At 41.9% G+C, this 72089-nt stretch overlaps 1 protein-coding gene across 1 annotated transcript; it reads left to right on the top strand.

The window, feature by feature from the left end:
- The first annotated feature begins 47111 nt into the window (after positions 1–47111).
- Positions 47112–50115, top strand: TMEM215 (transmembrane protein 215). The gene is made up of 2 exons (XM_066254720.1): positions 47112–48150; positions 48389–50115. The coding sequence occupies exon 2, from the start codon at positions 48444–48446 to the stop codon at positions 49149–49151; it is 708 nt and encodes a 235-aa protein (XP_066110817.1). The 5' UTR covers positions 47112–48150; positions 48389–48443; the 3' UTR covers positions 49152–50115.
- The last annotated feature ends 21974 nt before the right edge of the window (positions 50116–72089 follow it).

Raw genomic sequence — 72089 nt, 5'->3', positions numbered from 1 at the left:
TAGGATTCATCCTGACCACTAGCGATGAACCAATAGTAGGCCACCTCTCATCCACACCCAGGAAGGTCCCCGCTCGGGCTGCTGCGCACTTGTCATTGTGTGGCCACAGCGAGTAGTTGAAGCTGCTACTCCTCCCCTATGGTCCCGATTTCTAGTCCTGGTCAGGACTGGAGGTAAATGTTGCCACCACTAGATGAAGCCTCAGCCTCAGCTGGTTATGTCTATCCTGATGGTGTATATAGATATTTGACCTTTTTCTTTTTAAAAGAGGCCCCCTCAGAGGGTGATATATACAATGCATCACAATGTTATCTAACTTTAAAGCTAAAGTTTGCTGATCTTCCTTTGGACAGTTTTTGGTTATCTGTTGCCAAGGAGTTCCCCATTCTGGCCAACAAAGCTATTTTGACATTGCTCCCGTTTTCAACCATATATTTATGTGAGCTGAGCTTCTCAAGCTTGACTGCGATAAAAACTAAAAACAGAGAGAGACTGAGAACTGTTGAGGAAGAGCTTCGTGTGTGTCTTTCTACCATTCCTGCCAGGATATTCTTTTTGTGTTCATCGAAACAGGCCCAGGTTTCACACTGAGTATAAATACATTTAGAAACTATATTATTAACTATATGTATAATATATACTGTGTTAGAGTGTCATTTTGTGTCATTTTGGTAGGTGGTGTGCCCCAGGATTTTGTAAATGTAAAAAATGTGCCACGGCTCAAAAAAAGGTTGAAAATCACTGCTTTAAAGATAGAGGTTTGGGCCCTGGCCGGTTGGCTCGGTGGTAGAGTGTCGGCCTGGCGTGCAGAAGTCCCGGGTTCGATTCCCGGGCAGGGCACACAGGAGAGGTGCCCATCTGCTTCTCCACCCCTCCCCCTCTCCTTCCTCTCTGTCTCTCTCTTCCCCTCCCGCAGCCGAGGCTCCATTGGAGCAAAAGATGGCCTGGGAGCTGGGGATGGCTCCTTGGCCTCTGCCCCAGGCTCTAGAGTGGCTCTGGTCACGGCAGAGCGACGCCCCGGAGGGGCAGAGCATTGACCCCTAGTGGGCAGAACATCGCCCCTGGAGGGCGTGCCAGGTGGATCCCGGTCCGGCGCATGCGGGAGTCTGTCTGACTGCCCCCCGTTTCCAGCTTCAGAAAAATACAAAAAAAAAAAAAAAAAAAAGATAGAGGTTTGGATTCACCTCTGAGGGCACACCTTGTTCCTTTGCTTCTGGGACACTTTAATGATCCTTTAGGCAAAAGCAAAGCTATGATCCTCAATTGCCATGGAGAGCTTGTAGAGGCGGTGGGGCGTTAAACTGTTTTACACAAAAATATAAAAAATAGTGTTTATTGATGGAGAACCGTGCCCAGGATGATGATGCCACTCGGAGACTGGTTGTAGACTGACAGTGAGGAGGAAACAGGGTGTTGCCTGGGTGTTGGTGGAGTCAGGCCTGGATCAGACGGCCGGAGCTTAGCAAGAGCACTCATTTGGTAGGGATACAAACTGGCCCAGCAGCGAGGCCACAGGCTGGCAGTAAGGGAGTGACAGCCAGGAAGGGACCCCTGTGGAAAAACATGGCTAAAAGACTCGTTTGATGTCCAGTTTTAAGGAACCCCTGAGTTCCTGCGTCATTCCCTCATCACTCTACTTTTCAGCAAGTTTTATGAAATGTCACAGCCCCATCTTAGTTGAAGTTTGGGGATCAGCAGAGCAGCCAGGGTCCACCGTCACAGCACCAACACAAAGACCAGCAGTAACCTAAAAGGGAGGCAGAATTTATACCCCTCAGGCAGAGAAGAACCATGCTTCTTAAAAAAGTCAATCTTTCCTAAGCTGAAAGTGAACGTGGCAGAAAGAATGGAGACAGAGAGGTTTTCCCAAACTTCTCACTGGTTCAAAAGTGGATTATAAAATCTCTTTTGAGTTGATTACATTTCTGGCTTAAAATCACTGAGGCACAGGGGCAGTTCTCAAACAGACATGGAATGGGCATTAGGCCTGAGGGGTCTCAGTGTCAGGGGGCAAATTTGAATGGACATGCTCAAGACTTGGTGAAATTTTTCCTTACCATTTTTGTTGGAGTAAAACAGTACAGAAGTAGCTCATAACAGTCTGTGTGTTGACACGATAGAAAGTGGCCATAGTCTGAGGCCAAGATGAAAAGTGACAACTGGGGTGAATTCTGAAGTATGTCTATTCCTGATAGATTCCGGGATGTTGGAAGCCAATCAACAGCTGCTGGTTGACATAGTCACAGCAAAGAAGATCAACAACTGCTGGTTGACACAGTCACAGCAAAGAAGAGGCACAATGATACTTTCTCCTTTAACTTTTTGAATTAATTTGGTTTTTTATCCCCCCTTTTCTGGGTGTGTGTGCTATCATTTATGGCACAGGGATAATAGCATCATGCTTTCCCTGCAGATTCATAGTAATTTCTTTGGAAATGAGACAGAAGTTATGAGTTCCACAGAAAAGCCTATAAACCCCCTTTACCTGGGCTCATAGACATAGGAGGCTGGCTATGACATCCCCTGAAAAGGGTTAAGTCTGTAGAATTTTTCCTCCTATAAATCTTGTTAGAAAAAATTAGATTGTGACTTATGAATAGGTAGGAAAGAGTGTCCCCAAACCTCGGTGTCCCCATACACCGAGGTCCCCAAACTATGGCCCGCGGGCCACATGCACCCCCCTGAGGCCATTTATCTGGCCCCCTGCTGCACTTCCAGAAGGGGCACCTCCTTCATTAGTGGTCAGTGAGAGGAGCATAGTTTCCATTGAAATACTGGTCAGTTTGTTGATTTAAATTTACTTGTTCTTTATTTTAAATATTGTATTTGTTCCCATTTTGTTTTTTTACTTTAAAATAAGATATGTGCAGTGTGCATAGGGATTTGTTTATAGTTTATTTTATAGTCCAGCCCTCCAACAGTCTGAGGGACAGTGAACTGACCCCCTGTGTAAAACATTTGGGGACCCCTGCTATACACAGAAGCACCTTTCACCCTTCACTTTACCTCCCTAGCCTTTTCATGTGGTAGAATAGAGAAACTTTCTTTTCTTCTTGCATATCTGACTTGCAGGTGGTGGAACACTCTGAGAAAAATAAAGTTAGAACTTAACTAGTATATGAATATAGTAGACAAATAAAATCTGACTAGACAATAGACTCTTAGATAAGATAGAGTTATTAATCAATACTGACCTTTTAGAAGCTTGTGCCAATATTGTTATTGCTGCTCAAGTTATTGTATAACTGTACTTAGAATGACTTACCACCTGATTTATAGCCTATAGAAATGTACTAACCATTACCTAGAAATATGCAACCATAGTGAAACAAAAACAATTATTAATCAATGTATTCTGTATACCATGTGATTGTAACTTAGTGTGTGTGTATAAAAATAAAGCTGTACTAGCCATTGGCGAAGATACCTGGCAGTGAATGCTAAAGAATTCAGCTCTCTCACTCATTTTGTGCAGACACTGTGTCTTCCTGTGGGACCCCTGGATTCCCCCTGGGGCTAGACCCTGGCACCAGGACACCTGGAGAGGCTCGCTTAGCAGAACATTAGCTCTCAGATGATGTGTATGTGACTATCACAAGAGAAGTACTCCAGAACTCCGAAGGAATAGGGCCATCAGGGTTGTATGAGTGTCTCCCCCCCCAATAAAATTACCTTTAAACCCAGTTCTCCCTACAGTTAGTACTATTAACTTTTACCTTCCTATTAACTGAACTCGGAAAGCATCACATCGGAGTTAGAAGTGGGAAATTGGGTCTATTCTGAGGTTCGCACCAAAAGCCACAGAGGCTGGCTTTGTCTAGTTAAGCAATGCAAGGCTTCCATGCCTCTTTATTTTTATATTTTTGGAAATTATTACCATTCCCTTTCTATGAAAAATTACCACAGAGGTATTGTCCATTTTATTTTTCAATGCAATTGAAACTGTACATGGCAGGGGAGTTTTTAATTAGTTCATTCTGAGCAGGAACTGTATGTGCTTGCTGCAGTAGGAGCCTAATAAATTACTTCATCATCTCAACTGGAGGCTTTGTGTAGGAAAATTCTCATCAATCTGCAGCGGGAGCCAGCTGCTCCCCACGCACGAATGGTCTTAGAAACCAGCTGCAGTAGGTAAAGACCAAGTCACTCTCAACAGAGCTTCTGGGGCAGTGGAAACAAACAGGCCTGGACCGTGAGGAAAGCCATGTGGGCCTGCGCTTTGGTGTTTGGGAACAAAACAACTCCTGGAAACTCTACGCCAGCCCCTTCTGTCCCATCTACTTTCCTGATCATAAACCTTTTCTCTCCCCCACCCTCCACCTCTCTAAAAGTGTCCCCCCCAATCATCCCAATATCACGTTTTAAGTTTGGAGAAATCAAATGATTGAAAATACTTGTCTCAGACTAGTAAGAAAACATTTATACTGTTCTATTCAGATTGATAGATAGATCCTTACATACTAACACACATGCAGGTAGATAAAACGAGTTACTAGTTCAGCTGGTGAAGTAGTTCTCCTCAGAGGAAGCACAAGATCTGATATGCAGGTAAGTCACTTGAAGTGAAGGGTGAGACCCCAAGAGGCATGCTCTTATTATAAAAGATATTCCCTAAATTGCTTTCTGAGGAGACAGGGCCTTGCTGATTTGGGGGTTCTAATATTGTTGCCTCCTGATGGTTTGGTAAATCAGATTGGGTGATTGCTGAGGTAGAATTGTTCTGCAAAATAAAGAGGTGAGAATTTGAAAGGGGGGGATGGAGGATTCTGGGAGAGATGTATGGACCAACTAAGCAGGCTTTGTATGCAGGAAAGGAAAGAAGGGAAAATGTCCTTCTTAACAGAGCAGGAGAGTTGCGACGTCTAAGGGAGGTTCTGAAGTTATTTGCTGTAGGATGTACAAGGTAAACTCCTCCCTCCATCTGGCCTAGAAAACTGTTCCCCAGCAGCAGGCCCTGAGGCTAGGGTTTCTGCACAAGGAGATGCCTTCATGAGAGACCGGTAAGGGGCAAGGGGTGGCGGTAATGAGACAGGGATGAGGGAATGTCAAGCTAAAGTGCTATCAGGCAAAGTCCTTCAGTCGGACACCACAGGGAAACTCTGAAAAGACAAGTGCAGCTCAGAGTTGCTCCCACCAGAGGCCAGGGAGCTGGGTTTCCACACTCCTGCACCTGTCATTCATTGCTCACGGGTGGGTGGAAGAAGGGGACAGGCTCCTAAACACATCCTGCTCTGTTATGTAGGTAAAGTAGCCCCAGTAGCCCGAGGGCAGTTTATGAAAGAACTCACAGAGTTCCCTGAAGAGGAGTTGCACAAGATGCTGAGTGTTAGAAGCCGAAGGGGTAGAGGATGGGGCAGAGCTCAATATGGTAAGGGAGCTCTGAGGAGACCTGATCTTGCACTGATATTGTTCACTACAAAAATCTTTACTGAGGCCCTGGCCAGTTGGCTCAGTGGTAGAGTGTCATTCCGGCGTATGGATGTCACCAGTTCAATTCCAGGTCAGGGCACACAGAAGAAGTGAACATCTGCTTCTCCACTCTTCCCCCTCTCCCTTCTCTCTCATCCCCTCCTGCATCCATGGCTCCGTTGAAGCAAGTTGGCCCTGAGTGCTGAGGATGGCTCCATGACCTCACCTCAGGTGCTAAGGTAGCTCAGTTGCCAAGCAATGGAGCAATAGGTAGAGCAATGGGTAAAGCATCGCCAGATAGGGGCTTGCCAAGTGGGTCCCAGTCAGGGCATATGCGGGAGTCTGTCACTCTGCTTCCTTGTTTCTCACTTAAGAAAAAAAAATCTTTTTTGAGGTCTACCTCTGCTCCCCAATGTTTGCATATGAGTCAATTCTTCTGGTAATAGAAGAAAAGCTTGCAAATGCCTCCAGGTGAGGTCTGCAGGGCGTGAACGCAGAGACTGTGCTTGTGGGTGCAGAGAATGGGGACCACCTGACTTTGGTCCATGTGCTTTTGCAATCACCCTCATAATCACATCCAAATATATTACGTAAATAGTACTCATGAAGCTATACTGCTGATGCCATGTTAAAAGAAATTCCTGTTATCAAAGTACAGTTTAAATACGGGAGGTACGTGTATTCACATCTCTGATCATTTCTGCTAGGAAACAGCGTGACTCCTCCTTGCCCACCTAACACAGTTGGCATACCAGGCTCACCACAACCAGCTCCAGCCCTGGCGTGCATTGCTCCCCATCCACACTCCACGCTGTCCCTGCATGAGAGCCACAACTGGGCCTTCCCATGCCTGGGCTAATACAGTTATGGGGTCACGACTTAATAAGCACTCCACACCTCAGGTGCTGTTGTTGTTATTTAGATGAGGAAAGTGTGGCTTGATGACATGAGGTCCAAGTTCTCTAAATGAGTAAGGGCAGAGGTGCACATGGACCAGGCCTGGGTGGAGCACTGAAGAGTGCTCTCAGTAGCAGTGCTCCTTCTGCTCCTTCCCTCCACAGGCATTTCTCCCAAAGCCCTGTCTGCATTTCAGAATGTCAGTACCCTACCATCTTCCAAGACCTGCTTCCAATGCTATATCCCAGGGGTCGGGAAACTATGGCTCGCGAGCCAGATGTGGCTCTTTTGATGGCTGCACCTGGCTCGCAGACAAATTTTTAATAAAAAAATAAACATTAAAAATATAAAACATTCTCATGTATTACAATCCATTCATTTCCTACCACTCATGTTCATGGTTGCAGGTGGCTGGAGCCAATCAAAGCTGTCCTCCGGGACAACACCAAATTTTTATTGGATAATGCATAACATACACGAGTCGTTGTATGGCTCTCACAGAATTACATTTTAAAATACGTGGCATTCTTGGCTCTCTCAGCCAAAAAGGTTCCCGACCCCTGCTATATCCTCTGCAAAGCCTTTTAAGTTAGGCAGAGCCCTTGGAGGAAAGAGATACATTTTCAATATATAAGAAAGGAAAATTATTGGTTTGAGTGGTAGGGAAGAGTAGTGGGTGGTCTACCTGCTCTAAGGGATTGCCACAGGAACTAAGGCTGTAAAGGGGGCTACCTTGCATTTTACACCCACCTCCCAGCCCTATAACCACAGTGGCATGAGACACCTCTCCCTCTCTCTTTTTCACTGTCCATTCATCGACCCAAGGAGGGCCCTGACTGGCCCTATTTGGGTCATGTGTTTACCCCTGCCTTAATCTCAGAATCTAAAGGAATGAATAGAGTATTTAATCAGCCAGACCAAGGAGACTGGATTGTTTCATGAGGAAGGGCGTGGGAGAAAAACCGCTCTGGGCTGTTCGCAGCAATGGCTCCTGCAGTTCATTACACCACCTGTAAAGACCCGGACAGGATTACTCTTTTCCAGTTTCTCTGGCATCAAACAACCATTTATCATGCTCACAGATCCTGTGGGTCAGGAGTTTGGTTGAGACACAGTGGGAAGGGGGTGTCTCTGCTCCACAGTGTCTGGGGCTTGAGATGAAAGCCTCTAAGGTAGGGCCTGGGTTCACCCGGAGGCTCAGTCACTCACGTTTCTGGCAGTTGACGTTGGCTATCAGCGAAGGGGCTCAGCTCCTTTCCACGTGGCCTCTCCCTGGGGCCTTTGTGTGGGAGACAGTTTAGGCTTTCTCACAGCAAGATGGCTGCATTCCAAAGCTGATTATTCTGAGAGAGAGACAGACAGGTGGGAACTGTATTGCCTTTCTAACCTAGCTTCAAAAGTTCTGCTGCATTTAATTTGTTGGAGACTCACAAGCCTGCCCAGGTTCAGGGAGATGGGAAATAGACTCCATCTCTTGATGATGGGAGGCAAAATTCTGGAAGATAATATGGGACTAGAAATGTTGCTGTTGGAAAATACAAACTGACTCACATTTTTTCCTATTAATTCTCTCTTTATGTGTGTTTGCTTCCCTATTTTGTTACCTAAATATTCTCTAAATTATTGTTGAATTATCTCTCTGAGATAATTCATCTTTGTATCTCTATGCAGTGCCTTGAACAAGATCAGATACACTATAGGTCTTCAGAAATGTTGATTGGCTAAATGTCTCTGACAATGCCTTACGAACTGTGTGACTGTGAGAAAAATCACATAATATTTCTGAGACTCAGTTTACAAACTAAGAGAATTTAACTAAAGTTGTGGTCTAAAGCTGGTCTAAATTTAACTAAAGCTGGGGGTGGGGACAGAAATGAAGCAGGTGTAAGATCTACCCACTTCCCTCCCTTTGCAGCCAATGAGGATCTCTCTCTCTCCCCCTTTCAGTCCATTTGGCTCACATTTGGTTCATACAGGGCTGACCCCAGCCCAGCCCCCTGCTGTAGAGATGGGAATGTGATGCAGACCTGGCCAAGAAGAGTCACTATGATTGTTTTGGAAATGGGCATATGACCCATTCAGGGTCAATGTGACTCAATTCTAAGACTTTTTATTGAATATATCAGGAAGGAGGATGCTCTTTGTTCTGGGGTTGCTCAGTTGTTAAAACAAAAGCCTGGAGTTGCTCTTGGTCATCTTTGTTGCTTTATGGAAGACAGTCCGACTGAGAATCAAGCTCTAAACAGAGGGAAGATGAACCAAGAGACATGGGTGAGACGGGCAGGGAGTGGGTGACTTGGTTACATTATGTGGATCAAGGCATGCCTGATACTAACATTAACCCTGAATTTTTCCGGACAGTTTAATTGTATTTATGCTATTTAAAAAAAAAAAAAAATAGTTACAGAAAGTCCACAGAACTGCAAGGTTCTAAGGGACAAGTTGAAAACAACTGCAATAGATGATCTCTAAGGATCCTTGTGCATCTGTGAACCTCTGGAGCTGTAGATCTTCCAGCTTCTCACCTTTTGTTGCTATAGCACTGAATTACAGAGTACCTGGTGGCCAAGGGGAAAATGCCTAGGGGTGCATGCAAGGCTCACTTATGATCCCACTTCACATTTGCTCTAAGGCAACCTGGACTCTCTGTTTCTAGGACTGAGCTTAGTCAATATAGACCTTTTAATCATATGTAAATTTGGTATTTACCCTTTTTTTTTTTTAAAGATTTTATTTATTCATTATTGAGAGGGGAGATAGAGAGAGAGAGAGAGAGAGAGAGAGAGAGAGAGAGAGAAGGGGGGAGGAGCAGGAAGCATCAACTCCCATATGTGCCTTGACCAGGCAAGCCCAGGGTTTTGAACCGGCAACCTCAGCTTTTCCAGGTTGACGCTTTATCCACTGTACCACCACAGGTCAGGCTAAATTTGATATTTAAAAAGCCATATGTCTAACTATAGGAAGAATCACATCGATAGACTTTCAAAATTTTGTTATTGTGGAGTGGAGCAGCTGGGCATGTAGTTGAATGCCCTTTTGGGCAGAAGAAAAAAGGGACTGACCAACCAAATCTGATTGGCTAGGTATGGTGGCTTCTAAGTGGCCTTAGCAAAGCCTGGTTCACTTGTCCAGGGAGGGCGGTCTCTCACATGAACTCCTAGAAGTGCTTTGGAAAGCAAACCCTGATGCTTTTTTGTTTTAGTACTTCTGTTAACACTCCTAGAATCGCCTGACCAGGCAGTGGCACAGTGGATAGAGCGTTGGACTGGGATGCAGAGAACCCAGGTTCGAGACCCCAAGGTCACCAATTTGAGCACAGGCTCATCTGGATTGAGCAGAAAAAAGACTCCTAGAATCTATCTTTGAGTTTTCTGTACCCTACACAGGGCCATTTGATCTAGAACATAGACCCACATCAAAACAAGGGATGAATCTTGACCCCAGTCAGTGCTGATCACTGTAGATCTGACATCTTTGACAAAAAATGTTATTCCAGTATCTCAGGGCCCAGAGGAATCTCAGACTGAGTCCCCCAGCTAGTCAAGCTGAATCTTTGCCTCTGCATGATGTTGTCTCTACTCGTTTTCCTGTACTTATTTCAAAGAGATTTCATACTAGACGAAGATCACTGTGGAAAAGATGATTTTTAAAATTTAAGGCATTCAAATAGGAACCCCTGCTCTTCTCCTGTGCTTTTTATAAGTTACCTTTGTGCCTTTTCTATTTTCAAATTATATCTCTGAAACATCTGTGTTTTAAACTGAGTCCCTACCACTTGCAGAAATTCCTCTCTCCTTTTTTCCTGCTGCCTCAGCTTGCCTGGAGTCAGACTCTATTATGTCACAGTCATTTTCAGAAACACAGACGCTGCTGCCAGAGGCCCAGGATTATGACTGTCCCCTACAGAACAAGATTGTTCGCAGGGTATTTGTTCATGGAAATATATACCCCAAAGTGAACCTGAGGAGCTGATGATGAGTCAAGAGAGGGTTTAGAGGTTCAGCTTCAAGGGCCTGGTGTAGAGGCCCCTCTCACTCATGAAAGTTGATAAAGCAGGTCCCAGGACAGAGTAGGTACTAAGTAAGTGCCAAATGAATGAGTGCATTGGGCCAATGGGTGGCATAAAACGTGCAATTTCATTCCTTTTTAATGAGTTCATATAGGAAAGAGTTCAATAGTAGAAGGAGAAACAGTATTTGATCAACTTGAGGATTCAAAAATAATTTACTTAAGGTTATTTTCCTAGCTCTTTACCTACCTGATGTATAGAATCAAAGCATTAGGAAGAAGCTTACATGCAGAAATTTTCTTCAAACTGAGTTTTTCTGAGTGTATTATGGAATATTAAGAGATGTAATAAAGGATTCTATGTTGAAAAGTTTGGAAAGCATTATGATAAAGAGAAGTAACAGGCATCCTTACTACAAGACTTCTCTTAGCCGTTATTAGCTATTGTTCATTGTAAAACTACTAGCAGCAATATAGTGAACAATACTTAACAAGTATTTTTAGCACAGAATCCCCCCTTTTTAGGTTCTCCTATTACCAGTCCAAAGACCTTTGATGCACACTTTTAGAAAAACTGTCCTAGAACAAATTCCTGATTATATTTATTTTTATTTCTTCTATGGATATATTTTGCACAAGGAAGAATTTACTTTCTTTCCCTCTTTTATCAAGCCTTTTCCTTATTAGTAATATAGTCCCAAGACTATTAAATTATGTTGGTTCTAAACAAAGCAAACAAACTCATGGACACAGACAACAGAGTGGGAAATGTTGGGGGAAGGCTAACAGGTATAGGGGACCAAGTATAGTGTGACAGAAGCAGACTCAACTTTAGTTGATAAGCACACAATGCAATATAATATGATATATTATATAATTGTATACAGTTGTCCCTCGGGATATTGCAGTTCACTTTATGCAGTCTCACTGTATCACGGATTTTTAAATTGTATATATCTAATTTTGTATCATGGGTTTTTTGCTATATTGTGGGATTTTGCAATATATAGGTATTTTTATATATTTATTATTTTAATCATTTTGCAGTAAAATAAGCACTTTCTAGCCTAAAAAATTGAAAATATAAAAATATAAAAAATAATAATTAAAACAAATTAAAATAATATTAAATCAAAATAAAATACAGTGGTACCTTGAGATACGAGCAGACCAACATACAAATTTTTAAAGATGTGACTCGGTCCGTATTTTTACTTGAGATCCGAGCGAAATTCCGAGATATGAGTCGTGATTTGGAAAGCTGCCGCTAGTTGGCACGTTGGCGCACGGGTCCAGTATTGGCAGCACAACACTAGTATCTCGTTCTTTCTCACGTGTTACCTGCAGAATCAAGTCGAATCTTGTGCACTGTACTCGTTCTTGCATCAACTTTGAATTTTTTACTGACCTTTTTTGTGTGCTATCACGGGGCCGAAGAAAGTGAGTGTAAAGGACAGTGGTGAGAAGAAGAAGAGAAGGCCCTGGCTGGTTGGCTCAATGGTAGAGCATCAGCCTGGCATGCAGGAGTCCCAGGTTCAATTCCCGGCAGGGCACACAGGAGAAGTGCCCATCTGCTTCTCCACCCCTCCCGCTCTCTTTCCTCTCTGACTCTCTCTTCCCCTCCTGCAGCCAAGGCTCCATTGGAGCAAAGTTGGCCTGGGCACTGAGGATGGCTCTGTGGCCTCTGCCTCAGGTGCTAGAATGGCTCTGGTTGCAACAGAGCAATGCCCCAGATGGGCAAAGCATAACCCCCTGGTGGGCATGCTGGGTGGATCCTGGTCAGGCGCATGCGGGAGTCTGTCTGACTGCCTCCCCGCTTCCAACTTCAGAAAAATTAAAAAATTAAAAAAGAGAGAGAAGAAGAGGAGAATGATGTTGATAGAAGTAAAGCAAGAAATAATAGAAAAATATGAGCGTGGTGTATGAATGATTGAACTGGCAAGGCTTACGACCGCAATACATCTACAATTTGTAACATCCTTAAACAAAAGGATGCCATCAAAAGCACAAATCCAGCAAAAGGAATTACAATTCTATCCCAATTAAGGACAAATATCCATAAAGAAATGGAGAAGCTTCTGCTGGTGTGGGTGAAAGAGAATGAGCTGGCAGGAGATACAGTGACGGAGACTGTAATATGCGAAAAGGCACGTATTATTTACGGCGACTTGAAGAAGAAAGAACCATCAACCTCAAAAGAGGCAGCAGAAGATATGTTTAAGGCAAGTCATGGCTGGTTTGAAAATTTCAAGAAGAGATCTGGCATCCACTCAGTGGTGAGGCATGGTGAAGCTGCGATTGCTGACGTTAAGGCAGCTGAGGAGTACATCACACGTTTTGCTGTGCTTATCACAAAGGAAGGCTACATCCCCCGACAAGTGTTCAACTGTGATGAAACAGGATTGTTCTGGAAAAAATGTCCCGGAGGACTTGCGTCATTGCAGAGGAGAAGAAGCTGCCAGGCCATAAACCCATGAAGGACCGTCTGACCCTTGCATTGTGTGCAAATGCTAGTGGTGACTGTAAAGTAAAGCCACTGTTAGTGTATCATTCTGAAAATCCTCCAGCCTTTAAGATTCACAAGGTTCTTAAAAAAAACCTGCAGGTTATATAGTGCACCAATGCTAGGGCATGGATTACGCGGCAGTTTTTTATAGAATGGGTAAATCTCATCTTTGGTCCTGCAGTGAAGAAATATCTTCAAGAAAATAAACTCCCGATGAAAGTATTACTAATCCTTGATAATGCTTCAGCCCACCCCATGGTCTTGAAGATGACATTCTCGATGAGTTCAAATTCATGAAAGTCCTCTACCTCCCACCCAACACAACTTCAATCTTGCAACCTATGGATCAGCAGGTCATTTCCAACTTTAACAAGCTTTACACAAAGCACTTGTTCCACTGCTGCTTTGAGGTGACTGAGAATACAATTCTAACCTTTTGAGAGTTTTGGAAAGATCACTACAACATCGTGATATGTTTACACATTATTGACTTGGCATGGCAAGAAGTTACAAGAAGAACCTTGAACTCGGTATGGAAAAAGTTATGGCCTGATGTTGTAGACAGGGACTTTGAAGGATTTGAACCAGAGACCGAGACCAAGGTAGAAGTATTGGAGGAGATTGTGTCCCTCAGAAAGTCGATGGGTCTGGAGGTAAATGAGGGTGACGTAAATAAGCTCGTTGAGGAACATGAGGAGGAACTCTCAGCTGAGGAGTTGAAGGAGCTACAGGTGATGCAACATACAGAGCTTCTGAAAGAGAATACTAGTGAGGAGGAGGTAGAGTCAGGGGAAGTGATTTCTACAAGTGAAATTAAAGACATGCTGGCAATGTGAGAGAAGCTTTCAGGTTTCATTGACAAGAAACACCTATATAATGAAAACTACAAACCATTGTTAAGGGAAATTGAAAAAGATACAATGAGATGGAAGAATATTCCTTGCTCTTGGATAGGAAGAATAAATATAATCAAGATGGCCATATTACCCAAAGCAATATACAAATTTAATGCAATTCCCATCAAAATTCTAATGACATTTTTTAAAGAAATGGAACAAAAAATCATCAGATTTATATGGAACTATAAAAAATCCCAAATAGCCAAAGCAATCCTAAAGAAAAAGAACGAAGCAGGGGGCATTACAATACCTGACTTCAAACTATATTATAGAGCCACGACAATCAAAACAGCATGGTATTGGCAGAAAAATAGACATTCAGACCAATGGAACAGAATAAAAAGTCCAGAAATAAAACCACATATATATGGTCAAATAATTTTTGATAAAGGGGCCAACAACATACAATGGAGAAAAGAAAGCCTCTTCAACAAATGGTGCTGGGAAAACTGGAAAGCCACATGCAAAAGAATGAAACTCGACTACAGTTTTTCCCTTGTACTAAAATTAATTCAAAATGGATCAAAGACCTAAATATAAGACCTGAAACAATAAAATACATAGAAGAAGACATAGGTTCTAAACTCATGGACCTTGGTTTTAAAGAGCATTTTATGAATTTGACTCCAAAGGCAAGAGAAGTGAAGGAAAAATAAATGAATGTGACTACATCAGACTAAGAAGTTTTTGCTGAGCAAGAGAAACTGACAACAAAATAAACAGACAGCCAACTAAATGGGAAATGATATTTTCAAACAACAGCTCAGATAAGGGCCTAATATCCAAAATATACAAAGAACTCATAAAACTCAACAACAAACAAACAAACAATCCCATAAAAAAATGGGAAGAGGACATGAACAGACACTTCTCTCAGGAATAAATACAAATGGCCAACAGATATATGAAAAGATGCTCATCTTCATTAGTTATTAGGGAAATGCAAATCAAAACTGCAATGAGATACCACCTCACACCTGTTAGATTAGCTATTATTAACAAGACAGGTAAAAGCAAATGTTGGAGAGGCTGTGGAGAAAAAGGAACCCTCATACACTGTTGGTGGGAATGTAAAGTAGTACAACCATTATGGAAGAAATTATGGTGGTTCCTCAAAAAACTGAAAATAGAACTACCTTATGACCCAGCAATCCCTCTACTGGGTATATACCCCCAAAACTCAGAAACATTGATACGTAAAGACACATGCAGCCCCATGTTAATTGCAGCATTGTTCACAGTGGCCAATACATGGAAACAACCAAAAAGCCCTTCAATAGAAGATTGGATAAAGAAGATGTGGCACATATACACTATGGAATACTACTCAGCCATAAGACATGATGACATCGGATCATTTACAACAAAATGGTGGGATCTTGATAATATTATACAAAGTGAAATAAGTAAATCAGAAAAAACCAAGAACTGCATTATTCCATACAAATGTGGGACATAAAAACGAGACTAAGAGACATTGATAAGAGTGTGGTGGGGGGGGAGGGAGAGTAAAAGGGGGAGGGGGAGGGGCACAAAGAAAGCTAGATAGAAGGTGACGGAGGACAATCTGACTTTGGGTGATGGGTATGCAACATAATTGATTGACAAGATAACCTGGACATGTTTTCTTTGAACATATGTACCCTGATTTATTGATGTCACCCTAGCAAAATTAATAAAAAAAAAAAAAAGAAAGAAACACCCAGAAAAAGTTTCAAATGGTTATGCTTCAGCACTTTTTAATGACACTTGTTTGTCACATTTCCATACCATTTTAAATGGCATGCAAAAGCAAACCTCTTTGGATAGATTTTATTTATTTATTTATTTATTCTGAAGCTGGAAACGGGGAGAGACAGTCAGACAGACTCCCGCATGCGCCCCACCGGGATCCACCTGGCACGCCCACTAGGGGCGATGCTCTGTCCACCAGGGGGTGATGCTCTGCCCCTCCGGGGCGTCGCTTTGTTGCGACCAGAGCCACTCTAGTGCCTGGGGCAGAGGCCAAGGAGCCATCCTCAGCACCCAGGCCATCTTTGCTCCAATGGAGCCTTGGCTGCGGGAGGGGAAGAGAGAGACAGAGAGGAAGGAGGGGGTGGTGGAGAAGCAAATGGGCGCTTCTCGTATGTGCCCTGGCCGGGAATCGAACCTGGGACCCCCGCATGCCAGGCCCACGCTCTACTGCTGAGCCAACCGGCCAGGGCCTGGATAGATTTTTATTCAAAAGTCCTGCAAGTGAAAGTGCCGAAAGTGCAGCCAAAAAGGCAAAAACAGGTGATGAGTAAATGAAAAATACATAATGTTAAGCTTAGGTTAAGTTTAAAGTTAAGAAAATGCATTTTTTTACAATTAAATTTTTGTGGTTTCATTTTAAGTAAAGAAAGTGAAGTTTTAGTTTTGTTAAAAATAAAGAAATCCAGTTTTAGTTTACATTTAGTGTTAAGAAAGTGCAGTTTTAGTTTACGTGTCTACAATGCCTGCATCCCTTCCTTCCTCCCTCCTCCTCCACCATTCACCTCCGTGAGCTGCACTTGTCTGTCTCCAAGGTAAGAATACAGTACTAAATAACACTTTTTTCTTTTATTTTATATATTTTGTTATGCATTGGTAAAATATACATGTGTGTTTCTTAATTAAAAACGTATTTTTTCATAATTTAAGATGATTTGGGGATGTTTCACAGGGCTGGAATGATTAAATCTATTTCAGTTATTTTAAATGGGAGATATTTGTTTGATATACGAGTTGACTGACTTACAAGCTCAGTTACAGAATGAATTAAACTCGTATCTCAAGGTATCACTGTACATAGTGTAAAGCAGATGAGTAGACAAAGACTTGCACGTATGGAAAATGCATAGGAAATGTTTATAAGAGTGTGAGAAAGGTTACTAATGGTGTGGAAAAGGTTTATAAGATAGTAGAAAGGGTTTATAAAGCCTTAAAATCTATATAAATAATAAAATAAATATAAGGTCACTACTTTGCAGATTTTCACCTGTTTCAGGGGGTTCTGGAACCTAACCCCTGTGACAGACAAGGGACCACTGTATTATAACATATAAATTGCTAACCAATGTCACCCTAGTCAATTTAATTTAATAAAAAAATGTTGGTTCTTTCTAAGTTATTCAATGAAATGGGAATAAAAATACCAACAGAATTTTTTTAAATAGTCAAGATGATTCTAATGTTTAGATGGAAGAACAAACAAAAATATTGATGAGATAAAGAAGGGGTAGGAGTTGTCACCATCAGATGTCAAAACATATAAAAATATAACAGTTAAAACTGCATAATACTGGCACTTGACCATATCAGTAGGTCAATGGAACAGAATAGAAAGTCTAAAAATGGGCCCAATGTGTACAGGCACCTGAAATTAGTCATGCAATATATAGTGTTGGGACACCAGCTAGCCACTGAGACAAAAATAAAATTGTACCCATACTTAACATATTATGCCAGAATAAATTTCAAATGTTCCTAATGGACAAAAGATTTAGTGTAACAACTGAAATCATAAAAGCATGGCAAGAAATTATGGAGAGAATTGTTTAATAATCTTAAAGTGGGAAGGATTTATAATTTTAAAAAATGAAAAATAAAAAATTAGGCTACAAAAAAGTAATTAAAAGGTTCTACATGGAAAACCCAATATGAACAAAGCCAACAAACTGGGAGGAAAATGCTTGCAATTTATATCACAAAGGAAAGCTCAGTTCCCTGGTATACAGGAGTTAGTGCTGATCAATAAAAAAAAGCTAAAAAATGCAATAGAAAAAAATGAACAAAGGAAAGGATCACTCCACAGAAAAGAAAATCCACATCTCTTAAAACAGCAGAAAACATAATAAACCTTATTTATAATAAGAGAGCTACAATTAAAACTATACTGAGCCTTAGCCTGGTAATTTGGTTAGAATGTCATCCCAATATGCCAAGATTGTGGGTTTGATCCCCAGTCAGGGCACATAGAGGAATCAACCAATGAATGCATAAATAAGCGGACAAAATTGATGTTTCTCTCTCTCTCTATCTCTCTCTTCCTCTCTTTCCCTCTCTCTAAAAAAAATTCAAAAAATAAAAATAAACTATACAAAGATATTAATTACCATAGTATATGTAAACTACCCTATGTAGAGAAAAAACATAATAAGTGCTGATATGTGCATAAAATACACCTGCAGCTTTGCCCAAGAAAAGTCTAATACTGCTGTCTGTGGGAGAGCAGGGTGTTTGAGTCTGGAAGGAAGGCAGATTTCACTGTCTTTTCTTTGTACCTTTAGAATTTTGAATCACGTTTTTTAAAAAACCCAAAGAAATAAAATTGGATCTAAAAAATACATTTTTATTCTCTTTTCACTATTCCACTTGGCTCAGCTATGGCTGGTCACTGCCCTGTCCTCCCTCTGGCTTCCCTGGCTCCTTCAAGAACTGCAGGGGCTATTCAAGGTCTGTGTGCTGCCTAGAGCTGGTTTTGTAGTTCACAGAATGCAAGTTGTCCTCAGAACATTACCAAATGGTTTCTGAACACTTTTTTTTTTTTTTACAGAGACAGAAAGAGAGTCAGAGAAAGGGATAGACAGAGACAGGCAGACAGGAACGGAGAGATGAGAAGCATCAATCATTAGTTTTCATTGCGCATTGCGACACCTTAGTTGTTCATTGATTGCTTTCTCATATGTACCTTGACCGCGGGTTTTCAGCAGACCGAGTAACCCCTTGCTCGAGCCAGCAACCTTGGGTCCAAGCTGGTGAGCTTTTGCTCAAACCAGATGAGCCCGCGCTCAAGCTGGCGACCTCAGGGTCTCGAACCTGGGTCCTCGGCATCCCAGTCCGACGCTCTATCCACTGTGCCACCACCTGGCCAGGCTCTGAACACATTTTAATATGATGTTTCTGACAGAGCAGCTGTGGCTTCACTTAGCAGAATATTTGAGTTAGTCTTCAGCCATCTCTATATCTAATACAGGGACAGGAGGGCAAACGGACTGACAGGCTATTCCTGACTGAGTAGGGATTCAGTTCAAGTGTCCAGGACTGAATAAAAGGATGTGGTCTATTATTTCAATTGGACATCAAGGCTACACCTAAAATGACACATCATAATCTTCTTAGCTTATTAAAGATACTTTTATCACATCAACAGAGATTCTGAATTTGCTCTACTGGCTAATGGCTTGCAGACCGAGGTAAGTAAGAATCTCTGTTACCTGGATTTCCATAACCAGCCTGGCAAGGCTAGGGATTTCTCCTTTAGGTGGTGTCTGTCTTGAAGTATGAAGAAGCAGGTAAGGATGGTTATGGTAGAGATTGTTGAGAAGGTTGAGCAGTAAGCAAATATACAGGTTAAAACAGACATTCATGTGCCAAGGTATAGGGTAATGTGACTACAATTAAAGCAGCCCGGGAAATTGGGGGAAGCTAATTTAATCACATCTTCCTGCTGGTATTGATAACAGACACAAGGCAAGTAATCAGAATCAGATGAGAATCAGACTATTGCCTCAGCTTTAATATGGGTCAAGAAGGATTTAAGACCTAGCCTGAACCCTGTGATCAAATAAGGCACCACCTACTACATACCTCTGAGTCTGGTCCTGGGGTCTGATGTGGGAACATCTGGATCTGAAGAGTAGACACTTTCCCAGCCTCCAGTGTAGAGGGCCACAGAGCGTCCAACACCCACAGAGTGCAGGAAAGAATCAGAGAGAGAAAGACAGCCTCTGGAACCGTGACCCAGGTCCCTAGCACATACTTTAAAGTTCCCAGGTAACTCCAGTGTGCAGGCAAGACTGAGAACCAACACTCTGGCCTTGGCCCTAACCCAGGTGTACTCACAGAGAAGGAAAGCTGACGCAGAAGGAGAGAATGTGTGTGGCCCCCGGGTCAGGGGACAGGCCTCAGGGATGGGGCCAAGATCAGAAGTATTTTCTCAGTGAGTCTCCCCGATCAGTGAGTGGTTCTTGCCAGGAAAGTGAGGGGGAAAGAAGCAGACAGGAACTTTTCCCCTAGGATTTCTGTTGGCAAACACCTCTTCTGTGGGCCAAAGCCAAAATATGGAGAGACTAAGAGGGTACCAGCCTCCCTAACAGTCATAACAGCTACATTTACTGAATTCTTACTGTGTGCTTGGAGCTGTTCCATCTACTTCCATACGTTTAAATCTTGGAACAATCCTGTGAGGTGGGTCTAATTATCCCCATTTTGCAGATGAGAAAATGGAGGCTCAGAAAGATTAAGTCACTTGCCAAAATGAAGGAGCAAGTGACCAGTGTGCTGGTGTGTCTGGCGGCAGAGCCTATGCTTGTCCTGTCACACCCAGCTACTTGGTCTTCTCCAGAACACGGAGAGAAACAAAATCCCCAGAGCTGGAACTCCGTGTGTGTAGCATGGTGAGGATCTCGGCTTCATTTGGGCACTGCAAACACCGAAATTCTTCTTTTACATACCTACACATATATTCATAAATACTGTCTTCCCACTAAATGAGGCCCATACAGTTCGGCATCGTAGTCTCTGTGGATGTTGAGTGATGTCCTCTGTACAGACCTGTCTGGCTGTCAAATGATGGGCTAAGTCTTCCCAGGGCCAGGCACTCATCCAACTGGAAACCATTAAGTTTGGTGGTTTTCCTCTTGCCTTTAGGGGCTGCAAAAGAAATGCTGTTTGATAGACATTTTCCCTGAAGGTTCCAAGAGTCTTGGCATTCGGGTAGAGATTTCCTCATCTGGGCCCCCTGCCAACTGCCGTGGAAGAATCCAAGGCTGTGAGAGCTCTTTGTCAGGAACCTGTGGACACTGTTTTGCTGATGGGTATGCCATTTGTGAGTGAGCAATAGGAAGGTTTCTGTATTTCTCAAATTTCTTGGTAGATATAAACCCTTCATAAAGAATATTGAGCCACCCACTTGGCTTTCTTATGGAAGAATCAATATATATAATCTATGTACTCCTAACCAAGACATCCTGAAGTAACTTGTGCATAGATAAGAAAACAAAGAAAGAGCAAGAAGCAGTGCAGATGCCATGGTCGCAGAGTGCAGGAGAAAGAGTTAAGGGCCAGGGTGCTTACAGTTTTTGAACATTCACCCATAATCTGAATCCATAATGGTACCAAGTCAGGGGACACAGGCTTGGGAGCAGGTACTAGATGTGATTCTAGCATGAGTTAAAGACCACTGAGGCTTCAGTCAAACCTATTTTCCTTTTGTCAGGAGTCCCTGGACAATGCCCCAGTTACATGATGTCATTTTAATGGAATTAAATTTCAGACAGTTCAGAATGATAGGACTGGTGACATTAGGCTTCAGTTACAAGGCCAGTCACAACAGAGACAGGCTCATTTGGGGATTCTAGAGGTAATTGGCAATCAGCAGGAGGCATGTTAGAAACTTTCAGCCTCTGGGTTCACAATCTTTTTTTTTTTTTTTTAAACACACTGTACACACTGCATTGTGTCCCCCCATGCCACATGCAAAGTCTCTTTGCACCCCCTTTTACTCCCCCACCTTCACCCTCCTTTCCTCTCTGGCTATGACTACCCTGTTGTCTGTATATTTGTGTATGTATATATGATTTTGGCTAATCCCCTCATCTTCTTTGATCCCATCCCCCCTTCCCTCTGACAGCTGTCCATCTGCTGACTGTTTCTATTTTGCTCCTTAGTTTATTGTGTTCATTAGATTCCATATGTAAATGAGATCATATAGTATTTGTCTTTCTTTGACTGGCTTATTTCACTTAGAATAATAATCTCCAGGTCCATCCATGCTGTTGCAAAAGGTAAGATTTCCTTCTTCCTCACGGCTGCGTAGTATTCCATTGTGTATATGTACCACTGCTTTTTAATCCACTCGTCCACTTACGGACACTTGGGCTGTTTCCAGATCTTGGCTATTGTAAACAATGCTGCCATAAACATGGGTGTACATTTCTCCTTTTGAATCAGTGATTTGGTATTTGTAGGATATATTCCTAAAAGTGGGATAGCTGGGTCAAAGGGCAGTTTCATTTTTAATTTTTTGAGGAATCTCCATACTGTTTTCCACAGTGGCTGCACCATTCTGCATTCCCACCAGCAGTGCAGGAGGGTTCCCTTTCCTCCACATCCTCATTAGCACTTATTCTGTGTTGTTTTGTTGATGAGCGCCATTCTGACTGGTGTGCGGTGATATCTCATTGTGGTTTTAATTTGCATTTCTCTAATGATTCGTGATGTTGAGTATTTTTTCATATGCCTATTGGCCATCTGTATATCCTCTTTGGAGAAGTGTCTATTCATTTCTTTTGCCCATTTTTTGATTGGATTGTTTACTTTCCTGGTGTTGAGTTTTATAAGTTCTTTATAAATTTTGGTTATTAACCCCTTATCAGACATATTGGTGAATATGTTCTCCCATTGTGTGGGTTGTCTTTTTATTTTGTTAATGGTGTCTTTGCTGTGCAAAACTTTTTAGTTTGATATAGTCCCATTTGTTTATTCTATCCTTTATTTCACTTACCTGAGGAGATGTATTGGCAAAATTACTGTATTTCCCCATATATAAGATACACTTTTCCCCAAAAATTTGGGGTCTAAAAACTGGGTGCGTCTTATACAGTGGTTGTAGTTGTTTTTACTTGCATTTCCCTCTTTTTCGCACTTGTTTTGTGCTCATTGTTGAAGACAGTGATTCATCATCAGACACAGATGAGGACAAGCTAATGGATGGGAGTTTTGACAGTGATGGAGTTGTATGAATTTTATGATAAATAAAACTTGAATTCAATAACTTTACGTAATACTTTTTTTTCAAATTTCGGGCCCCAAAATTAAGGTGCATCTTATACGTGGGGAAATACGGTATTGCTACGAGAGATGTCTGAAAGTGTACTGCCTGTATTTTCTTCTAGGATTTTTATGGTCTCACAACTTATATTTAAGTCTTTTATTCATTTTTATTTTATTTTTGTGAATGGTTTAAGTTGGAAGCTTACTTTCATTTTTTTGCAGGTACCTGTCCAATTTTTCCAGTGCCATTTATTAAAGAGACTGTCTTTACTCCATTGTATACTCTTGCCTCCTTTGACAAATATCAATTGACCATAGAAGTCTGGGTTTATCTCTAGGTTCTCTGTTCTGTTCCATTAATCTGTATGCCTGTTTTTATGCCAGTACCAGGCTGTTTGATTATGATGGCCTTGTGTTATAGCTTGATATCAGGAAGTGTGATACCTTCTGGGTTCACAGTCTTGAGCATAAGGTGATTAAGCAGCAAGCCCTTTAGTTAGTCCTGGGTATTCTCAGTACCTTTTTATTTAATTCTAGTTGTTGTCTGTAGAGAAAACAACAATTATAGCAGCTCTGGGTAAAGCTTAACTTCTAGCAGATGGGCTGGAGCAGATCACTTTGCCTCAGGCCTGGGTTGCAGTTTAGAAGGCCTAATCTATCTATGGTTTGCCCGTGCTCCAGGGACATAGTACTTGAAGACCCCAACTTGTATCCTGAGCTGTCTATCAGAGTCTCTTCTTGGCAGACCCTGAAGTCCAATTGCCATCTCCCCAGCACTGGCAAAAGCCTATTTAACAACTTCACTACTTTCTGGCCAGAGAGTAATTCAAACTGCCTCCCTTCTCCGCAGGATTTTGGCCTCTTGCATTTTGCTGTCTCTGTAGCCCTGCACTCTCAGTTTTGTCTCCCTGCCCATGAGAAACTGATGAAAGCTCTGCTCAGATTCTCTGCCCTGCCTCTTAAAAGTCACTTTCCACTTGGTTTCTCAAGTTTTCTGTCCTTCTTGCTTAATAATCAAAAAGAAATGCCTTGACCGGAAAAGCGGTTTAGAATATCAGGCTTATCTCTATGAATTTCCGTTCTACCTGGAATTTTCTCCAGTCCTGGCTATCTCCATATTGAAACTGATCTCTGACACTGAAACCAGACCCTAATAGTTCTTTTCTCCTCTAGTTTTAAGTGTCTTTCAGGAGATAGCAGGTCTCTGCACAGCACTCCAGGGACCACCACCAAGCTGGATCAGACCTGAGCAGGCACAATTAGCAGTTAAATGACCCAAAGCTGACTGTGACTGCACGATGGAACCAAGATTCATGGAACTTAGCAGAGTTGCTACTTTAGTGTGCAGAGCCCACTGAGAACTGAGGGGTCCATCAGTAAGGAATGTCTGGTGCAGAAATCAGATTTGGACACACATAGGCTACACTGGGGAACAAAATTTTTGTTGCATCCACAAAAACACTTGTTCTTACCTAATTCGAGTGTGCTGATCTCAAATCTGACATTAGTTTTTCTCTGTAAGCTACAGGTTTTTTTGCAATTCAAGATTTTAGGTTTTCGGCCCTGGCTGGTTGGCTCAGTGGTAGAGCATCGGCCTGGTGTGCAGAAGTCCCAGGTTCGATTCCCGGCCAGAGCACATAGGAGAAGAGCCCATCTGCTTCTCTACCCCTCCCCCTCTCCTTCCTCTCTGTCTCTCTCTTCACCTCCCACAGCCAAGGCTCCATTTGGAGCAAAGATGGCCCAGGCACTGGGGATGGCTCCTTGGCCTCTGCCCCAGGCGCTAGAGTGGCTCTGGCTGCGACAGAGCAATGCCCAGAGGGGCAGAGCATCGCCCCCTGGTGGGCGTGCCGGGTGGATCCCGGTCGGGCACATGTGGGAGTCTGTCTGTCTCCCCGTTTCCAGCTTCGGGAAAAAAAAAAGATTTTAGGTTTTCATGTTATTGTAAAATTTTCAACATTTAGTTTAACATAATGAAGTAGAATGTCATCTTGGGCATCATCTTTGTGAAAATATAATAATTTATATAATGCAGTAAACACACTAATACACTAAAAGATATGATTGCATCAGAATTTGTCTACAATTTCAAAATAGAACATATTAAAACACTTATTTTAATCATAAAACTTGTGCAAAACTTATTTAAATTCTATTCAGGCAAAAATTTGTTTGTAGCTCTTGTGTTTGTGTAACTTGTTGAGGACAATCTTGTTTGATGCTCCAGCAGTAGTCTGCTCATCACTAACAGCTCCAAGATTTTCGGGAAACTTATCAAGGTGACTATTTAGGAAGTGAATCTTAACATTCATATTATATCCAAAGTTGGAGAAAGCCAACAGCATCCTTTGAACCAGAAGTTCATAGTTTTCTGCTTTTTTCAAAGGAAGTTCTTTGTAACTGCCGCAAAAGACTGCCATGCTGCTTTCTCCTCCTTATTCATCTTCCTGGCAAATTCTTCATCAGGTATGAGGGTTCGAATTTGAGGTCCATCAAATACACCTGCTTTTATCTTCTTGAAAGACAAGGCAGAAAAAGCAGAAATAATATGTTGAAAGCATTCACTTTCTCTATTCACAGCCTGAACAGACTGCTTCATTAAGCCAAGTTTGATGTGAAGTGGGGGAAAATGATCCTGTCTCAATTAACTACAGGTTCATTCACAATATCAATATTTTGCATCCCCACTTCCACAGCTTCACGTTTCGGCTACTCCTTCTGTGTCCAGTGTTTCTTCCGAGCTCGGCTGTCCCACAAACACAGAAAGCAAGGATACTTCGTGAAACCTCTCTGTTGTCCTAGCAGGAAATTTACCATTTTAAGATCCACACAAATGATCCAGTTATGCTCCTCATATTTCAGAAAGTTGAGGACAATTTTTATGCCATTATAATCTGCTCACTGATGAGTTGAATAACCAATTGGAACCGCTGAAAATAGGCAATATATGCACATGTCACAAATGATGAAATATTGTGCCTTTGATGTTGAAGTGTGTAACAGCCACATATATAACAGAAGGTATCAGGACTATTCTTACATTTACACCTACTTGAAGAAGCCATGATTCAATCGTAAAACAAAATAAGAGGGTGCTTTTATCAGATAATAATTCTTTACATTTAAAAACAACTACAATTATGTAAAAGTGATGTTTGTAAAACATTAATTGCCTTGTGGTTATGTTCAATCCAAGAGTGGTTGCCCTTTAACTCCAATTTAAAAATCAATGCATGCCATTAACTGTAACAAAAAAAATTAAAATTGCATAAAAATTGAGACTGCACCAAAAAAATGAATTTCAGATTTGGAATCAGTGATGCAGAAATATATAGAAACAGTTCTAAAACCTCATGCAACAGAAAATGAAAAAAAATTTGTTCCCCAGTGCTATCAAACTCTACCAGGTTGAATTTTCTTTTCTGTTCTCTCTTGCCCCTTCCACATTCCTTACCTTAGATGACTAGTTCTAAAACTATCTAATCTGAGACCTTGAATTAAAATTAATATACTGTATTTTTTGCTCCATAAGATGCACCCCCCCCAAAAAAAAGTGGAAGGGAAAATGCCTGTGTATCTTATGGAGCAAAAAATATGGTATTTTATTAAGTATTTTAACACACCATTTGGTTCAGAATATTTTTTTTCTTATTTTCCTCCTTAAAACCCTAGGTGTGTCTTATGGTCAGGTGCATCTTATGGAGCAAAAAATATGGTATATGTATAGTTCCTTCCTAACTTCATGCTTTAAATTTAGTCCAAGCCTGTGTCTGGGGAGACTGATGAAAGCCTTGCCTCTGGTTTCCTCCTCTGGCTGTCTAACAAATAAGCCTTTTTTTTTCTCTGCTAAAACTTGCCTCAGACTTTGGCTTCTCTGTGCTTGACAGGCAGCGAACTCATGAACTTTGTTTGGAAACAGTATCCTCCAAAACCTGTAAATATATTTTTTTAATTCAGCTTCTCTAGTTTTTTTTTTTCCCACAGTGAGAGATTTGGTAGGCAATACACCAGTTGATCAGTACCAGATTCATAAACTAAACCTTTTAAATTACTGTTCATAAGCGTTTTACACTGTTGGATCCTGTATAACAAAGGTTCTTGACTTAGAGTAGTTGTTTCCAACCTTTTTACACTTGAGGACTGGTGACCTAGCCAGCAGGAAACAGAAACACATGACGAATGAAGTTTTGTCTTACCACGCATAACAATGCAACATGATACAAGCTGGTGCCTGATATCTGAACTCCACATGTACAATGCATTGGATGCTACATAAGTTTGTCCGAATGCTTTTTGTCTATTGTGCATGATTTGTAAATGCCCTGCATGGTGCAAATGGTTGTTCAGATGAGCCTGTACATTACAAAGATATCTAAGACAACCTCAATAATATTTTCATTGATGACACAGGCCAATAAGTGGCAATCACCCTCAGCATAAGCAAATTCAACTAAGATCATTGGGTCTATAATCTTTATACAACATCAAGGTGGTTAACTCCTTTACAGACCAGCATGAAATTCCTGATGGACTGGCGGTTGAAAAATACTGACCAAGAAGACTGCAGATGGAGTTCAACAAACCCATGAAATCTTGAAACTATATCTGAAATTGTGTGATTGTGTGTAAATGTCTTCAAAGGGGCCCACAATCCCAAGAGTTAAGAACACTGCTAGAGTATCTACAAGTATTTAATTTGTACTAAATACAAATTTACTTGTATTTAACAAACTTATTGTCTATATTAAATATCTAATTTAACAATACCACCAAAGTTTTGTCCTAGAAAACAAGACTCTATACCTAGTGTTTAAATACTTGATTTCAAACTAATAAATAGTTTTCTTTTCTTTTCTTTTTTTTTAGTTTTTTTTTTAGTTTTCTTTTGTTTAAGAGATTTTTAAAGACTTTATTTATTTTAGAGAGAAGAGAGAGTGAAGGGGGGGGAAGGAGCAGGAAGCATCAACTCCCATATGCACCTTAACTAGGCAAGCCAGGGTTTTGAACCAGTGACCTCAGTATTTCAGGTTGACGCTTTATCCACTGTGTCACCACAGGTCAGGCAATAGTTTTCTATTATAATGTTTCTTTTTTCTACCATTAAATAACACCATTATAGTGATGCCATCAATCTCTTTAACACTTGAATGAAGTTTATTTCTAAAACTGTAGTCTAAATATATGGAAACCTACTCATAAGTCTGATACTTTCTTCTGGGATGTCAAATACAATGATAGCTAACACAGAACTATCATGATGGTGAATCCATTGTGGCCCTGTGTTTATTTTATGAATCATGTAAGGGTTGTTTTTTCTTTATTAAAAAACCTGTTTTATTTTCACAGTGTATGACTGATGGATAAAATGGCTACTCAGCTGCCATCTCAAGAACAGCACAGGCTCAAAGGCGAAAGAAGAACTGGCTTACTTAGTAACCCGGTCCAAGCCTCTCTTGTAGCCAGTTCCTGATAAGGGATGGTTGGGTCAGAGTGCAACAATTTTGAGAAACTGTGGCACCACTCCAATCCACAAACAAAGGAAAACTGTCTTGCACCAGTGGATGCAGCAAGATCAGCTGCTTTTGCCCAAGGCCCTTGATTAATCTATGTATATAACCCCTGCCCTATCCCTTGTTCAGCACTGACACCTTTGCTGGTTTCAGCTCGCTTGCGCGCAGGCATTTTAAAATAAATTTTCCTTTGTGAACACACCAGCTTTGTGTTTCCGGTTCAGCCTGCAGTTTCTGCCTTTCTTTTGTTTTTTTGTTTTGTTTTTTTTGTATTTTTCTGAAGCTGGAAACGGAGAGAGACAGTCAGATAGACTCCCGCATGCGCCCAACCGGGATCCACCCGGCACGCCCACCAGGGGCGACGCTCTGCCCACCAGGAGGCGATGCTCTGCCCCTCCGAGCATCGCTCAGTTGCGACCAGAGCCACTCTAGCGCCTGGAGCAGAGGTCAAGGTGCCATCCCCAGCGCCTGGGCCATCTTTGCTCCAATGGAGCCTTGGCTGCAGGAGGGGAAGAGAGAGACAGAGAGGAGGAGGGGTGGTGGAGAATCAAATGGGTGCTTCTCCTATGTGCCCTGGCCGGGAATCGAACCCAGGTCCCCCGCACACCAGGCCGACGCTCTACCGCTGAGCCAACCGGCCAGGGCCTCTGCCTTTCAATAATAAAGTATATTTGTATTATTACTGTGGATCCACTTTAAACCCACCTGACCTCCCCTGTTGGATAGGCTCTTTAGAGATTTGCTGTAGAAAATATATTGCACACCAGTCTCTCACTATCTACTTTATGTATTCGGAAGTCACTGAGTAGGATTAAGTTGTGAGATTGTGAGCAGATTTACAAAAAAGACAACCTAAACAAGCAGGAGATTTTCACAGACTGTCCTAAAGAAAGATGTAATCTAGAGAACGAGGTGAAGAGAACACATTTTGTGCTCAGGTCCTTATAAGTTCCAAAATGTTCTAATGTCTCTTATCTCCTCCCCTTGCTCTACTCAGTCTGTCTTCCCAGGTCTTCTGGGCTCAGCTGGTGGCTGGGGTCCTGCTGCCTTTGGACAGATCCACCTTTTCCCCACCCACCCTGACCTCCCCCACTACAGAATGACTCTCGGCTCTTCCTGGGCCCCTTGCCACACTCAGACCACCTAACTGGAACTTCAAGGGACCTTATCCCTGAACCAGCGTTATAAAAGGGAAACAGAGAACAATAGTGGCAGCACTGGGACAGCACCTAGCGCAGAACAGGTACTCAAAGAACATTTGGGTATGGGAAGGAGACAAGTGAATGTGTGAAGAGGCAAAGGGGAAAGTGAAATTCAGGCGCTGGCTACTAGACTTGTGGCTCCTACTCCTCTCCCCTCCAAACTTCTCTCTGCTAAACACCCTTCAAAGGTCTCTGTGAGTTCTCTTCCTAGGGTTTGGTTTCCTTACAAATGTCAAGGCCTCCTTGCCTCCTGAGGCTGGGGGAACTTCATGATCCTACTTTCTGAGACTAACTCTTGACTATTCGTTTGGCTTGGCTTTGATCCTGTCTGGGAATTATCCTGCCTACTCAATAGCAACTTCAGTTCTAGAATTAGAAAGGCATTTCTTAAACACAAAATGTTATCATGTGGCTTTTCCTATGTAGATTTGGAGAAAGACATTCAATATACATTTGAGCCTGGAATAAAAAAGACTAAGTTTATAGTTTTTAACTTATTTCTCTGGGTCTTCTTAGAAAAAAAACAAAACATGGTGGCACTAGACACTGGAGAGGTTAAGATGAGGAAGATGTGAAGCTTCTTTTCAAGACATTTACCATTTTTATATCACAACAGAATTAGAAGTCTTTTAGTTGCAAATGACAAATGGATTTTTTTTTTAAACTCATATGACTGAATTGTGGAAATTCATGATCTGAAAGTCAACTAAACCCATGAACAGAATACTAGCAGCTCTGCTGCTTGAGCTCTTGTCTCAGCCTCCCTCTGTATGTCAGTCTTCTTCTCTCGGTCTTCTCCAAGCCCCTGGAAACATGCCTGCTAGCTCATCCAGGCTCATATCACCCAATTCTGTTATTAGACATGACCCAAGGAAAAACAATCCCAGGAAAGGATTTGATTGCCTCGGCTTGGGTCAAGTGCCCATTCATGGAAAAATCAGCTATGGCAATGGGATGGGTGGTATAAGTGGCTCAACTTGCATCAGATGGCCATCTCTAACCAATAAGCAGTGACAGAAAGACTGAGGCCTATAAGTCCACAGCAGATGTCATCAAATTGTATCTCTAAAGTAACTCTTGGCAGATACAACAATAAACACCCACTACTACCTTCATAGGACCAGGTTCTTTTCACACTTAGAACATGCTATGATGCAGGCATTTCCTGGGAGAGCTATTTATTCCTCAATGGAATATAACATTTTTCAAATGTATGTGAATGCCTCTGTTGGCAGAGAAAAATCCAGATCTTTTCATTGTGAGAACTCTTCTCTCTTCTAAACTTGCTTAGTATTAGGCTAGGAGCCCTCCTGTCTGGGGTACTAATCACACACTGGGTCAAATCTCTGTTTTCTGGTTTTGGGAATGAAAATTTAAAAAGCAAGTGTATTAATCTCTGGTAGGCAAAGTTTCATCGTCAAGCCCCTGAGTTGCCTGTGGACCCCGGTGCAGTGGAAGCCTGTGAATGACAAGGAGACGACAGATCTGAGTTCTAACCAGACACCGTTGATCAGGTCACTTCTCTAGAGGTTCAGGGACCCAGTCTTTGTACATCACAGGGCCCAGACGTGATCACACAGATTAGCATATACATTTGAGATGAAGAATGCCATGCACATACAGGATGACTGTCAATACAAGCTAACCTGTGATCTCTTCTAGAGCTTTTCAGGCTAAATTGTTGGCCTCACACCTAAGAGCTCCATTCGTTTTTAGGCCCCACACCTGTCTGTATTGCCCATGGCTGACTTAAATCTCTTTGGTCCTTGGGGTTGGGGGTAGATGACCAATCTTGCCCTTAATCTGAAGTGAGCTAAATTGAGTCGTGCCCACTGTTCCCACGGTGAAGGTCTTGGTCCCCGGCTAGGAGCAGACACCCTGCCATTCCAGGACTGGCTGCCTTAGAATGAGCGAGGAGTGGGAAGGCGAGCAGCGAAAGGAAATGTTTACCATCTGTTCAATCTGGAGGACACTGAGAGATCAAGTTTTTGGCATATAATGTTACCATGGGAATATGACAATTAAAAAAAATTTTAATAGGACTTTGGGTGATGAGAATGCAGCATAATCAAGTGTCAGAATAACCTAGAGATGTTTTCTCTAAACATATGTACCCTGATTTATCAATGTCACCCCATTAAAATTAATTTTAAAAATTTTAGTAGTAAAAAAGTTGCACATGAGGAGGAAAGGAACCCAAGTTTTACTGTTGACTTGGCCACTAACTAGTTATGTGGCTAAGACAGTAACTTCACCTCCATCCCCTTTCAGGGGTCGTCAAACTTTTTATAAAAACCGCCCACTTTTGCAGTGCTGGTCGACTTGGTCCCTACCGTGCAACCAAACAGCGCCGCGATTGGCCCATCATGAAAGCTGGAACGCCCACTAGTGGGCGGTAGGGACCAGGTCTACCAGCACCACAAAAGTGGGCGGTTTTTATAAAAAGTTTGACGACCCCTGCTTGGATTCAATAAATTGCATGTTCCCCTCCCAGCTCTGATATTTGGTAATGTGGATACCCATGCACAGGAGGCAGTGAGGTAGCGGGAAGGAGGCTATAGAGACTCTGTCTCGATCTGTGGTTTGTGAGCTTGGCCCTGGACTCCAGAAAAGAAGGCAAAGATTTTTTTTCAAGGGGTTCCTAAATCCACCCATGAACCAAGCATCTTCTGCAGACTAAACAGTAATTCACACCTATATGTACTCTTTTTAAATTGGCATAAACACTAATTAAATTCTAATTCATTTTAAAGGTAAGTGTTCCTCATGAAATTTTTTCAACTAACAAATATCAAAAGGACAACTACTATTGTTCTTGGGAATCCTGCTTGTTTGCTTGTTACAACCATACTTTTATAAAACAAACCCTTGATGATGAGGAATACTGACAGCAGGAAGAGCTTGTGCCTGGGAGTTTATCAACCTAACCATCGCTTTTAGATTGTGGGAAATAAAGATCAACTTAATGTTAAATACGTAGAATTCTTTTTTTTCTTTTGACAGAGACAGAGAGAGAGTCAGAGAGAGGGACAGACAGAAAGGGAGAGAGATGAGAAGCATCAATTCTTCGTTGCTGCACTTTAGTTGCTCGTTGATTGCTTTCTCATATGTGCCTTGACCTGGGGGCTCCAGCAGAGCCAGTGACCCCTTGCTCAAGCTAGCGATCTTGAGCTCAAGCTGGTAAACCCGTGCTCAAGTTGGCGACCTTGAGATTTTGAACCTGGGTCCTCCGCGTCCCATTCCAATGCTCTATCCACTGCGCCACTGCCTGGTCAGGCAACGTTAGACAGAATTCTATTTAGCTTTTAAACCCTAACCTCAATGTCATCTCCCTTGTGAAGCCTCCCTGCTGAGTTACCAAATTCAACCCCCCCTCAACAGAATTAAATATAATATCAACCGGGACCCAGCAGGAAATATTGACATGACACACTCAAATAAGGATAATTTGACAAAAACTTAATGAAGGACTACTGATTGAGGGGTGAGCTGTTTGTAGGAAGAATACAAGAGCTAGTACAATATCTGGATGCTAAGAGCAAGGCTGTCACCATCAGAGGCCTGGCAGGTGAAGGGACAAGTATTGTTGTAACCAGCAGGAAAGTCATAAGGAGAGGGCCACTTCAAGGGGAACTGTGACTGTGGTTGGAAGGATACAGTCAACCCAAGACCACACTGCAAGGAGGAAGCCAAGAGGGTAGACACCCTTTTCACCCTCCTTCCCCGGTCCCACCACCTACCGCTGCCGCCCATGGACCTCTGGTTAGAGGCTGCAAGACGAGGAAGTCTATTGATGTGGTTAGCGCAGGTCAAACCCCCAGAGCAGAGAGTGGGGCAAGGAAGGCTAAGAGTGGGCCTGGAGGAGCATGCCGAAGAGATCTCCACACAGTCCCTGTCTTTTCTCAACTCCCACAACACTCTGTAACACTTACCTCTTTCTAATGCTTTCCATATTCAGTGGTAATTATCTGTTGACATTGTATCTCCCCATTACACTGTGGGTTCCCTAAGGGCAGGCTCCATGTCCCATTCACTTCTACAGCCACACAACCAAGCACAATATAGATCCCTAAACAAATATTTGTTGAGTTTCAATTTGAGGCAACAGTTTTGAAAAACAATTGCCATCTGGCTGGCATAGATGGCATCTGCTGATGCCGCTGGGTGTTCCTGGGACCCGTGAATCCTGGAATGCAGCTCCTTTCCCGGAGTACCACACGAGATGGATGGAGAAAATCACACCATTCTCATGTTTGCTCATGATAAGGCCAATGAAGGAAAATGTCACACAAACCTCTTGTCCCAGTAGAGCCCAAGCTCTACTTCGATCAGGCGTCCCTGATTCAACTTCCCCGCACAGTGGGACACTCCTGCTTATCAGCAGGGCTGGCAGCCTCTTCAAGACTACTGTTGACGCGGCTCTGAGGATGCTACTGATCAGTGCCGACACTAACTGCTACCGGAGGAAAGACACGACTGACACACAAATAAGTTGCAATAATCACACAGGCAATTTATTACTCAGAAATCCTTTTGGCGTGCCTGGGTACACCTTAAGGGGGCCCCGTCGGCGTGCTCCTCTCGGTTGGCTTTGGTCAGAGCTCAGAGTGGCATGGAGACAGTTCGCATCAACGTTGGAGTCTGGGTGACTACTGCAGCACGGGGCCCCTCAGCTTTCGTACCTTTTCTGGCCAATGCCTTCTAACAGGTGTCAATCAACAGGATTATCACCTCAAACCACCTTTTTGGGAGTTCCTCGCAGGGAATCCCCTCTATGTCAATCTACTGAAATGTTTACATCAAACCACTTTTTAAGAGGTTCTTATTTTCATTAATTTACAAAGTTAATGTAAATAACACCAAGCCACTTCTTATCTATGTATAACTTCACACACATACTAACTGGGCTCTGCTTGTAAGTCAGAGTCTATTTATCACATTACAGAGTTATGGCACTAAGCCACTATATTAATATCCAAATGGCATAACTTTACTTAATTTTAATAATTTTTAATATCCTTTTAATTACTTTTATATATCTTCCATATTTTTATATTTCTATATATTTAATTGCTATAACCTTATATTACTACAATACCTCTTAACTGAATCTTAGGATTGTAACATGTGACTAAATCTCTAAATTCATGGAATATATCTTAATCTTCTGAAAGTTTCTGAAGAGCAAGTTTCTCTTCCTTACTTCAAAGTGTCTCCTATGGGCCTGACCAGTGGTGGTGCTGGGGATAAAGCATTGACCTGGAATGCTGAGGTCGCCAGTTTGAAGTCCTGGGCCTGCCTGGTCAAGGCACATATGGGAGTTGATGCTTCCTGCTCCTCCTCAACTTCTCTCTCTCTCTCTCTCTTCCTCTCTCTCTCTCTCTCCCTTTCCTCTCTAAAATGAATAAATTTTTTAAAAAGTGCCTCCTATTACCCTCTCTTGTTCTCAGAGTCACAGGACATTGAAGGGACTGGGGCAGTGCATGTGAGAAAGTCTTTGTGCGGGGGTCTCTCAGATTCTGGAACAAGAGATCCTACTGTGAGAACCATGACCACAAAACCTAAGGCTCCAAAGAGCTCCTGAGAGGTTATGAACGACGGGGTTCTCTGGACGAGCTCTGTCCATGGCAGGTCTATTCACGTTGACTTATGGGCCTTCTTTTCCTAAATCCCTGTCCTTGGCATCAGGTTGAGAGAGTTTGAAAATGGATATAGATTTCCAGTACGCTGACATTTCCCTGGTTTCTGGCTGGGAATTGAAGCTGAAAGAGATGTGATAGTGTCATCGAGTAACTCAGACCCCAGCCATAAGCTGAGGACACACAGCACCACACACACATTTGCAAGAGTAATATTACAAAATTCCCAAGACTAATTTTTGATCAAATGGTAGGAATCGTGATATGATGATGAGAAGTTCTCCATAATCACCCTGTGATTCCTTGAGAAGGTAGAGGAAATGTGTTTGGCGTGGGTGGTTCACAAGATCCCTATGAATGAGTGTTGCCCAGAAATGAAACCCCACAGTTGGACTAAGAGGGTGGCACACAGAACTGCTCAACCTTTCTTTCTGTAAATCACACCTCATATATCCACCCAAGGGCTTCTTCTCTAGTCTACTGTGTGGAGGAGTAATGTTGCAGTGATCAAACCAGCAGTACTTTGACCGAAGTACACTCTGACCCATGGCTAAAATGCAAAGGAGAAGCTGAAAGTGAGACCTGTGTGCATTTGTAAAATGGAGAGTTAGAAGGAGACTCCAGATGCAGATGCTTTTCCCAACCAGGTACGAAAGAGACAAGCCCTGTGTCCTTTTAAAGGAAAGGGAAGAATCAGGCCCCAAACCTGAGGAAGAGCCCGAGGGAAATGCTTACAATGCTTTGCTCGAGGCATGATAGAACCTAAGTATGTAGTTGAACCCAAATGTCCACCTAAATCACTCTTAGAAGGTAAAAGAATGGAAAACAGATAGGTAACGGCAAAAATTAATGAGATAGAAAAAAAAATGCACTCTGAGCAGATTAGCCAAGTAAAACGCTGGTTCTTTGAAAAGAATCACAGCTGGTCACCTTTCAGGAAGAAAGGGAGACACAATTAGGGAAGAGCATAAAAGGAAGTCTAAAATTGGCTGTGTTCTATTTCTAAACTGATAGTTAACATAGATTTTACTTTATTCTTCTTTAAAATGTCAATTCCACATGGGACAGTATTATCCAGGCATTAAAATGAATATTTGTATGATTGAAAAGAATTTTTAATGTAATGTCTACAATATATTAGTAAATGAAAAACAGGGAAATATATATGTATAGTTGAAAAATTCCAACCATGTGTCAGAACTGTTGGAAAGATCTGGAAGTAAATAAAGCTCTATGCCACAGTGGTTGTCTCAGCATAACAGCAGAACTATGATTAATGTAACTTTTATTATTATATTTGCCTATGCTTTCAAATTTTTCTATATTAAACACATTACTTTTACAATCGTTAAAACCTTATGGAGATAAAAATAAGAATGACATCTCTCACAAAATGTGGGATTTCAGTAACCCCTGTACTTTCCTTGACTGGCTTCACTTTGTCATTCCAATTCTTTTCACCGTGGCTACCAGAAGTTAATTTCTGGAGCACAAGGTATCACAGGCTTTTCAGAATACACTCTGATAAAAATTAAATCAGAACCACTTGACTTAGTTCTCAGACATGAATAGTACTGCCAAGGCCTTGATTTGGGTGCTCAAATGGGAACTGTCAGTTGGAGAGGGAAAGGGGCAGAAGGGACAGAGAGTGATGAATTGAGGTGTCTTGCAAACTCTCTAGTTCAAATCATGAGATAGCAAGAATTTGGCAGGGTAGATTTCTCCTGCAGGTCATCTCAAATGTTCCTTCTCCTCTGATTTAAAGTTATAATTGGAGGAAGTTAACTCCAAGGTCTATGGGAAGTTACAGAGGAGGAGGGGAAGGCAAAGCTATAGTCTAATAAATGAAGAGCTTGGACTCTCACATCCAAACTAGTCACTGTGTGACCTTGTTCGTGTTCACGAATCTCTCCATGCCTCAGTTTCCTTGTTTCTAAAATGGAGACATACTGGTGCTACTTCACATGGTTCTTATGAAGATCAAATGAGACAATCTATGTAAGGTGCTTAGCACAGAGCCCAGCTCACTAAAAGCACTCAGTAACAACAGTGACTACCATTGCTGCTCTGCAAGAGGCACTCGCCAAGTCAAAGCAGACGCTTACATAAGGGCATGCATGCTACTGGCAAGCACTCTCCTAAGAGCTTCACATATATTGATTATTTCATATGGCATCTAATCCTCATGATACCTGGGAATTAAATATTATTATCCCCATTTTATAGATTGAAAAAAAGAGGAAGAACTGAGGTCTGCAACTTGCTCAAGCCCGTAGAGCTCCTGAATAGCAGAGCAGTTCCTCCCCAGGTCTGCCTATGACTTCACACTCCCTCCCGCCCTTCTTGGTGGATGTGCTCCTGGGATGGTTTGAGCCAGTGAAGGTTAAACTGCCTCACCCTAAGGGGCCTGACTTATCTCCACATCTGTCTTCCAATGCCCTCTGGGAAGAGAAACTGGAGAAGGGCGTTTACCCCAAGGCTCACAGGAAGACTAACTCCCCCTTCCCAAAAGCCCCCCAGTCAGAGTATGAATCCTCAAAAAATACTTCATTTTACACCTGTCAGAATGTCATTTCCCCCGATTTCCTCACTCAGCCTTAAGCACATCCTCAGATCCCTGGAGTATGTATGCAAAGGACTCAGGAAATTCAGATGGGTTCTCTTGGGCCACTTTTTTCTCCAAGGAGCAGATGTCGCACATTAGAACTGATAAGTTTCAAGTTACACAAGGAGCAAGACTAGAATCTGCTAATAATGATGTGATTTCAGTTCCCACTGGGCTATTATTCATAGTAAGACAGTGACTCCACTCTTACACTCTTAAAAGTACTTGACTGATCTGAATTAATTAAGCCACCTAAACCACCTGAGAGTAAGAGCGAAGATTTAGGAAGAAAAAGAGGAGGGAGAAGAATGGGAAATGTCTGATACTAAGATAAACCTGTCAGTGATCCAGTGTTATAACAAATGATCTTCACTATTCCAATCAATAAAACCCCTGGGAAATTTACAGGCCATTCATTCGTAACAACAGAAATTTTCATTGACATATTAGAATCATAAAATACTTGGAGCTCAAAGGGTCCTTAGAGATCATCTGGTACAACTTCTCATTTTAAGACAAAAAACTGGCCGCTAAGATGATTGGGAGGGACTGTCTCTGACTGCTGGCAATGAGCTGGAGTGACCTTTGACTGATGTTCCCTGCGGCCGGAGGGGCTGTGCCCAAACCAACTTCCCTTGAAACCTGGGGGCCCAAAGGTGCTTCAGAGCTCCCTAAAGAGCTGCATCTAAGCACAGACTGCTCAGTAGCTGACTTGCAAAATATTTGTCACCCAGTGACAAGGCCACACCCTTTGTTCCGTTGAAAAAGGGAGAGCACGGTCCACCCTGCCCAAGCGCACTTCTCCAGAGGATGCCAGGAGACTCAGGGACCTGGGAGTCCTCTGACCCTCCTCCCTGAGGGTCCCGGCCCTTCCCAGCAATGCCTGCTGGAGTTCACCTACACCCTCTGCATGAGACTCATGCACACATTAGTCCTTCCAGACCTTTCTTGTGGTTATCTTTCACTGAATACATTATTAATATCTTCCCATGTAAAAATACATAGATAAACATGGTCTTTTTCTTATGACTCCTTGATATTTTACTGCATAGACACACCAGAGTGTAATCGACCAATCTCCCGCCCCCTCCCTTTTTTTTTTTTTTTTTTTTTTTTTTTTACAAACTTAGGTCCTCCCAATTTTTCTCTAAAATAATACAGCAGTAATGAACTGTTTGCACGGTTTGAACTGGTTTTTTTTTTTTGCACACTTGTCTGATTATTTCTTTAGGATAGATCCTTAGAAGTGGAATTGCCAAGTCAACTATGGACTTTTAAAAGGTTTTTTATATAATCTGACAAAATTTTTCCCCAGAAAAGTGGTGTCAGAGTAGGTTCCCACAAGATTTCTGAGGTGGATCATCAATGACTTCAGATCTGTAGTATCCTTGCATTTTAATCAGCTTCATTCCAACAGAAGCTAATAGCCTTGTCAAAATGCCACGTGGAATATTTACCAGACATCTGAAGGGGCTGACAACTTTCTGTCAGTTGTGGTAGTTTTGAAGAAATGAAGACAAGCCACCACTGGAAGCAGTGAGATAAGGGGACATTGGCCTTACCATGTATCTTTACTTTGACAGAGTTGTCATTTTCTTTTTGTAAATTCCTAATTTTGGATAGTGATTATATCTGTATGGTGAAATGACAAGGTATTATTATTCTTATTTTGCTTATCTCTATTTTCTAATATTTTTACAATGTCTTTATGACACTAGAGCAGGGCTCCTCAACTTCAACACTATTTATATTTGGTCCAGATATTTCTTTGTTGTGGGGGCTGTCGTACGTGGCATAGGCCAGTTAGCAGTATGCCTGGCTTCTACACCCCCCCCAGATGCCAGTAGCACCTCCAGTTGTGATAATTAAAAATGTCTTTAGATCTTTCCAAATATCTCCTGGGGTTCAAAATTGGCCCCAGTTGAGAACCACTAGTATAATAGATAATACTAAAAATAATATTAATAAACACTTAATAAGCAGTCTGTGTCAGACATTCCCACTGCTTCAACAGTATCGAGACGTTGATTCTTTTCAACAACCCTTTGAGGTGAGCAGTATTCTAATATCCATTTACCTATAAGAAAGTGAGAACAAAGAGATTAAGTAACACACCCAACGTCACTCAGAAAGTACAGGAGCCCAGACTGCAATCCATGCAACTCAAGAGCCTGGGCGTGGAATAATTTTTCTGCAGCTGCCTCCCATTGAAACTTTTTTTAAAGACTCTATTTGGTCATTAAATTTTTTCAGCAAATCTTATAAAATATTTTCAAACACATAAAAATATTAAACTCATCATCTAAATTTAATAATTATCAGTTTTGCCATAGTAGTTCATCTCTTTCTCTCTCCTTCTTCCCTCTCTTTCTTCTTTCTTCTTTTCTATTATATTATTTCATCCCCTACAGTTTCAAAAATATGAATTTTTTTTTACATAGCCGTAATGTCTATCCTACCTAACAAAATTAACGGTTCTTTGATATCAATCCATATTCAAATTCCCCTGATTATCTCAAAAACATTGTTTTAAGTCTTCAAACTGTCCAGCTTTGGACACTGAATAAGGATGAAGTAGTGCTTCCCTGCAGACTGCAAATCCTAAAGAGAAGGAGGCAGTCATGTAAGTACCTTTCACAGGAGTTCTTGACACTGTTTGAGCTGAAAGATCTTATTGGGGATATGAGACCTGACATGAAAAGGAGAATGATTGATGGTTAAAGTTAATTTTAGTAACAGCAGGGAACTTGGGCTAGCCCTCGGAGTTCCTCTACTTAGCTTTCTCCATGAATATTTATGACTTCATTACCGCTTGTTGAATACTTTCATTAGCCCATAAAAAACCCTGACTCTCTTTCTGTTGTCCTTACAACACAGTGGAAATTCCTCATGAGGCCGTGGTTAAGGACTGGCCTCCAAGGGGGTGAAGGTCTCACTTTATTCGAGGGCAGCAGGTTGAAAAATGAGCAGAATTCTTTGGAGGCCACTGGGAGTTACACCCCCTCCTCCGCCCCACACACACTGCCACCTACAGGACTGGGTTAGGGGCAATGAGTCTTTGTATTACTTTCCTATGGCTGCTGTGACAAATTACTACATACTTGATGGCTTAAAACAGCACACATTTATTCTCTTACAGTTATGGAGGTCAAAAGCCCAAAGTCAATTTCACTGGGCCAAGGCGTTAGCAGGACAGCACTCTCAGGGAGGATCCATTTTCCTGCCTTTCTAGCTTTTAAAGCTGCACTCCTTGCATTCCTTGGCTCGTGGCGCTTGTCTTCGTCTTCAAAACCAGCAATGTGGCATTTTGTCTCAGTGGGCACATGGCCTTCTTATTCTGTGTCACATCTCCCTCTACCCCCTCTTACAATGATTCTTGTGATTACATTTAGAGTCTACCAGAATAACCCAAGATACAGGGGGTCTTCAAGTTACGACAGTCTTGACATACAACATTTTGAGTTTACGACACTCACTCTCATAAAAACTTTAAAAAATTGAGACGTGAATGTTTTGGCTTATGCCATTAACATCCTACAGGTAGAATCATCTCCAGCATCTCCTGCATGTTCCTTAGGCAATCCTGACTCATCTGAGCCAGTATCTCCAGCACCTTCTGCAGGTTCTCCTGCCTCTCCAGAAAGTTTCCTCCTCCCTATAGGTCACTCTCTCCCACCTTGCTCTGCCCCTTCCGGTGTGCAAGCCAACCACAGGAATAAAGGTAAGGAATTTTTTTCTACACTTAATTTTTTTGTCATTTTTTTCTGTTACTACAGCACAATGTACTTACTGTATGCCTTTTTCCTTTTTCTGTGGCTTAGTTGTGTTTTTATGTTCTGGATTATGATTTTACAATGTGTTAGGATAGGTAAGTGACTTAGGTTAGGGTATGTTTCTACTTACACCAAAATTCGGGTTGTGTCACTCTTGTAGGAATAGAATTATGTCATAAGCCGAGGACCCCCTGTAATCTTTCTATATCACAATCCTTAACTGAATCACACCCAAAAGACTCCTCTCACCATGTAAGGGAACATTCACAGGTCTGGGGATGAGGACCTGGATATCTACCAAGGCCATTATTCAACCTACCACATTCCTCTTGAGAAAAACTCATTCCAAGAGTAAACCATTTATATTTTGAGACCTCAAAGGTTTTTATGTGTGTTTTCTCATTTTATTATCACAGAAGTTCTTCAAGGTCCCCCAGAGTGGACCCTGAGGCGGAGGGTTAAGTACCTGCAGTTTATTTGGCAGGTGATCTTAGAAAGCACAGAAAGTGGGTGGGCAACTGAGACAGAAAGGGGAGTTTTCCTTCCTGTTTCACTTTCCCCCTCTCTTTCAATACAGGGTGTGGAATGAAGCCAGTTACCACTATCCACCAGGAGACTCAGAGAGATCATGTGGAGACATCAGTTATTCCAACCAGAGGCTGAAGAAACCAGAGACTCAAAGATATATTTGTACATCTATGTTCATGGCACCATTATTCTCAGTCATCAAAAGGGGAGGCAATCCAAGTGTCCATCAACAGAAAAATGGACAAACAAAATGTGGTGTGTATATATACACATGCATAGACAATGGAGTATCCTTCAGACTTAAAAAACAATGAAATTCTGATATATGTTTAAAGTCATTATTTTAAGTGAAATTAACCTAATGCAAATGAACAAATGTTCTACAACTTCTCTTATAGGAGGTACCTCAAATAGTCAAGTTCATAGAGACAGCAAGCAGAATAGTGGTTGCCAGGGCCAGGGAAGTAGGGAATGGAGAGTTATTGTTTAATTGCTGCAGAGTCTGTTTGGGAAGATGAAAAAGTTCTGGACATGGATAGTGGTGATGGTTGTGAATCAGTGTGAATGTACTTATGCCACTTAACTGTACATTTAAAAATGATTAAAATGGTAAATTTTATGTTACATATATTTTGCCACAATAAAAAAAATAACTCCTCTTTAAAAGAAATAGAAGAAGAAGAAAAAGAAGAAGAAGGAGGAGGGGGAGGAGGGGGAGGAAGAGAAAGAGGAGGGGGGAGGAGGAGGAGGAAGAGAAAGAGGAGGAATAATAATAATAATAATAAGAAGAAGAAGAAGAAGAAGAAGAAGAAGAAGAATCATCCCCATTTTCTGACTCCTACACCAGGATTTTCTCACCCCACAGACTCAGGGAGATAAGACCTAGCCCCTACCCAGCAATGTCCAGTAGGTGCCAAATGTCCTTGTGAAATGAGAACAAAGCATTTGGTTGCCCAAGAGAAAATAAAATATAATCCATTTCAGGAATGATAGGCTTTATGCTCAAGAGGAAAATGTCTAAAATTTTGGTGAAAACTTTGCTGCTAGGAAATCAAATGGTCTGGGTTTGTCTGTGTTTTTTGGGTCCTGTCATTTTCTTCTCCCGTGCTTGGTGGTGTCCTTCATGAAAACAACAGAGGAAGAGGCTGTCTGACCTTGTATTCTGAATCAGTGGTCTCTACAAGGATTCATATACCTCTGGGCTAGCTCCAGTTAATAGCTGATGTGCAAGAAGAAAATTCTAGAAATGTGCTCACACTTATCTTTCAAAATTAGACTACAAGCTTTGCTACTAGTAAAAAATGGATTGACACAGGCTTCCTCAGAGAGCCATGGGTCAGGTGTAAGTATGAGGTACCTAAAGGGAGAGTGGCCCTTACCTGTGGTGGCGCAGTGGTCGGCCTGGAATGCTGAAGTCACTGGTTTGAAACCCCGGACTTGCCTGGTCAAGGCACATGTGGGAAGACTCTACTACTGCTTCCTGCTTCTCTCCCATCTTTCTCTCTTATCTCTCTCCTCTCTCTAAAAATCAATCAATAAATTTAAAAATTTTTCAAAAAGGGAGAATGGAAAGTTTCATTCTTTTTTTTTTTTTACTTTTTCTTTATTCTAACACATAGCAGTTTATGCATGCCTAGTTAAAGGAATATATGTATTCTAGTATATAATTTTAATCAAACTAACTTCCCAAAATGGACAAGAGGCTAAAAAGTATTCCTGTGGGGGGAACCCACATATTGAAGATAATACTAACGATGCAAGCCCACGTGAATGAGAGAATGACAGCTGATGCATCTGCTCCCGCACCGCTCTTCTTTGGCCCCGTGAAGAGGTAAAAACAAAGATGTATTCATCAGATCTGTTATGAGGTCAGTATCATTCTGAAATGATCAACACTATCTGAAATATGGATTCACAGCCACTATCATAAATGCTGAAATGTATATTATGCCTTTGTAGTAATGTAGTAGGAAGCCATCACAGCAAGACATTTTACAACATTGCCTATTTTATCTGTATCATACCCTTTTCTCTTTTATTTCATGCATTTTCAAATGCATGATATATTAGTATGGGGAAGGCAATGAAAAATTTTGGAAATCACTTTTCTTAATCACCAAGGTGTTACCTACAATCTATTAGCTCATTGCTTTATCTACAATAGTAGCACCACAGGGCATATTAAGAGATTAATAAATAAGCACTAAATTAATGACTATCCTTTCAGATGACAACCACAGTATATTGGGACAGGGTTAGGAACATAGAAATCAAACCAAGTAAGTTAGTCAGAGGAATGAGGTTAATTATAACAAGAGGCTGAGCTACAGTCAGGCTCAGCAGATGCCCGCAGAGAAGAAAACAACTGACATCTTTCAGTAATATCAAGGATCCCAACCAGGCTTCCTCCACACTTTACACAAAGATTAACTGGTCATCAAAAGGGGTAAAACTTAAAAGACTGATAATACCAAGTGTTAGCAATTATATGGAATAACTGAAATGCTCATATAAAATGGGTGAGGATATAATTTGGATAACTGCTTTGGGAAAGCAACAATATCTACTAAAGCTGAAGAGATGTATAATATAACCCAACAATTCCTCTCCTAGACCTATACAAAACAGAAATGTAAAAAACAACACTATTCACAATAGTTCAAAATTGGTAATAACCCATTAAATCATCAACAGTAGAATGAATTAGTACACTGTTATAATTAATACAATGAGAATGAAGAAACTACTGTTACATGCCACATCCTGTATGAATCTCACAAGCCTCACACTAAGCCCAACATGCCAGACCAAAGAGTACTTATGGTAAGCAGTGCTGTGCCAAGCCACAGAAACTCACAAGACAAAAGGAAAAATCCATAAAACTGATTGTGATAGTTAATTTTATGAGTCAACTTGATTAGGCCACAGTATCCAAATAGTCGGTCAAACATTGTTCCAGATGTTTCTATGAAGTTATTTTTTTTAGGTGAGATTAACATTTAAATCATCAGACTTTCAGTTAAAGACACCAGCATATAGGACTGGTTCCATGAATGACAACCATTGTGAGAATTGAACAGATCACATCTATAAGGCGATTCTTGAATGAAATACATTCTGTAGCTAGGATAATGTATATACCAATATGATGCTTTTCCCTTTACCTGAAATTCACAAACCCAGCAGTTGTCAATCACACAGTTAATACATCCCCACCCCCACCATGGTATATCTTGTGCTGATGGAGATAGGTTATTTTTTTGTGCAACATTCAAGGCAAACAACAAAAACAAAAACAAAACTGAGACACACAAAAGGACTCTGCGGTGACAGCAGGATTTGGGTCTCAAATATTCTCAGAAAGTCCACCCTTCAGTCAATGTCAGAACAAAAATGAGTTTGTGCAATGCAAACAAAGTGCCGCACATATCTTTTTACGAGGAATTTACATGGCATAAATGATTGGCTTCTCAATGGTAAACCAAAACAGATATAGATAGAGAAAAGAAGAAGGAAAAGAAAGAGGAAGATATTGAGAGAAAAAAAGAGATAGAAGAAGAACAGGAAGAGAAAGGAAACAGTATCATGCACATGTATTTTTTAGAAACTCCTAAAGGACTTCAGCTTCCTTAAAGTGTTATTTGGCTTCACCTCATCTGCTTCCTGAACCTGAAAGGGTTTCTTAATTTTATGTGTCAGCCTGAGTAGGCCACGGTTTCCAGATATTTGATCAAACATGTCTAAATATTGCTGTGAAGGTATTTTTTAGATAAAATTAACATTTAACTCTGATGTTGAGTAAAGCAGATTACGCTCCATGATGTGGTGGGCTTTGACAAATCAGTTGAAGGACTTAATAGAAAAAGACTGACCTCCCCAAAAGAAGAGGAAATCTGCCATCAGGCTACCTTTATACTTGAACTACAGCTCTTCCTTGGGTCTCCAGCCTATCAGCCTACCATGCAGATTTTGGACTTGCCACAACCTCACAACCACATGAGCCAATTCCCTATAATAATTCCCATTCATTCATTTGTTCTCTCTCTTTCTCTACCTCTAACACATACACCACACACACACACACACACACACACACCACACACACACACACACAAACTGTTGGTTCGGATTCTCTGGAAAATCTGATCCTGTCTTTATATAAATTTTAAATATTTTGTTCATTATGAATTGCTAAATTAATTTTGAGTTTTTAATATATTATTTATCTTAATTATTGAGGGTATTTTTGGCGCCCCCTTGAATTTTACATCTGAAGTTAAGGCCTCTATTCTTTCCCTTTGTTCTGGCTCTGCATTTCTATAAAGTCAAATAACAGGCAAAAGTAATCCATGCTTCTAGAAGTCAGGACAACGGTTCCCTCTGGGGGACAGGAGGAGGAGTGACATAATGGGCACAAGGAAGGGTTGTTAAAATGGTCTTTCTGATGTGGGTGCTGATCAAATGGGCATGTTCTCTTTGTGAAAAATCATTCAAATGTGCACTCATAACTTCTGCTCATTTCTTTATTTATATGATACTTCAATAAAAATTAATGTAAAAGTTAGACGAATGTTCTCTCTGCCCACCTCCATCATCTCTTCTAAATTGGCAATAAAAACCTAAATCAACTGAGCAAATTTGGAGCCTTCACTTTTAGAGAAATGCCCATCTGACCCAAGACTCTTTGGATTTCAAAGAGGAAAAACCACACATGCCAACGTCATACAAGGGGGTGTTATTGAAAGGATACTGGGAAATCTCACCAATCTGAAGGGCAGGAAGTACTGCTGCCCTTAATGAGAATTATGATTTGGCTTGTGCCTTGCATTGAGTATGACATACTATGCAAATATCCATTTCAACCATTTTATGAACAGGACTATGTAACAAGCATTGTGTTAGGAACTTTACATTTATTTAGTTCTCATACTTTCCCCTCACATACATATTTGGTAGTAATAGTCTCATTTTAAAGATGAGTCAACTGATTCTCAGAGAGATTAAGTATTTTCCCACAGAGAGTTTAAGCAGAGAAGGCCCAGATGTCAAAGTTCTTTCCACCAAGGCAGTGCCTTGACATGAAAGAATGTACCCCATACCTTGTCTGTCCCTCACTTTCTCCATCTACCATCAATGGGCCAAAGCCAGCCTTGCTCCTGGGGCCAGAGAATCCATCAGCCGCTGCAGTGGGAAGGAGACTGGTTCTGCACACCAGCTTCAGCAAGCAGGAGAGAATCACCCAAAGCTGGCACTGGTAAGTCGGACAGTGAGCCTCTCCCGCCCAGTCGAGGCTCCTCCTATCCTCCTTCTCCTCTTGAGCTGGGGCTTAGGTGCGAAATGTGAAGATGGGGATCCCAGAGCAAAGAGCTCTTCTCCCTTGACCCAGTAGGCTGGCTGGCATCATGACCACGTTGGAGTGGGATCCAGGCTCCAAGGCCACACCCTCCAGAGTTCAAAGCTGTTAGACCTGGCTACCCCTCCTTCAGAGTTCGAAGCTGAAAGCCTCTGGTGACTCTACCCAAGGCTGAAGAAAACGTGGCACACACCCTTCACCACTAACTCAGCCTGGGGCCCTGGTCGAGTGCGCTCCGGGAGTGCCGCGCGCTCCATTGTTAGAGCGCTTTTGCGCGCCGCTCGTTGCAGCCAGCGCCAGGACCCGGAGCTGTGCAGCCCTCCCAGCCCCAAGAGCCTCGAGGTGGAGAGATCAGGGATCAGGAAAACTCCTGGGAGCCGCTTTCTGTCTGATCGGATCACTCAATTTGTAACTAAAGAAGAGTCCGTGTCCAAGAGGGACATCTCCAGCTTAGTACCTCTAGCCCTCGGACCGCGGACTCGGAGCCCAGGGTACCGGTGGGCAAATTGACCCCAGTTTCGACCCCTGGCCAACGGCAACTTTGCACCCCAGACCCTCCCCGGGCACAGGAGCGGATCCAGCCTCCCTGCTTAACCCTGCTGGGCAGCGGCGGGACGACCCCCGGCTGCACCGAGCACCCCGACTGGACCCTGGGCAGCCTCTTCCTCCCGGGTGGCCTCTCCCGGGGTCTGTCCCCCTCGCGCCCCCACGCGTCCTTCTGTGTTTCTGAGCTTGCTCTGAAAGTGATGTAACCAAGGCAGGCTCGCGCACCGCTTTCCCTCTTTCCCAGACTAAGTCCTTCCTCCCTCCAGCATCGGCGATCCGCGCGCAGAGCTGCGCCGCCGCTCAGCTTCCAGAGCCTGGGGACCGCGACAGGCACTGTCGGGAAAGACTCGCTCCCACGTCCCACTTCCTGGATGCAGAGTCAGAAAGAAAAGCCAGCCTTCCCTTCCAGAAACAAGAGAGAGAATCGAGGGTCCAGCTGCTGTGGAGGTTTCTAAGGAGACTGGCTTCTTTCCCTGCTCCCAGGAGACGGGAGGAAACCTCAGGTACCTCAGTGATCCCCGCCAGTGTACGTTTATATGAGAGACTGAGGTTCAAATAGTAGAAAGAGACAGACAGACGACAGACAGACAAAGACCAAGAGAAACAGGGGGAGAGATAAAGAGAGACAGAGACCAAGATTGTCAGAAAGTAGAGAGAGACAAAGAATTAGAGAGACAGTGTTGGTGGGTGGGAAATTGATGTGGATTTTTCTTAACCCACTGTGGTTTCTCTCTGAGGAAGACAGTAAACCTGCTCTCTAGCCAGTGAGAAGCCCCCAACCTGCATGGAGTGAAAGATGCGGCCTGATGACATTAACCCAAGGACTGGGCTGGTGGTGGCCCTGGTCAGTGTTTTCCTGGTCTTTGGCTTCATGTTCACTGTCTCTGGGATGAAAGGAGAGACTCTGGGCAACATCCCCCTCCTGGCCATCGGGCCAGCCATCTGCCTACCAGGCATTGCAGCCATTGCCCTGGCCAGGAAAACTGAGGGGTGCACCAAGTGGCCCGAAAATGAGCTGCTGTGGGTCCGAAAGTTGCCCTGCTTCCGGAAACCCAAGGACAAGGAGGTGGTGGAACTGCTGAGGACTCCTTCGGACCTGGAGTCAGGCAAGGGAAGCTCAGATGAGCTGGCTAAGAAGGCGGGCCTCAGGGGGAAGCCTCCCCCCGAGGGGCAGGCCGAGGTGCCTATGGCCAGCTCCATCACCACCCCCACCCCTACGGAAGAAGAAGAATGCCAGAGCCTGGTCCAGAGTGGGCATCACGAGGAGACATCCCGACACCTGGACGGCTACTGTCCCTCCGGCAGTTCCCTCGCCTACAGTGCCTTGGATGCCAAGTGCTCGGCCTGGGACAAGTCCGAGTGCCCCGAGCCCGAGGACAGCATCTTCTTTGTGCCCCAGGACAGTATCATCGTTTGCTCCTACAGGCAGAAAAGTCCCTATGACAGATACTGCTGTTACATCAATCAGAGCCAAGGCAGGTGGGACCACGAGACGATAGTCTAAACTTTGCATACAAGGGTCGCTGTGCTGATAGAAACATGGCTACACCCAGCTCCCCGTGGAAGGAAACTGTCCTGTTCCAACAGCCTTCACACTGTTAGAAAGTAACCTGGTATGTGATGGGAGTGCAAACCTCTGGTGCCTGAGAGCCATGTAAATAGGCATGTTGGGGACACCTTTTAGGGAAGGGTGATGAGGGCTAAGGACACTAGAAGAGGCTAGGAGAGGAAGCAGTTTCTATAGCTTTTTAACAATTTAAATCATGTTGGATGTTTTGTAAATAACCCAAAAAGTGCTACTCAGTACCTGCTGAGAGCAGAGTAAATTCTGAGTGGGCTGCAGAAACCAAGCATGAAACGACACGTGGGCTATCCATGAGGACCCTGCGCTGCTTTCGTTCTGAAAAAACTGAAAGAAAAAAAATTTAATGCTTTATTATTAGAAATGATTCTTGGTTGTTGAAAGCTTTTTACATTTACTATTTGCTGAAAGAAAGAAAAAATCAGTACAGCATAGCTATATCCCACCTTAGGCAGGCTGCTTTCTGGAGAAGGGGGGGTTAAAGAAAGTTGAATTATGTAACTGAGCTTTATGATATTATCCTCTGAAAAGATCGGGATTTTTAAATAAAGTAAAATAAATGTGGACGGCTATGTGAAAAACTAACATTTTTAGATGGCTATATTACTTATTAAACTCTTCACTTAAAGAGATTTACTGGGTTTTATCTGAAGGGTTTTCTAACATTTACTATCACTCATGTATAATTTCCTCATCAGGTGCAGAATGACTTGATGTAATATTTTCATAGATTAGAATTTGTTTTCATCAAGTCAAAATGGATTTTACATATGTATACAAGTGTCTAATGTTTTTGAGAGACATGTACTGGTAATTACTATTCCTTTATGCCTTTTAAAATCTAAAAACTATGAAATCAATACCTTAGTCTTGAACTTTATGCAGAATTCACATGACATGATATGATTAAACTTCTGGAAATATCAGAAATGTCATCATTTGTACATTTGTTCAGTAAACGCCAGTGGAATGAGAGTTAATCTATTAGATTTAACTAAAGCCCAGGTGTTGGTTTTTTTTATTAATTGTTATTTATTGAGATGACATTTGTTTGCAAAACCATACAGGTTTCAAATGTACAACTCAATAAAATAGCCTCTGCACACTGCATCATGAGCCCATCGCCCAAAGCAAAGTCTCTCTCGGTCCCCATCTCCTCCACCTTTGCCCACCTCCACCTCGCCCCACCCCTTTCTCTCTGGCTGTCACCACACTGTTTTCTGTGTCTGTGTGTTATGTATATATGTTTTTTGCTATGTATATATGTTCTTTCATCCAGTCTCCCCACTCCCCCAACCATCCCCTCTGACAGCTCTTAAGTTCATCTATCTGATCAATGGACGCCACATGGCAAAGGTATGCTTTACTTCATGTTTAATTTTTTATTTGTTTGTTTGTTTGTTTGTTTGTTTGTTTTTGCTGCTAAGGAAAAAAATCACAAGAGAATCCTAAATTGTACTTTCTGTTTCACTAGCTCAACTATAATAGGCAAGAGGCCAATCATTCAGAATCCTATCTGATCCCTTGAGAAGAGAAATATTGAGTTAGATATAGAAATGGTGGTATATTTCATCTTAAATATCAGAATAATTTTGCATCCTTCAAAGAATGATGATTTCTTTTTAATGATCACATAGTTCCAGACACTTTTCCCCAAAATGGGAACTGAGGACAAAATTGTGGGTATGTCTCCTTTGTGTATTACACATCTAACTCTGCAATTCTTTAAGGACAGTAATTATTCTGAAGAATCCTTCCCTTAAAAAAAAATCACATTTTCTAATCAAATATAACATCAAAAGTATGTAATTGTTTTTTAGTATGGCTTAACATCAGAAAATGAGATTTGTGATCCTGGACAAACTTTATCTTCTCACACTTCACTTCCCTGAAAAGTGAGGAGTGGGAGCAACTTACACAAGATTATCTCTTTATTCATTCCAGTTTGAATATTCTATGGCATTATGTCAAAGGCATTTTATATATTGCTAGGAAATGAGCTATTGAAAAATGCAGGCCAAATTTATGCACTTTGTGATAATAATTATGTGACATGGATTGAATTCTTGCTACTATTAAAAAGAATTTTGTAGATGTGTGAAAGCAGATTTGTTTTATTACCAAATATTTCTTACTCAACAAAATACATTTCTGGGAATAAAATTAAGATATTTAAAGTAAAATATATAAATATTTAAGGAGAATTGTTTAAATATTGGAGCCCCAAGTAATCTAACAAATACCCTTACATTAAATGTGATTTACTTTGGATTTGGCACAAAGGAAAAATAGTTTCCTAAAATCACACTATCTCTTGCTAATTCTAATTCATTTTGTTTTTTCTTTTTCTTTTTATTTTATTCATTTTAGAAAGGAGAGAGAGAGACAGACAGAGAGAGAGGAGAGAGACAGAGAGAGAAGGGGGGAGGAGCAGGAAGCATCAATTCCCATATGTGCCTTGACCAGGCAAGGCCAGGGTTTTGAACCGGTGACCTCAGCATTTCCAGGTTGACGCTTTATCCACTGCGCCACCACAGGTCAGGCTCTAATGCATTTTGGAAGAGGGAAATTATATTTCTATGGAGGTGAAAATTATTGGATAATTGGATAAATAAAAACTTTCTCAGTGTGGGCTGGGTGGCTCAGTGATAAAGCATCGTCCTGGTCATAGAGGTTGTGGGTTCCATCCCAGGTCAGGCCACGTGCAAGAAGTAATCAATGAGCACACAACTAGATGGAACTAAGTGAAACAACGAATTCATTCATGCTTCTCTCTCTCTCTTTTTCTCTCTCTCTCAATCAACAAAAAAAATTAAAAAGGAAAAATCCTTTCTCTAATTTGTTGACCATATGGCCAGTTGTAGAGGTGAGGAGATAGTAAAGCATCAGAGAAAAGTGTTCAGCGATTCAGCGAGTCTTACACAGGGTCTGAAAAGAGCCTGTACTGTCAAGTATGCTTGTACTGTCAAGTATGATTTGGGGTTTGGAAAAGTTACTTTCTGATTTCTTGGAACCAGCTCAAATTCCTTCAGATCACACACACACTCTAATTTTTAAATTCAAACTCTTCTACTAGTTTAGAGATATAAGGTATTTTATCACATTTTCAATTTCTATATCAGAAGAAACTAACTTCAGGTTTCTTCTTCCACCCACCTACTTAAGATACTTAAAGGCATCTAAATATGCATTTGAAAGGATTTTCTACAGTGCTAAAATAAGGGTTTGCAAGTGTTGGACTGGGAGGCTTAACTTTGATCAGAAAAAATTAAATGTGTGATTGTGTGTGTGAATTTTTCTTAATATCTTACATTAAGCAACACCCTTCCTACTAAGGAGCAAGTTAGCCTCGTGCCCCAAATCAACACTTGTTAAATACCGTTCAAGGTAAACTGGTTATTCTTTTAAACAGAAGTGAAAGAGGAAAAAAACAAGGAGAGAGAGTGCTGAGCCTGTTAGAGAACAGAGCAGCTCTCTCCAATCAATGGTTCTCGCAAATTGTTAATATCGACATAATAGACATGAGGATCTGCTTCTGGTATCCTTTAAGAGCTTTCAGACAGACAAATTTAAGTAGACATTAGTTATTTTTATTTGCTGTTAATTCAAATAGTCGTGTCAACTTGATTTTAAGTAGGCATTTTATTTTTGAAATTTTCTCTATTGAATTTCTCTTGTTCAATATCCCTGTTTATTATGCACATGGGTTTTTGTTTTCCTAAACCGTTTCTTTTTCTTTTTTTTTTTTATCAAGTGAAGAGAAGGAGGCAAAGAGACAGATTCCCACATGCGCTCCAGTCTGGATCCACCTGGCAACCCCCATCTGGGGCTGATGCTCTGCCCATCGGGGCCACTGCTCTATTTTAGTGCCTGAGGAGAGGCCATGAAGCCATTTTCAGTGCCTGGCCCACCCAGGGCCAACTTGCTTATTCGAGCCATAGCTTCAGGAAGGAGGAGAGAGAGAGAAGGGGGAGAGAGAGGGGTGAGAAGCAGATGGTTGCTCCTCTTGTGTGTCCTATGTGACTGGAATGAACCCAGGACTTCCACACACTGGGCTGACACTACCGCTGAGCCAACCGGCCAAGGTCCTAAACTGTTTCTTGATTCCAATGTGTGAATTCGGGCAAGATACCAAGCTGGAGCATATTTAGACAACTGTTTCAAGACTTAGTTTCTATTGCAGTTGTCACAGTAAACAAAATCCGGGTATGGTTAAGTTCAGGCTCTCTTCCACACCTTCCTAACCAGCTCCTGTCAGTACTATGGATCTTAATATCCACTGAGCTGGCAAACATAGGGAAGAAGGATGCGTTCTTTTAGATGTTTTTCCCTTTGGTAACATCCAACCTCTACTTGTTTGTTAATATCGCCTCCTCTACACCTACAGCATCACTTAGTTTGTGAGAATTCACTGTCATTATTCTTTTATAGCATCAAGGAAAATATTTTTGAAAATCCACAGTCCCATTATTCTAACAGAACTGTTATTGTATACTGTTCACAAAAATTAAGGGATATTTCAAAATGAAGATGAAGCGATAAAATACCCCCTAATTTTTGTGAGCAGTGTATTTCCATTTTAGCTTAGGGCATTGTCTTCCGGCCTTCCTCCATATACATATGCACGCTGCATATTGTAACTGTGTGTTTTTCTTTCATCTTTTAATTATATCCTAAGTATGTTTTTATGCTTCTATGCAGTGTTTCTAATTATCATTTCACAATTGTGTGATATGTTATTTAGCAATATACCATAATTTATCATGTCCTACCTTATTGCTAGCCAGATATTGTGTTTTATGGATAGCTTCAAATATTTTGCTTTTTCTTTTGCTGGTAACATTTACTGTCGTGGTTCAGCCATGACAAGTCTATTATGGGGTCCTCGAACAGGAAAAGGTATGGAATTAAATAAATGATAGACAGAGAATTAAAGATATATACATACAGATGGGTTCGGGAGGACCACACGGCAAACAGTCACTACTGCTCCTAAGCCAATGCAATGGTGGCCCCCAGAAGCGCATCCGTCTTTATTCAGGGAAAAAAATGTGGGCCATTAGCAATTCAGTTGTTTCTAAGACAACTCAAAGACATCCCTCACCATACCATTTAGATCTAACTTTACACCAATAAGAAACTAGCTTCCAGCCTCTTCCAGAGAACATGGGTGGGACAAGCAATAATCAGGTATAGCTCTTTGTTAACTGGGCAGGTGAGATGGGTGGGTAGGCCCAGCTTCTCTGTCCCCTGGATATCCAGATTGTAAAAACACCCTGTTTACATTTCAGTCCCCAACAATTTACAATTGAAAAGCTGTATCTTTATAGATGAGAGTGAGGGAGCCGAAGTGTATAAATGGGTAAAGCATTCAATATTGTTGATTTTCTCTTTATTCATGTAGAGCAGGGGTAGTCAACCTTTTTATACCTACCACCCACTTCTGTATCTCTGTTAGTAGTAAAATTTTCTAACCGCCCACCGGTTCCACAGTAATGGTGATTTATAAAGTAAGGAAGTATCTTTACTTTATAAAATTTATAAAGCAGAGTTACAGCAAATTAAAGCATATAATAATAATTACTTACCAAGTACTTTATGTCGGATTTTTGCTAAGTTTGGAAGAATAAATCTTTATAAGACAACTTACTATAGTTAATTCTATCTTTTTATTTATACTTTGGTTGCTCCACTACTGCCCAACATGAAAGCTGGAACGCCCACTAGTGGGCGGTAGGGACCAGGTTGACTACCACTGATGTAGATGCAAGACATAGGGTAAGAAACAAAATAATACTTCTTCAAAAAGTCCCCCATTGAGACCAGACCCAGTAAGATGAGACATTTCCCCAGGTAAGATGCCACTAGGTTGATCTCAAAAATCAGACCACAGTGGTGTCGATCTTCAGGAGCATAATGTTGAACAACCAAAATAAAAAAATAGAAGTAGATAATAATTATTACTTTGTCATATATCAAAGAAAACTGCTTAAAGTGTCTTACCATATATTTTAGAATATATTTAATATGTGTGTATACTGTTTAATATGTGTGACTTACAAAGGAATTTCAGGAATTCAATAGATTCTATCCATGGCTTTTCTATATTTCGGTTTCTCACTGGAAAAATAAAATTCCAGATGGAGAGGTAGACTAATCTGGGTTCAATCAAATATCTCAGTCCCTTGTCCAGATAACATAAAATCATGTAATCACTTCTACCACGGGGTCCTCACTCCATGGAACCCCAAAGAAAGGCATTTATACATGATTCCATCCAGATACACAAATAGACGGGCTCTGAAATTAATTTCCACAGCCTTTTTTTTTTTTTTTTTTTTAATTTTTTTTATTTTTTTTTTATTTTATTTATTCATTTTTTTTAGAAAGGAGAGAGAGAGAGAGAGAGAGAGAGAGAGAGAGAAGGGGGGGAGGAGCAGGAAGCATCAACTCCCATATGTGCCTTGACCAGGCAAGCCCAGGGTTTCGAACCGGCGACCTCAGCATTTCCAGGTCGACGCTTTATCCACTGCGCCACCACAGGTCAGGCAATTTCCACAGCCTTTTGCAAGATACTGCTGGAGGCCTTGGCTGGTTGGCTCAGTAGTAGCGTCTGCTTGGCATGTGGAAGTCCTAGGTTCTATTCCCGGTCAGGGCAAATGGGAGAAGGGAGAAGCGACCATCTGCTTCTCTATCCCTTCCCTTCTGCCTTCTCCCCCCCCCCCCCCCCAGCGATGGCTTGAATGAGCAAATTGGCCCCAGGCACTGAAGATGGCTCCATAGTCTCACCTCAAGCCCTAAACAGCTTGGTTGCTGGTTGGATCCTGGTCAGGGCGTATGCAGGAATCTACCACTCTGCCTCCCTGCCTCTCACTTAATAAAAAGATATTGCTGGACCCAATCCTTGCTAGTGATTCCTTCTTTTGCCTTTATTCCTCCTCCTGACCTTGTGTTGGAGCCTGCAAAGACCTTATCCTCAGTGATAGCACAAGGCTTTGCATGCCTTATACCTAATAATACAGACTAATTACAAAATAGGATATAAAGCTATTAAATGTCTCTTGTGCTATTCTTTAACAAATTCATCCCTAGAAAGTTAAATATAACAAAAATTTTCAATTAATCACTTTTTTATTTTTCATGGTAATGAACCATTGTATATATCAGACAGGGTAGCCAGCTGTCTGGCTAGCTCTTCCGTCTAAGGCAAGACCACGTTTGTTTAGAAGAATTAGGCTTTTGAAAATCACCTGCCTGTGATTCAACATAAAAATATGAACAATTACCTTCTGTATAAATGATAAGACCATCACACCTACTCGAAAAATCCCACCTGCCCTTGTGCCCTCCCATCCCACCTCCCACGATCTGCAGCAGCTTCTTGGCTATTCCACAATCAGGCCCTGAGCTGATCAACCTGAGCCTTTGCCCAGCCATTTTCTCAGCCTCAAATGCATACTGTCTTCACCCCTCTGAGACTTAATGCCCTCACATCCTTCAAAGGACAGCTGCCGCAACTTCCACAATCTTTGAGATTTCCCCCCTCAGAACTAACACTCATCACTCAGTCACCGCTGTCATTGTGCATATTAGCTGAGTATGTTTCTGTCTTTCCAACACAGTGTGAGCTCTTTGAGGGCAGGGGCCACATGGTATTTAGCTTTCCACACCCCCCCCCCCCCAAACACACCTTTCCACGCTCAGTGAAAACTCTAAGTTGCACCTTTTGGGTCCTCCTCAAAGCCTACTCACCTCGCCTTTCTGGTAGGGAAAGAAAACTCTGCCTTGTTGGTGTAAACTAAGTTAAATTGAAATAGTCAGCAACAACGCAGGTTAAAGTGTGGTTTGGGGTCATTATTTTTATTTAGCATATTGTTTCTTCAGGGAAACCACATCTTATATAACAAGAAGAAAGAGACGAACCTTTCCCGAGCACTTTCTCTTCCCTCCCCGACAGACCTAATCCTGCTCTCTGCTTTCCCTCTATGAGTCAGTGGCCCTACTGCACAAGTGACAAGAACTAGTGGTTTTAGGAGCATTTGACAACTGAGCTTTTGAATTCCTGACCAGAAAGAATGTGAATCAATATACGTAGGTTAATCCTCTAAGTAGGTCAACAAAATATAATTCCCCAACTTTGACTACTGTCCCTCTATTATGCTTCCATCCAATAGCTCTTAACAGGCATTTCAAGGTCACCTGGGTATTCTCCAGGGTCAGTTTCCGGGAGCCAAGTTGCACATCGTCACCCCCAACCCCTACAAAACTTTCCTCCTATATAAAGGCTGTGAGATGCTCAGGACTATGGTTTGTGGTTCAGAGAAAGCCAGGCTTGTTCTAAAACAAGATGATGGCATTGTTCAGCAATTCTCTGGAGCAGTATCTGAGGCCAGTCTTAATAACTTTCGATCCATGTAATTTGTCCTGTGAATTTCCCAAACTATCTGACTGGATAAAGGTGGATTTTTTGTTTGTTTGTTTGTTTGTTTGTTTGTTTTAGGTGAGAGGAGAGAAGATAGTGAGGCAGACTCTCGCATGTGCCCTGACCAGGATCCACCTGGCAACCTCTCTGGGGCTGATCCTCGAGTACTTAGCTATTATTTTTCATGCCTGAGGCTGTCACACTCCATGGAGCTATCCTCATTGCCTGATGCCATGCTTGAACCAATCGAGCCATTGGCTGAGGGAGGGGAAGAGGGTGAGAAGGGGGGAGAGAAGCAGATAGTTGCTTCTCCTGTGTGACCTGACCAGGAATCGAACCCAGAATGATGCTCTATCCACTGAGCCACCAGCCAGGGCCAGGTGGAATTTAATTTGAGACACTCTTTTTTTTTTCTTGACCATGGTGAATACGTTTCTCCTTTAACAACAGCAAGAAGGACTTCCTTTGAGTGTGGCAGGAAAGGGAGTAGCTGAGGGAGAGTCTGTATGGGACTGTCAACACAGACAGAAGGGCCACCAATCCCTTATGAAACCAGTCACTATTGTGGCATCCACTCCTCCATCCGCCCCCCACCCCGACATCAATAGTTATCATCTCTAACTTAGCAGCAAATGTTAGAAAATGGACTAAGAGGATAAACCCAACAGAAAATGTTTTCATAATGTAAAGAGTAAAACAAAAATGCTAGAGAATTTTGACACATTTTTAAGTGCTAAAAAATATATACACTTGATTTAAGAGTGTATCCAATAAGGGCAAAATTAGGCTGAAAATACCTGCTCGACAGAGTTAAAAGGAATATAAAATAGTATCCAATAAATAAGGTTAAATACATTAGAAAAGTATTCAATAATGAACTAAGAAGTAAAATAAAAACTAGGAAGTTAAAGGAATAGAAAGTGAATAATATTAGTTAAGGTATTTAAAATATAAAGATAATAAAATTAAATCATTATAAATGTATAAATTCAACCAAAAGGACCCACTGAGAGAAGAATGTAGTGTCAGACACGAGCAGTAATACCAAGGCCAGGACTAAGAGCCTCGGCTGAGGCAAGGACAGAAAAGGAACAGACCTGGCAGGGATCACGTGCCCAAGAGCCAGAACTTATGACTAACAGGAAGTATGAGGGAGCCCAGGTGGGATATGCCATCATTGGACCCTGTCATTTAGACTCCTGGTCTACCTGGTAAAAGTCAACTCCATCATGGTCCAGTTTGTCCTAAATATTCCTAGTTAATTCCTCTCCTTGCCAGGCCACTCCCAAGCTCCCAGTAGGACCCTGGCTAAAGCTGCACAGCCACACTGGGATCATGGCTCAGGTATCTGAACCAAGTTGCAATAACCACCTTAAAATAGAGATCCTGGAAGCTTTCTCAATCAGCCAGAATAAAGAATGGTTTACTTTATTATTTTCGTGGGGTTTTTTAAATTGTTGATTTTAGAGAGATAGGAAGGAAGAGAGAGAAGGAGAGAAAAACATTGATTTGTTATTCCACTTATTTATACATTCGTTGGTTGATTCTTATGTGTGCTCTGACCGGGGATTGAACCCACAACCTTGACATGTCAGGACAACTCTCTGACCAACTAAACTACCCAGCCAGGGATATTATTTTCTTTTATACTGTTTAAATCATGCTCTGGGTACAGAGATCCCAATAACTAATTTTCATTCTTCCCTCTCTGTGAGCTGTGTGGAAGAGAAAATTGTATCGTGACCCTGGGAGAACAATATATTCAGGCTTTGACGGATAGTGTGGGAAGTAAATTCCAAGAATAAAGTTTTCCAACAAATCCAGAAAGAAAATTAAAATCTGTTGTTTATCAATATCCCAACACTTTAATATTCTCCACAATCCCACATCACTGAGAATGTCCAGGTAACCGCCTGTACACAGAAACCTGATAGAAGAATGGCCCATCTACACTAAGCCACAGCCTTCCCGCTTCTCTGTTGCAGTTTCTACTACTGTTTCTCTTGGAAACCAAAGGAGCAGTTGCTTCACAAAAACATCTCTCTCCCTCCTCACTCATCAGTCCCAGACCAGCAGCCTATCTTCTTCCTTATAGAAAACATTTGATGTTGGGAGGTGGCATGCATGTGAGGGACAATATAAAAAACACCACCACACTGGGTCAGACACATTGAGCATTCTATCTAGTGTTCTTTCTTGAATGGTTTCATTTTTTCTCTTCATATTATATGATATACCATGAATTTCTTCTCTGTGTTGTGATGATTTGTGTACACAAATCTTCTCTACTAGATTTTAGGCTATTTAAAGTCTAAGAAAGACAAAGCTTTCCATTTGGCATTCCCTACAGAGCCCTTTGCTTGATAAAAGTGAGTTCAACTATGTAATTATTGGTCAACATGATTTTAACCCATTGATAGAAGTGTCAGCATGCATTAATGATTCTTGCCTGAATTGATTATGATTATAATGGTTACCAAGTATTAATTTTTCTTCACTTATTCTACTTTTATCAGTTGTAATTGTACCCTAAGAAAGAACTTTTCTATCTACTCTATTTATTTGTTCATTTACTTATTTATTAATGAGTATGGACTCATGGGCTATTATTTTATGCAATGGATTAAAATCTATTACTTTCATTTTTTAAATGATTATATTGCCCCAGATTGGGTCAGAAGAAGCCCCATCAAGCTTGCTTTTATGGCCCTTTGACATGTCTCCATCTTGTTTTATACAGTATTTTTTGTCACAAGATGTTTTTACAAAATTAATTACAAATAGAGAAATACTAACTTTATAGTGTATAAACCTAGTAGAAGGCAATAGTTTAGCCAATAATCAAAGTTAGTGTCACCAGTAATGGTGCCTCCTATTACATAGTGAGGAGGACACATCACTTGGATGGTATTTCTGCCAAAAAGTGAATAACCTCAATGTAATCATGAGGAGATATCAGAAAAATCTAATTGGGGGACATTCTACAAAATAACTGGCCTGTACTCTTCAAAAAAGTTGAGGCCATAAAAGACTAGAAAATGGTCTTGATTAAAGGAGACTAGAGACATGATACTAAATGCAATTCATGATCCTGGAAAGAATACTGGACCAGAGGGGGAGATATGCTATTAAACATTATAGGGGCAATTAGCAAATTTTCATAAAGTTTAGAGACTAGATAATAGTATTATAGTGATGTTAATTTTCTTATTTTGATCATTTAATTATGACTATATAAAAGAATGCCTTCATTCCTAGGAATTTAGACACTGGAATATATAGGGAGAAAGGAGCATCATGTCTACCCCTTATTCTCAAAAGGTCTAAAAGAATAAGAAGGGAAAAGTGGTCATCTGGTTGAAGGGCACATGTGAAACAGGTGAATAGGATGTGGGCTTTTTTGTTCTTCTCATGCAACTTTTCTGTATGGTTTAATTTATTTTAAAACTAAAAGTTACAAAAACGAGTTGAATAAAACTCTACTACCATTTGTTTATTTTTATTCATTTATACTCCACTACATTCTAAAAGGAGGATTAAAGGCAATTTATAAGCAATCAATGAACAACTAAAGTGCCACAACTACGAGTTGATGCTTCTATCTCTCTCCATTACAATTTCTCTCTCTTTCTCACCCATGTGCATTCTAAAAAAAAAAAAAAAACAAAAAACCCCCACACAACCAGATTTTCAACATAGATTAAAAAATAAGACCCAGCTATACTGCTCACAAAAATTAGAGGATATTTCAAAATGAACATAAAGCAATAAAATATCCCCTAATTTTTGTGAGCAGTATATATGTTGTCTATAAGGAATCCATTTTAACTACTAAACAAATTAAAAGTAAAGGGATGGAGAAAGCTATATCATACCAACACTAATCAAAAACGAAAGCTGGAGTGCTTGTATTCAATACAGTAGAATTTAGAGCAAAAATAAGAAAATTATCAAGAATAAAGAAGTGATTGAGGCTCTGGTTCGTTGGCTCAGTGGTAGAGCGTCGGCCTGGCGTGCAGAAGTCCCGGGTTCGATTCCCGGCCAGGGCACACAGGAGAAGCGCCTATCTGCTTCTCCACCCCTCCCCCTCTCCTTCCTCTCTGTCTCGCTCTTCCCCTCCCGCAGCGAGGCTCCATTGGAGCAAAGATGGCCCGGGCGCTGGGGATGGCTCCTTGGCCTCTGCCCCAGGTGCTAGAGTGGCTCTGATCGCAACAGAGCGACACCCCGGAGGGGCAGAGCATCGCCCCCTGGTGGGCAGAGCGTCGCCCCCTGGTGGGCGTGCCAGGTGGATCCCGAGAGGGCGCATGCGGGAGTCTGTCTGACTGTCTCTCCCCGTTTCCAGCTTCAGAAAAATACAAAAAAAAAAAAAAAAGAAGTAATTGAACTGTGCGTCACCTCTCAATTCAAATAAATGTTGAAGTCCTAACCTTCAATATAATCATATTTGGAGATAGAACCTATAAGAAGCTAATTAAAGTTAGATGAGGCCATAAGGGTAGATAGGACCTTGAATGATAGGATTAGGGTCCTCCTAAGAAGAGATACCAGAGCTCTTGCTCTCTCTTGTTCTCTAAGTGTGCTCAAAGAAAAGGGCATGTGAGATGGCAGACACCTACAAGCCAGGAAGAGAGGCCTCCCCAGAAACTGACCATCCTGGCACTTTGATCTCATACTTCTGGCCTTCAGAACCATGCGGAAACAAAGGTTTCTAGTTAAGCCACCTAATTCATGGCATTTTGTTATGGCAGCCCATACTCTAACTAAGATGGAGGGAAATTACAGAATGATAAGGAGATCAAGTCTCCAAAAAGACAACCCTTAATGTATATACACTATAACATATTATCAGAACACAAGAATAAAAAACTAGTAGAACTACAAGGAGAAATAGGTAAATCCACTACTGTAGTTGAAGACTTCAACACTCCTCTATCAGAAATGGACAGATCCAGCAGGCAGAATATCAGTAAGAACAAGCTGAACTTAACAACATTATCAATCAACTTGATTAACTGACATCTACAGATTATGTCACCCAACAATACCAGATTATATATTCATCTCAAGATATCATGGAACTTAGCCTGACCAGGTGGTGGCGCAGTGGAAAGAGCATTGGACTGGGAAGTGGAGGACCCAGGCTCGAGACCCCGAGGTCGCCAGCTTGAGTGCAGGCTCATCTGGTTTGAGCAAAGCTCACCAGCTTGGACCCAAGGTCACTGGCTCGAGCAAGGGGTTATTTGGTCTGCTGAAGGCGCACGATCAAGGCACATATGAGAAAGCAATCAATGAACAACTAAGGTGTCGCAACAAAAAACCGATGATTAATGCTTCTCATCTCTCTCCATTCCTGTCTGTCTGTCCCTATCTATTCCCCTCTCTGACTCTCTCTCTCTGTCTCTGTAAAAAAAAGATATTATGGAACTTATACCAAGATAGACCACATTCTGGACAATAAAACACACCTTAACAAATTTAAAAAGAATAGAAATAATATAAAGTTTGCTTTTTAGGGGTATGTATGTTAAGAATTATGTTAAAATTGAAATGTCTGTGTACTTATCCTCAAAACAACCAATAAAATCTCAATTATGAAAAAAAAGGAATACTATAAAAAATGTATGCCCACAAATTTAATGAATTAGATAAAATGGACTGATTTCTCTAAAGACACAATTTACCAAAACGGACACAAGAAGAAATAGACAATTTAAATAGGCCTATATTTATTTTAAAATTTGAATTATTAATTAATAATCTTCCAAAACTGAAAGCACCAGGCTCACATGGGTTCAGCAATCCTTCCAAACATTTGAGGAAGGAATAATATCAATTCTCCACAATCTCTTTTAGACAATAGAAGAGGAAATACTTTCTAAATCATTCTTACCCTAAGCATAATTACCCTAATACCAAAGCCATACAATGATTCTAAAAGAAAACTACAAACCAATATTTCTCTTAAACAAAGATACAAAAAAATCCATAACAAAATATTAGCAAATCCAATTTGACAAAGTATGAAAAGAATTACACATCACAATCAAGTGGGATTTATCCTAGGTGTGCACACCTTGCTCAACATTAAAAAATGAACCCATTTCAACAGGTTAACAAAGAAAAACCATATGATAAGTCAATAGATGCAGAAAAGCATTTGACAAAATCTAGCACCCATCCATGATAAACACTCTAAACAAACAGGAACAGGAGGAATTCTCCTCAACTTGATAAAGACACTTACAGAACAACCTCCAGCTAACATCTCACCAATATTAACAGTGAAAACCTAGAAGCTTTCCCACTAAGATCAGGAACAAGGCAAGGATGCCTCTTCTTACCTTTTCCTTTCAACACTGTCCTGGAAGTCCTATCTAACTCATTTAGACAAGACAAGTTGAGAAAAGAAAAAGCATACTGATTGGGAAGGACAAAATAAAACTGTGTTTGTTCACAGATGACATGATTGTCTATGAAGAAAATCCAAACAAATCAGCCAAAAAATTTCCTGAAACTAATAAGTGATTATTGCAAGATTGCCAGATATAAAATTAATCTATAAAAGCTAATCACTTTCCTATTTACTAGCAACAAACAAGTGAAATTTGAAATTAAAAACATAATTCCATTTGTTTTTGGCACCCCCAAAATGAAATATTTAGGTATAAATCTGACTAAACATGTACAAGATCTGTATGAAGAAAACTATAAAACTGATGAAAGAAATCAAAGTACTAAATAGGCACATATTTCATGTTCATAGATAAGAAGTCTCAATACTGTCAAGGTGACAGTTCTTTCCAACTTGAGCTATAGAGTCAATGATTTCCCAATTAAAATACCAACATGTGGCCTGGCTGGCAGCCCAGTTGGTTAGAGCATAGTCCTGAAGCACAGAGGTTGCTGGTTCAGTCCCGGTCAGGGCACATACAGGAACAGATTGATATTTCTGTCTGTCTGTCTCTCTCTCTCATTTTCTCCCTTTTTCTCTTTACAATCAATTAAAAAAATACCAGCAGCCTGACCAGGCAGTGGCACAGTATACAGAGGATAGAGCATCGGACTGGGACGCAGAGGACCCAGGTTCAAAACCCTGAGGTCACCAGCTTGAGCTCAGGCTCATCTGGTTTGAGCAAGGCTCACCAGCTTGAGCCCAAGGTCGCTGGATTGAGCAAGGGGTCACTCAGTCTGCTGTAGTCCCCTCTCACCCCCTTCAAGGCATATATGAGAAAGCAATCAATGAACAACTGAGGTGCCGCAACAAAGAATTGATGCTTCTCATCTCTCTCCCTTCCCATCTGTCTGTCCCTATCTGTCCCTCTCTCTGTCTCTGACACACACACACACACACACACACACACACACACACACAAATACCAACATATTATTTTGTGGATATTGATAAACTGACTCTAAAGTTTATATGGAGAGGCAAAAGACCAAGAATAGCCAAGACAATTTTGAAGAAGAGTACAGCCAAAGGACTGACACTACCCGACTGTAATTACTGAAATGCTGCAGTAATTAAGACAGTATACGTAATATAACCCAGAATATACAATGAGCAAATAGTAAAAAAGGAAGGTGGAGGGGAATGCGGGGCTCACCTTAGAGAAGCAGGAACTGTGGTAATAAAGGGCATGCACTCCCAGGGCTACACATCATGGGTTCAAATCCCCATTCTGCCTCTTGTTACCTTTGTGATCTTAACTTCTCTGTACCTCAGTTTCTTCAGCTGTAAAATGGGAGCAATAATGGTGCCTGCCTCATAGGGATGTGAAAATAAAATGGATAATATGTTTAAAGGGCTTACGACAATGTGTGGCACATAGCAAATGCAGCACAAGGGGTAGCTGCCAACATTATCACCATGGTGGTTCTGAGAGACCAGAGTAAAGTATCTGCATTCAATTTGCACAGAGAGCCAGGGATGCTTTTCTGAGCTGGGAAGGGAAAAGACCAGAAGTAGGTTTTAAGATGGTCTGTCTGGCAAGGTGGAAGGGATGAGCAGGAGGGAGGTTAGGAGAGGAGAGGAGTGAACACAGCACAAGTGATGAGCTCAGGGCTATAGAATAAGAACTGACCTTTCTCCCCGAAAATAATGTGGGCAGTCCGTGAGGGCTCTTAGCCTGTGGATGGCTACGTTCCTTCAGACTCCTTCTCCTCATTCCAACCACCAGATTAAAATGTAGAGGAATCTAAAAAAGATTTAATACATGTGGCAAGAAGCTTCTACCAGCCTGAACCAGACAATAGAAAGCAACTCTTGATATTTCAAAAGGAAAACCAATTTCTAAAAGCTTCCAATTTTCCTTCTGCAGCCTGAACTTAGACTGAAAGGAAACAAACTAACAGTCTTGTTTAAAAGGACACACAGTTCTTTACAAGAACAGACACTTTCCTCTTTGGAAGGTGTTGAGGATTGCTAAAAACTCCCTTCTTTGGGCTTGCTCCCAAACCTGAGGTCTCACTGTGTGTTCCTTCCGTGAGATAAAACAATAGTGATCTCTATTATAATGCAAAAGACCACCTTTTCCACCCATATCTAATATCTCAACAAGAGTATTTTATTTAATTAACATAAGCCAGTCACTAATGAAGCCCCACAGGATGGGTGGGTGTGACTGGGAGCTTGAAGAACTACATGGTCTAGAACTCTGGATGAGAGAGTGGCCATGAGTGGGGGGCATGGAGATGCGGGGGCAGAGGCCATATTAAGGAAGAAAGCAGATGTAGACAGGGGATAGGGAATACATTTGCCAATCTCAAGAACTAGCTCTGACATGTTAATGAAACTTACATCTACCACTCAATCGGAAAACCCCAATCATCACTGCCAATTGACACTGCTCTCTCCTTTTGGCTGCATGAACACACCTGCCAGGGACATCCACTCACTCATTTTCCCTAGGAAAAAAGGAAAAAGAAAGAGAGGGTTGAGGGAGAGCGACCAACCATTTACAGTTTTAATCGCCTCTGGTTGCTGACGGTCTGAAGGGAGTAGATGTCTCCTTTTCCATTGGCTCAAGATGCCACGGAAATTTCAAAACTCTATGTTTTATGAGAAGACTGTGAGAGGCCACATGGCTCAAAAGAGTTGAAAACAGGTGTAGAACAAAGAAATTATGTAGAACAAAGAAATTGCTTGAAGCTGAGTTTAGAGGACCTTGTTGTTAAGTCCAGGAATTGATTAAAAGAGTTTCCCTCTGGTCGTTGACTAGGGCTAGCAGTGCCCAGACCTCTTCAGAGACCTCCTAACGAACTTCTTTCCTTCCAGCCCATAGGTGGTTATTCCTCTTTTCCCCTGAGAGGAGGAACACAGTGTTCAATTAGGGAAGAAATAGCCAACTCAGCCAGAAAGGGTGCCATCCAGTGATAGGTGGACCAATGGCTCATTGGCCATGCCAGAGCACATTCTCAGCCTGAACCAGGGAACCCTGGGGTCCCCAGGGACTGGCATCCTGAGAGGCTGCTCTTTAATTGCTTCCCCATATTGCTGCCAAGAGCTCGCCCTGCACTCAGGGCAGAGACAACTACTTCACAGACACTGTGACACACTGGCTGACTAATGAGTCACGGTCACCCGCACATGATGCTGCCATGGCTAAAGAATCCCATGTGGGCAGCCAACCCAGGAGAAGAGAGACAAACTTGGCCTCTGCAGCTACTTGGCCCTTCCGGCAGAGCTAAAAGAGGATGGTGACCCAGTAACTCCGAGGACTGGCATCTTCTTTTTCGGACAGTTATTAAGCAGCAGGATCCCCGCATGAAAAATTCGTGCCCTTCCATCAACTGTGGATCAGTATGCTACACTCTCCCAGCCCAAGGGTCAGAGAAACTGACCCTTTCATTTACATGGAAACTGGTCTTTGGACGCTTTCACCCCTAAACTCACTTTGAGATACTCTGCAAAAGAAACATTATCTGTCTGTATTTGATCAAATCCAACTGAATCATGATAGATTTTAATAGAGAAACACTCATGTAGGTAGCTCTCTGTGCAAAGTGAATTTCAGAATTAAGCCAAAGGAATGAGTTGCTTTTTCTTAGGTTATCCTATGTGGGTTACCATGGTACTCCTTCTCAAAACATTTCATATTTTATATATACAAAAACATCACAGAAAATATTTGAAGAATGTCTGGAGGGAAGCTTCCACAAATAATGCAAATGCATCTCATTATTTTATAGCTTGTTATTAAATTGACTTCAAGTAGAACTTGTTTTTTTTAGTGTTTTTCTAAGTCACACAATCATTATTCCTGTGACTCTCCATGTGGGGGAGCTGGAGCAGAGTCGAGTGTCTCAGGTCGCACCAGAGCTAGGATGAGTGGAGCAAGAATGGGGCTCTGGTGGAAGTAGAATGAGTGGTGCCCTTGCCCCAGGCTCATCTCCCCGTGGATGGAGTCACAGATCTGGGGACAGATACTCTCTCTCACCTTAAGCTAGCCACACCTTCTGCCCCAGGTATAACCATGTCTAAACTCATTTCAATTACTTTAGTAAAATTAACTTTATGGCCTTTTCTAGGGATTGATTCTCTTTCAAAATACTCCTAGAAGGGGAGTATCCTGGAAGGACCTCAGTGGGAAGGAGTTCATGAATGGGTCTCTATTACAGAGACCCCAGGCAGGGGGGGGGGGGGGGACTGGGTCCAGCAGCCGAGAAAGAGAAGAGAAGGATGCTGAAATCAGAAGAAAGTGTCTGTTAAGGAAATGTGGCAGCAATTAGACATAATTTGTCTGTTTCACAATTTTTTTAAGGGTGGCTAACTCACTCCAGTGTGGCCCTGAAGAGGGAGGGTCCCAAGAAAGGTGTGATCTGCTCATAATAGAGAAAACATTCATTGTATGAGCTAAAAGAAGCATGTGAGTTTTTTTTGTTGTTGTTGTTGTTGTTTTACAGAGACAGAGAGAGAGGGATAGATAGGGACAGACAGACAGGAACACAGAGAGATAAGAAGCATCAATCATCAGTTTTTTGTTGCGACACCTTAGTTGTTCATTGATTGCTTTCTCATATGTGCCTTGATCGTGGGTCTTCAGCAGACCGAGTAACCCCTTGCTCAAGCCAGCGACCTTGGGTCCAAGCTGGTGAGCTTTTGCTCAAACCAAATGAGCCTGCACTCAAACCAGCGACCTCGGGGTCTCAAACCTGGGTCCTTGGCATTCCAGTCCAACGCTCTATCCACTGAGCCACCGCCTGGTCAGGCAGCATGTGAGTTCTTAAACAAATACAAGTCAAAAAAACCTATATAGGCTAATATCTTGATCAAAAGTCAAAGGATTTCCAAGTTTTTTTGGGACCTTCCCTCTGGGGCAAGGACAGCATATGCAGTGCCTCTAAATCTACCCGTGAGTGCCCTCAGAGCAGTGGCCACAGGACTCTGGTGACGAGTTTCCTCGTAGTGCTTCTCCCACACACATGCCTCCACAGGGGCCAGTAGCCAATAGCTACCTTGACATATATTCCCACAACACAACAGTATATAGTCTCCAATTTGCTCCAGCAGTTGGTACATATCTGAACTACACCAGATTTTCAGAACTGAAGGGCAGAACAGGAAGGAACCCAGTGACATCAATCCAGTCCACATCCCCTGCTTTTGCCTGCTCTGCAAAATCAGACAGCTCTAAAGCATGACCAAGAAACTTGCCCAGTGCAGGGGTACCTCAGGACAAGCATCCCAAAGTGCTTCACATACACAGCACCCCACACCTGACTAGCTTTTCCCACACGGTTTTGTGGCAGGGGCTGCTGACCTGGGAAAACTGCGTAGGCTAGAGAAAAGTTGATGTCGAAGTTTTGTGGACAGTTCTCCAGGAATATCTGCCCTTTTCTTATCACAGACTCCCCTCCACCAGCCAGTTTTTGGCTACCTGAGATAAGAGTGGTCAGGGCCACCATAAAGATATAAACCCCTGAAAACTCGGCACTCTCATGTCATCGTTCCTTATCTTCAAAATGGTGAGATGCCACTGTGGCAGGTGCATCCCACACCGTGTCATAGCCTGTACTATTTTTTTTTTTTTGCATTTTTTTTTTTTTTTTTGCATTTTTCTGAAGCTGGAAACAGGGAGAGACAGTCAGACAGACTCCCGCATGTGCCCGACCGGGATCCACCCGGCACGCCCACCATGGGGCGATGCTCTGCCCACCAGGGGGTGATGCTCTGCCCATCCTGGGTGTCGCCATGTTGCGACCAGAGCCACTCTAGCGCCTGAGGCAGAGGCCACAGAGCCATCCCCAGCGCCCGGGCCATCTTTGCTCCAATGGAGCCTCGGCTGCGGGAGGGGAAGAGAGAGACAGAGAGGAAGGCGCGGCGGAGGGGTGGAGAAGCAAATGGGTGCTTCTCCTGTGTGCCCTGGCCGGGAATCGAACCCGGGTCCTCCACACGCTAGGCCAACGCTGCCTGTACTATTATTGAACTAACATTTTTCCTTAAATGGGCTCATTTTATTTATTTTAATGTCAAGTATCAAGGTTTAGATTAAAAGCATCCTAGTATCAAAATGAGTTCCCTTTATTCTTGACCTAATCAGAAGGGCTGCAAGAGAACTGAAAAGTAAATAACTTTCTCATGTGGTGATTTAACAATATTTAAGCCCTTATCCCTTGATCACCTAAAGTCACCTGTTAGTATGACCCCACATTGAGAGCGAGGGGATCTAGAGAAAGCCCAAGCACCCTCCCCCACACCTCTACACACACACACACACACACACACACACACAATCTTTGACACACATTTCACCAAGGAGGCGCTCTGATCCATCCTCAAGTGTCCAAAACTGAGCCACAGCAATCAGTACAGGTTGGAAGTTGGATAGTTAAAGCAAAGAGGTTAAGTCCAGATGTGAAGTGGCCGTTTTCTTGATCCCTTCTGCTCTCTCCCTCCTTTCTCTCCCTCCCCACTGGGTCGTCAGAGAGGCCAAAGCCTGCCTCCCACTTATCAGGGTCTTTAATCCCAGACACTCACCCTTGGCCCTTATAAATAAACCGTGTCTGAGCCAGGAGGGACCAGCCGAGGGGGTCAGTTGTAGGCCTTACAAAAAATACTTCTGTTCTCCTCAGAAGTCTTTTTATTTCTGTTTTAAAGATTTTATTTATTGATTTTACAGAGGAGAGAGAGAGAAGGGGGAGGAACAGGAAGCATCCACTCTCAATAGTTGCTTTCGTATGTGCCTTGACCGGGCAAGCCCGAGGTTTCAAACCTCAGTATTTCAGGTCAACAGTATCCACTGTGTCATCACAGGTAAGGGGACATCCAAATAGAGGTGTCTCAGGGATACTTGTCAATATTGGGGTGTATCTCAAGACAGAAATCTGGGGTAAATAATAATGATCTGAGAGTTTTCATCAGCAAAAAGCTGTTTGTAAACCATACAAGCGGATGGAACTGCCAGGGATATGAGAGTGAGAAGACAAAGGGGCTAAGGACAGAGCTCTGGAGCTGAGAGAGGAGAAAGACCAGGGAAGGAGCCTTGGGAGAGGGACCCGGAAAGGTAGGCAGACAGAAATGGAGTGGTGAACGCGGACAGCGGAGAGATAGAGGAGATGGTCAATACGCCTCAGCCAGACCAAGAGAAGTGAGAGTTAGATAAGGCTGCAGGGCAGAAGGTCATTTATAAGGGGGACAGGGGTCCCAGAGAGTTGGACATGGTGCAAACCACCAAAGGAGATGACTAAGAAATCCAGTGTTGTCATAGTAATGGCCAGTATTTTCAGAGTGCTTACTAGAACCGAGGAATCACTTACACAGAGTTCCTCACTTAATTCTCATAGCAGCTGCTTGAGGGAAGTATTGTTATGATTTATGATGTCTGTCTGATGGATGAGGAGAAAGGAAGGTGAAGGAATTTCCCAGATTTCAAATCCAGGAGGGAGCAGTTTGAACCCCAGTATCTGGCCCCAGACGCTGCCTTTCTAATCCTCAGACTAAATTGCCTCTCTTTGCAGAAGGAGGAACAGGACTAAAGTAAAGAGAGGTGCCAAGAGCAGTTTTCTATACATTTTTTATTTTTGATTGGAAAGTTTTCAGTGTGTTTTTAGACTGAAAGAAAGGGATCAGTTGGAGAAAATCTAAAAATCCTAGAAAGAAAAGAATAACCATGGAACAAATTTCCATAGGAAGAAGACAGGATCAGAAACAACTTCTTGTCCATTATTAACTCCTTGAGTCATCAGTGAAGGCCTACATGTGAGACTCTGCTTGTGGCCAGGGACGGAGCCCTGACCCCAGCGGCTTTCAGCCTCGCACTGGAGAAACAGGTGGAAAACAGAAAGCAAACAACATAAACTGTGTATGTGTGATAAAGGGAACAAGTGGGTGCTGGAACAGGAAACAGCCTCGCAGAGATGGTGACCTTGAAGCTGAAACCAGAGGTCTGAGAAAGGCAGCATGGTAAAGATTGGAGGGAATGGATCGAGGTGGACAG

The sequence above is a fragment of the Saccopteryx bilineata genome, chromosome 2 (assembly GCF_036850765.1).
Source record: "Saccopteryx bilineata isolate mSacBil1 chromosome 2, mSacBil1_pri_phased_curated, whole genome shotgun sequence".
Lineage (NCBI taxonomy): Eukaryota > Metazoa > Chordata > Mammalia > Chiroptera > Emballonuridae > Saccopteryx > Saccopteryx bilineata.
This window is presented reverse-complemented; position numbering and strand designations above follow the sequence as displayed.

Excerpts from the sequence above, each read along its gene's own strand:
- TMEM215 (XM_066254720.1), top strand. The coding sequence starts at position 48,444 with ATGCGGCCTGATGACATTAACCCAAGGACTGGGCTGGTGGTGGCCCTG.